Raw genomic sequence first — 72,089 nt, 5'->3', positions numbered from 1 at the left:
TATTTTTTGACAATAGTGGGATCACTATATCCGACTTCATTTAGTCAAAAGTTCAATATTTCAGCCTTGCTTGAACCGGTAATTAGTTAGTACATATTTGTAATATTATATAATTTGTTCATAATTTATTAACATATAATGTTTAGAAAGATTTGCGATGATCACGACGACTTCCTTCGGTTTGAACACACGCTGACAGTGGATGATGGTTCGCAGATGATGTGTAGCCGGTGGAGAGCCCCGTCGTTGAGTTGTATTAAACTGAATACAGATGGAAGTTTCTTAGAGCATGAGAACTGTATGGGAGGTGGTGGCTTCTTCGTGATAGTTCTAGTAAGTGGCTTGGGGGGGGGGGGGGGTTATGTGGTTTGATGTGGGCGGGTGCCCTTTCCTTAATGAGGCATCGACACTACGTGATGAGTTAGTGTTGGCTTGAAACTAGGGTCACCGGAACGTGGTGTGCAAGGAGGATTGTTCTTACTTACTTTATTATATAAAGTGAGTCAACACACTTTAGGGAAGTCAAATCCCTTAAGCAGAATAAACATCCCAGGTCAAACTAATTATAAGTTTTATTATACTTTTAGTCTTCTAGTTTAGTATGTTGGGGGGTGATTTTAGTTCCCACACTTTTTTTCGCTTACAAATTCGGTTGAATTTGCCTATTGGGATGCACATTTATGATAGTGCTCCTTCAGTTTGTTTACTTCGTTTTTTTCACTTAATTTAAATTCGAACTTTTCTAAATGATCGTATGAAAAGTTTGAGTTAAATCACCCTAGTTATAGGTAGACTAATGATATTTAAGATAAGTAAAATTTATTACTCTCTTATTTTAAATATTATCGATTTAACTAAAGTTTTTTTAGGGGTCATTTTAGACAACTTCTTTAAATCCTCTTAATTCTCTAATCAAGTAAGTATGGTCTTGTAGTTAAATTTCCATCCAAATATTACTTGGTTTGGTGATTAGGCAATGACATAGTGTCTGTTTGGTTTCCATTAAAATTTGAATTCACACATTCCAATGTCTCAAACATGAAATAGATTTTGGACCTCCGTTGGGTGAAAGCATTTTCAAACTGAAAACCAAACATAATAAACTTCTTTCTTGATTAGCCATATTGGCAATGATATGGAAAACTTTAAAATAATTAAACATAATTTAAATTATCATTAGATGTAGGGTGTTGTCATTTTCCTATTGTAAAAAAAATGTAGGTGCTGCTGTAAGGCCTGGAAATGCCCAGTGTTTACATTGATATTTAGTAAACAAACATCTTCCAAACTCGATTGGAAAAAGTTTAAGAATTTTGCGAATTAAGGGTTCTTTTGGGAAAACGTCTTACCAAAACGTTGTGTGCAAAATAAGATTTTCTCGACAACCGTAGGTCCAAGAGTTGATTCATTAATTCGAGATGCAAAGAACAACTGAAGGTGCATAAAAGTAAATTTCATTAAGTAAAAACAAAGTACACAATTTGGAAAGTTGTAATTACATTAAACAAACAAAGAAAATCGACAGGAAATCCAAAGAGAATAACAACAAATTCAAAAGCGCTTAAGTGCAAGAATTGTAAATGGCTGGTTCTGCAACATACTCCTCCATGATCACGTTAGGCTCGTTGAGTCTCTTTGATGCGGACATGTGAGCTTTTTAGTGAGTTTGAGAGTTGAGTTGGGAATCCCTTTTCTGAATGAGTGTTCTTCTATTTATAGTGCTCCATGGTCTCACACGTTCTTGGTGGTTTCTTCCTCTCGATGGGTGAGTTAGTGGGTCTGGTTTCCCCACGATCTGATTCTTGCTCCAGAGGTTCCATGCGTAGTGGGAAAGGGGTGTGCTTCAACCGCTTGTCCGCCACGTGGAGGCTTCTCCAAGTGACTAAACGCTCCTCAAACCGTTTCCGTGGGTTACGAGCACGTGCCCAATTGACCCTTTTTTGTAGCAACCGCTTCCAACGTATCTCTTGTCGAGTTTTGCCAGCAACATAACTTAGCGTTTATCCTGATTTCCCTGGCTCCATTCTTCAACAAGCCCATGTGATTTTGGGCCAGATGTTTTGGGCCAACAGATGCCCCCCAAAAATGTTGGTCTTCGACCACCATATCTTGGAGAAACCAAGCATTTTTTGAGTTTGAATTGTGGCTAATCTTCTCTGGAAAATTAACCATCTTGCAATCCAAGCCGTTCGTTTTCAAGTCCAATCTGCAGTCATAACGTCTAACTTTCTTACTGCTAGGTGCAGTCTTTTCACTAGGAACCACCATTCCCCTTTTTAGCCTACAAGCTAGGAGGCAGCGGTTATAATAATAAAATAACCGTTGGGATCTTAAATATTATACAATATGGCATAATGCAGCTTCACATCCGCTTCCTCCTTCCGTCTATAAATACGCCATTGATGCTTTTACAAGCTTTACGCTCTCTGAATCTTCACAGATTTTCTTGAAATCTTTCTGTTATTTCTTTTCCTCCGGTGACTTTTCAATCGCTTCTCATGGCCTCTGACCCCAGCAAGGTTGTTCCGTTGGCTTCTGAACTCAAAATTCCTGAAGCTAAGAGCGTACCCATTCCAGATCCCCCAAATGCTGAGGAGAAAAGAGCCATCTGGAAATCCTAGGTACTCATTCCTTTTACTGTTAATGGTACTTTGCGCGCCATTTTAGGTCCTTTGAAAATGGCAAAAAGGGGTGCACCTGGTTGTCTTCCTGAGGGACATGCCACCTTTCACCCTAGTATTCGAGGGGAGGAGCTTATTTTAGCTTTTCGATCTTCTTATCGGATGCCCTTCCTGAGTGACCCTAAACGAGCTTTTCGATTTGCCCCTCTCAACCCTTTTGCTAATGACGGTGCTTACCTTAAATGGCTTAATAGAATAGAAGCCTGTAAAGCTCAGCACTGGAAGAAGGTCGGGATTTTCGACTTAATCCAATTGTCGAGGTCACCGATTTCGTATAACCCGGCCATGCTTCTGAGTTCCTTTTACTTTTGGGAGAGGTCTACTAACTGCTTTCACACCCCTTTTGCCATGATTACTCCGACTCTTCTCGATGTTGCTGCTATTGCTGGCCTTTGGCCCATGGGCGATGATTATCATTCCACTGTTGCCCCAACTACGCCAATCGCAATCTCGACTGAGAATGTGGACTTCAGTCGATTTGTTAAAGACCATTATGTCGAGGAGGGTGAGGTGTCTGATGCTGAGCATGTTGCCTTTCTTTTGTACTGGCTTTCTGCTTACGTTTTCTGTACTAAATCCTTGAGGATCCCTGCCAAATTACTTCCTTTAGCTAACTTGCTTCACGAAGGTTGAAAGCTTGCATTGGCTAGGCTAGTTCTTGGCAATTTGTACCAAATGATTAACGAAGCAGTGGCTGATATTCGAAATCCTAAAATCATCTCTTTGAATGCCGCTGGCCCTCTATGGTTGCTTCAACTCTGGTTGAATGCGGTTTTTGAATCTTTTCTCCCAGCCAAGAAGACTCCTCCCGCAGTTTCTAATACCAGGATTGATGCTCATCGGCTTGAAACCTTAACCCCTCCTTATGATGCTTCCAACTTCGAAGCTGATTTTAAGAAGTACTTTAGCATGTTTCTCGAGCTAAAACACTACCGGTCTAGCTTTTCCCCTTACAGCAAACCAACCTATGGCCCACGATGGCTTAGGAATTCATACCCTAACCTTGCTGACTCAGGAGCTCTCTCCCTGCATCAGCTTGAACTCTGGCAAACCATCCTGTCTCCCCGAGTTTTAACAATAGGTTTTGCCAGTAACGATCACACCTTGTGTGGCTATAACCCCCAGCTCGTTTCTCGAAAATTTGGGCTAAGACAGGATATGCCCAACACTTTGTTTGACAGCACTCTCGTCCTTTACCCTGGCGCCGTCACTAAGATCAGTGTCTTCGACAAAACTGTTCACTATTATAACAATAAGCTTCTCGACCTTAGTCCTTTTCCTTTTGTTCCTTCTTATTACGTGACCAAGTCCTTTAAAACCTGGTGGTCCGGGTATTGGACTGAAATTTCGATGCAGCTTGTGGATTGTGTTCAGTGCATGACCAATGCTTTTCTTTTGCAGAATCAGATTCCCAAGAAGACCAAAGGTATGCATCTAGCTGAAATCGACGCTTTTCAGAAATTCTTTGGTGTAGTGTATTTTCCGGAACCTCGACTTCGGGAAACTGTTGCCAAAGCTGCTCAGGTCCTTAGGCAAAAGTGGGAATCTAAAGCCAAGAAATCTCGATTGGTCATCCCTCCTCATGAGAATGGTCTTTCTTTTGTCACTCGAAAAACTGGCTTTACGTTCCCATCGTTGCCTACCTGCCAGTATGCCTTGGCCTTTCCTCTGGTCCTTCCCAAGTGGGTTGACCATGTAAGTATAAAGAACATTTATTATGAGGCGTTGCCTCCCCAGAAGCGAGTGACTTGACCTAAATACTACATGTGGAATTATCCTTTATATATGCCGGTCGAAATCTTCAACCACATATCGCTAAACGCGCGTATTGGTCAAGGTAACCATTTCGACTTGGCTTCCTTGCACTGTTGGTTATCTGACATTTCCTTTTAAACTTTTGCAGCTGAACCCATCCCTCGATCAACTCCTCAGGCTTCTCCTCAAGTTCCTCCGGTTACTATTGAAGTTGACGATGATGATGATGACGACGATGTCAGTTTGGCTGACAAGCTTAACTAAACCAAGGTACCTTCTGGTTGAGCAAGAGTGTTTTCTTTCTAATTTGCTTATCTGTGTCCTGTGCTAAGCCTTTACTTGCCCCAGGGTCGAAAACGAGGGGCCACCCCTACTACTTCTGCCAGTAAGAAACGAGCCAAAGGTTTTAGTGGCTCCACTGTTAGTAGGCCCTCTCCAGCCAAATCCACAAGCCAACCTCAGGTGGGGGAAGGTGGTGGCGGTTCAGCTGTTGACAAGGTTTGGATGTTCTTGATTATGTTGACGATTGTGCTTAAACTGACGCTGTCGAGTTTTACTCATGCTTTGTTCCCTTTCCTAGGTCGAGATGCAAGAGCATTCCGCTTCTAGCCCTCCATCTCACGACGAGCTGATCGTTTCTGCAAACGTCGAAGTCTCTAGCCAACATGGCGAGAAGACGCCAATAGAGGAGGCTCCTAAGAAAAAGAAGTCCAAAACCAAGTCTAGCAGAGGGTCGAGTAGCAAGTCTTCACAGCCTTCTAAGAGTTCAGCCGATTCTAGTCCCCTCAAACAATCTGCTCACAAGGTAACCATTGGTTTGGTCGTAGTCTATCATATTGTACTTTCTCTTTATGTCTCCTGAAGGATTCTCACTTTCCTTCTTCAGAGGGTCGGTATGTCCAAAATGGCTGTGCCTCGAGCCACGTGGTTACCTCCTAATATCCCACCATTCGTTCTGTCTAGTCCTTCGCGCAGTTTGGAGTCCTCGAGTTCGAGTTTAGACTCTAGTGAATTAGACCCTGTGTGGGACAAGTTGACATTCTATTTCAATTCAAAGCCAATTGCTTGGCAGCATCCCGGTTGTGAACCTTATTATACCAAGGAATGTCGAGATAACCTTTCTAATTTTCCTCCGCAGGATACTCAAAGCACTTCCCCTCCTGCCCGTGAGCAGAGTGTGCCACACGTCGAAGTTCAAAGTGGTGAGGACAAGGTGCCCCTAGTCATTCAGCCTGACCAAGTGATTAGCGTTATGCCTCCTCCTAAGTCTCCTGTTGCTGCTGGCGCCGGGGCCCAGACCTCGACTCAAGCTTCCCCTATGCCTAAGGTTCGACAAGACTCTGGAATGGCTCTGCTTTCCCCACAAACCAAGGGAGGTTCAGCTTCTTTGAGGACCACGGCCTTGTCCCATGCTTCTAGTGAAAAGTTGGATGCTCTCTTTGCCAAGGACCCTCTTAGTGCTATCCAAGGTTTTCTCGATGGTACTCTGGACCTTGACTCTCCAGCTCTCCAGGTCGACGTCGCCGAAACTGCTGAGTCTCGTGGGGTGGCCAATGCTGATCAAATCAACGAGAACCTAGCCAAGCTTAAGAGCCTGATCTTTACAGAAGGCTTCCTCGATTGAGTTCAGGATGACCCTCAGGCTAGCCATGAGGTTAAGGAACGTCTCACTTTTCTCATTGGCCAGTGTCTTGACCATGCTCAGGCAGTTGCCCTTGTCGAGTTGCAAACCTTCTTGGTTGAACTCTTGGCTGTCTTTGATCAAGCTAAGAATGTGCGTCAGATCATCACGAGCAAGGGGGCTCGGGTTGCTTCTGGTACAAATCAGATCTCGAATATGAAAGATGAAGTTCTCAAGTTGACTGTCAGGAAGGCCTTGATAGCCTCTGATTTAGCACGTATCGACGATCGACTCAGTGAGCTTCAAAGAGAGACGATTAAGTTGGAAATGGAGCGGGCGACCTTGGTTGAAGAAAGCCCTGCTGTGAACACCGGTTTGGCTCCCTTACTGACGAGTGCAAGAAGTTGATGTTGTCTACCTCCAAACTCTCCAAGGAAATTGAAGTCGACACGCTGGCCAAACAGAGTCTAGAAGCCAAAATTGCTGCTGCCAAAGGCCAACTTGAAGCTTTTAAGTCGAAGTTTTAGGATTTGCTTCCTTTTTCCTTCTTACTATCTTGGCATGTAATGACTATTATTTTGTGTGGTGTTTGTTGCCACTTTTGCAATTAACTTCGGTGCTTATTTCGAACGTGGCTTTATATTTGCACTTGTTTGGATTTCGACACACCTTGTCGTGTTGTTTCCATTTGTGCTTTCAATTTCCAATATGCGTGTTGTCCAATATTTTCTGTTCTTGCATATTTTCCACATTGCATTTAGACTTTAACAACCTTTGAGCTTCCACAGTCCGAAGCGTTCCAACTTCTGAGTCATTATTTGACTTCTTGGGAATAGGGTAATTTATGGCAGTCTTTTACCATGCTTCAATTCGTAGCTAAACGTCTTCCTCCACTCACGGTGGTGGCCTACGTGGCTGGTGGTGATTGGGTAAAAATTGGCAATTGGTCATTTACCATCAATGCAACTGTTTGTTACGCCTTACTATAAATGAGGTTGTTTTTACTCTTAACCCGTAACTTCGTTTCTAGCTTTGATCTTTTGACCATGGATAGTCGTGTTATCCTTCGTAGTATTCGCACTTTGGCCTTCCAAATGGATCTATTCCAGGCCATGTACTCCTCTTCCTCCTCTGGACTTGAAGAGCTTTTGGGGCTTACCCATCAATTGCTCCAAAGGCGAATTATTGCGCGTGTTAGAGCTCCACTCCAGGAGTTCTTGGAGTTGCTTCTCGAGGCAAAGCCTCTATATGAAGAATATAATCAGCTCTCCGTGATGGCAACCTTCCAAGACTTCCTCGTGGATGAGCTGATAGAGAAGTTCGATCGGCTCCAATCCTATTTTGATCAGCAAGATCCTGAAGAGCTCTTCAGACTAGCTGTCGAGATTTCTGCGGTTACCTCTGAGGAGTTAGCCGCTCGTCAGGAGAAGGCTCGGCTGGAAAGCCAAATGGAAGTAGTAGTAGGACATATAGAACCTTTGAGGGCTAGGTATAATGCTTATAGGGCTAACCCTCCATTTTAGATTTTTTTGCCATGTTTGTAATGTTCTATCTTGATTAATAAACATTTCAATTTTGGAAACAAATGCATGTTTTGCTTTTTTACTTATTCGACTCTAACTTCGTGTAACATTGGCTTGTATGTTTTCAAGTATTTCCCATTTATTGTTACACGTCGATTTTGGCCATTCAGCTCTTTAATCGAATAAGCGTTGTTAGAAAGCACTTTCTCGATCTTGAATGGACCTTCCCAACTTGGGGCCCATTTGCCATAAGTCCTGTCTTTCTTATCCATAGGCAAAATAACTTTCCACACAATCACCGGCAAGGAAAGATCGATTTCTAACCTTTTTGTTGTATGCTTTCGCGATGCGATCCTTTTGCCTGGTTAAGACGTCTAGGGCCAAGAGTCTTTCTTCGTCGAGATTCACTAATTCATCCAACATCATGCTCCAATAGTCTTCACTAGGAATCTCTTCTTGTCTTTGAATTCTGCAAGATTGTAGGTAGACTTCTGCTGGTAGCACTGCTTCTTGACCATAGGCTAGTCGAAAAGGTGGTCCCCTGTGGCTTCCCTTGGCGAGCTCCTGTAAGCCCATATGATTTGGCTCAGAGTCTCACGCCAACTTTTAGGTTTTCGACCAACGTGCTTTTTGATCAAGCTGATCAAGGTTTTGTTGGCAGCCTCTACCTGACCATTTGCTTGGGCATAGTAGGGAGTCGAGGTTAGAAGCTTTATGCCCCGGGATTATGCAAAAGCAGCTACTTTTCATCCTACAAACACTGTGCCTTGATCTGTTGTGAGTGACTCAGGCAAACCAAAACGGTACACGATGTGATTTTGTATGAACTCAATCACTGTGTCCTGAGTCACATTTTGTAGTAGAATAGCCTCTACCCACTTAGTGAAATAGTCTATGGCCACGATTATATACTTATGTTGCCTTGATGAGGTGGGGTGAATTTCACCAATTAAGTCTATGACCCATCCCCTGAATGGCCACAGCTTGATAATAGAATGCAACTTACTGGCCGGCACATGCTGAATCTCTGCATGCCTCTGACAATCTTGACAAGTGACAACCCTTCGCGTATTCGATGCAGTCATTCATGATAGTTGGCCAATACATCCCCTGTCGAAATAGGATCCATTTCATTTTGGCTCATTCCTGATGCGCTCCACATAAACCATCATGCACAGCTGAAATCGCTATGAAAGCATCATCCTCACTCAAGCATTTCAGTAAAGTCCCGTCGACATGTTTCTTGAACAATTCGTTGCCCATGATGGTGTAATTTAGAGCCGGGCTCTGTATTTGACTTTCCTGTCTGTAGTTCCCACAGGGTTCTGCAAGTAGTCGACAATTGTCTTTCTCCAATCGCTAGGTGTTAGGTTGTCGATAACCATGACGTCGAGATCTAAAGGATTCAACTTTTCCTTGATCCTGACCAATTCCTTCAATCTGTCTTTATCTACCATATACCCCAGAGGCAATTTGTGTTAACTCATTAGCTTCTTGATTGCTTATCCTAGGTATGTGGCCGATTCCTGCTTGGTCGAAATTGGCTAGTAAACCCGTTGCTTTTACGTAATACTTTGCCAAGTTTTCACTAACGCATTTATATTCCTTGGTCAGTTGTTTTATTACCAACTCGGAATCGCCTTTAATAATGACGCACTTATATTCCATTAATTGTGTTAATTTCGTTTAGTTTGGATGAAAAATGCAAAAGAAAGGACTAAAAACAAAACATATAATTTTGGGAGGATGTTAAATAAGAAAAATATTTTCTAGGGATGAAAAATAAAAATAATGTATTTTACAGGGACAAAAACTTATTTAAGCCTAAAAATTTCTATCTGTTCTCCTATTTTCAATATTTTTTTAAAATGATTCCTTCATTAAGATTTTTTACTAAACAGTTTTTAGTACTTTATTTTATAGTATTGAATTAAATAGTCCCCTAGGACCACTCAAGTGGTAGGAGTCGAGGGGCATATGAGTTGGGTAAAGGGAGATCCAGGCATCGATTTCTGACGGGTGCAATTTATCTTTTCGATGTAAAAAAAATAGTATTAAATTAAATAAGGAGGGCTAACAAGTAACAATACTTTTTTTAGAAAGCTAAAATATATATATATATATATTAATATAGCAAAAAGGAAGAGAGAGAGAGACACTCTCAAGACCCTAGAAGCTATTAAGCGACAGAAAAACCGGCCCGCCTAACAAAGAAAAACCAAAAGCGCTCTGAAAAACAAGAAAACACCCAAAAAAAAGCCAACAACACTAAAATGACTGATGGAAAAGAAAACCAGCAAAGCCCAAAGAAACACCTCAAGAGACAAGACCCTACAACAAAACCTCACTAAGAACCTCCATAGAGCCTCGGATGATAAGCAACTAGATGATCAACAAGACTAAGAATAGCCTCCTCATCAGAGCCCACAGGGACGACCCCATGTTGTTTGACAAGAAGGAAGTCCCTGCGGGCTTTTGTACCCAAATGGTATAGTTTATTTTGGAAATTACAGTTTTGGGGTACTTTTTTTTTTATTTACCAAACTAGTATAAATCGTCACCGTTAGTGGCGATTCTATTTTTTATTTTTACTTTTTTTAAAGAATCGTCAATGCTATTGGCGTTTTTGTTTTTTTTTTCCGTTTATTAAATAAATCGCCAACATGGTTGGCGTTTTCTTTTCTTTTCTTTTTTAATTTTTTTTCTTAAAATCGTCAACATAGTTGGCTTTTTCTTTTCTTTTCTTTTTTTTTTCCTTAAAATCGCCAACACAGTTAAGTAGTGAACTTGTGGTAGGCATGTCTTTTGAGTCTAAACTAGAAACAATCAATGCAATTAAGCAACGACCCCAACGTGTGCGGAAAAAAATCCATTGCTGCTCGACTCCACAATAAAAAATAATTTTCTCTTGAACTAAATTATGTAATGCATATGTTTATTTTTAAATATCAGTTCAAATATTTATGATCAAAATGTTGCAAAATTGAGTAATGACACAAAATTGTGTGTGAGTATCAATTGATTAAATATCATTCTAATTACTATTTTAAAAAAAATTAAAAAAAAAGTAGAAAAAGCCAACTGTGTTGGCAATTTTAAGAAAAATAAAATAAAATAAAAAATAAGAAAACGCCAACTGTGTTGGCGATTTTAAGGAAAAAAAAATTAAAAAAAAAAGAAAGAAAAGAAAACGCCAACATGGTTGGCGATTTATTTAAAAAACGAAAAAAAAAAAAACAAAAACGCCAATAGCATTGGCGATTCTTCAAAAAAGTAAAAAAATAAAATAGAATCGCCACTGACAGTGGCGATTTATACTAGTTTGGTAAATAAAAAAAAAGTACCCCAAAGCTGTAATTTCCAAAATAAACTATACCATTTGGGTACAAAAGCCGTCCCTGCGAGCTCTTGTCAAAGCACGATCGTAGCCTTGGGCTTCAGGGAGAATTAGATAAGAGCTCCGAGTCAACAAGTAACAATACTTACTTTGGCGCTTTCTTTGACGCTTTCTTTTCAACACTCATTTATTGGTTAAAAATCATGGCCCCACTAAATTTGAAGTTTTTTTATAGGAAAATTTTAGCTGTTAGTTACAAATTATTTCTTTCCCTCATGTAACCAAAAAACATTTGTGCTTATCAAAAAAAAAATCAAAAAACATTTGTACAAATTATTCATTCTCAGGGTTCGAAACTTGACTCTTCAGCAATTACCCTTACCTCAACTAAGGGTGTTCATCAGATAAGATCGATCCGATGAAACCGACGAACCAAACCGAACCAAAGTAATTGGATTGATTTTTTTTTGTTATTCGGTTAAAAACGTATCCAAACAGATAAAAATCAATGAAGATTGGTTCGGTTCACGGTTTGAAAAATTAAAAACCAATGAACTGATGAACCGAACCGATGATATATATTTATTTAAAAAATGTTTTGAAGAAATATTGTTTATGTTAGACTTTTTATGTTTGTTAGACTTATTATGTTTTTGTTTTCTATTATTAATTTGTAATGTTACTAATATTAAACACTACTTTAAACATTCCTACCTTGTTAAGACTTAAGTTGTTGATTATGAATTTTGGATTATGAATTTGTGATTAAGCTATGATTGAGTTATTGATTTGCCATTTTTATGCATTGTTAAGTTGTGAATCATATGTGTTTGCTACATATTTAAAGTTGTGGAATTGATATTTAAAAGAAAAAAAAAAGTTGTGAAACCGGTCGGTTCGGTTCAGTTTTGAAACTTTTTTTTGCTAACAATTGATCGAAACTGAATCAATGAATTTTGATTGGATCGGTTTTTGGTTTTATCTAAAACCGGTCTTAAACCGAACTGCGAACACCCCTGACCTCAACCATGTGAGCTATCCACCCCACCCACTAAATTTGAAGTGACACCCTTATTTTTAGTGGACTCACGAATTTCAATCAATTAAATGAGTGATAAAAATAGAGTGTTAAAGTGAATGTTGCTAGCATTTTTTAACATATTTATGGTATTATGAAATTTAGTTTATGACTTGAATGATTCTCCATTGAACTTTTTTTGGTACATTGAAATTAAAATAAAAAAAAAACCAGACGAATCAAGCCAAGAACAGGACACCAGTCATTCTCCATCAGAGATACCATGAACCCAAGGGGAGAATTCCAAATCTTGCAATATTCCTTCTCCCTTGAACCCAGTTTAGTTAAAGCATCTGCAGCTATCATGGGAAAATAATCAAATATTTAAAGAAAAATAGCTCAAACAAGAAAGGTGTTGATTTAATTGCAGTTTTAGTCTCTAATTTAAATTAGGCTATGTGGTAAGGTAAGTTATCACATCAATTAATTTAGTTATTTTTATTTATTTTTTAAATTAGGTAATCACTATTATTAGTGTAATATCTTACTTTACCCTATAAAGTAAGTGCTCACTTTAGATAAGCTCAGAGCCGTGTATAGATATTTTGGGTAAAAAAGAAACAATGAACGAAAAAAAAAACTTGTACAATTATATATATACTCCTATATAGGTAATGAAAAATCTTTAACCGTTATTTTATTGTTCCGAAATCCTCACATTTAGAATTTGTCATTAATATCGATATCATTAAGAAATACTAATGAAACTAAGGGTCCGTTTGGTGGACAAAATAAACAGATAATAGTGCAATCATATCCTACTTTTATCTGCTGTCTTTGGGCCAGTAGGATAGGATAACAAAATCCTGTCCCTTATCATATCTTGTTCATGTGTAAAAGTTATCTCGAGGGGGGAGATAGGATAAAATTATCTTGACAGAATAGGATAACAGTTTTCGATTCTTTTTTAGTACCCTAACCCTAAATTCATTTATTTCAACATTAATATTTTATATAATTTAAAATAATTATAACTAATAAATACAAAAATATTAGTTTTATAACTTTTCAATTACTAGTTGTTATTGCTAAGTTAAAATTTTTTTTGACATAAGTTAAAATTATTTAATTACTCATAAATTTAATTATTAAATGAACTAATTTATTAATGTGAAAATATTGAATTTACTCATATAAAATAATTAAATTATCATTATCACTTGTTGCTACTTAGTACTTAGTTAACATTATTTTTTATTAATATTATAATAAAAATAAATAAAATTGTTATTCACTTGCAGTGAAATAAACTACTCACTTATAAATGTTGATTTATTAGTAGTAAGTATATACTTATTTTATATTATCAGTTGCTCTTATTTAAAATTATTTCTCTACTTATATAGTAATTTATAGTTTAAGTATAAAGTAATTTTTATTTTTAATAATATATTTCAAATTTAATTTACTGGTATTTTTATCACTTACCACTACTAAGTTAAATAGCGTTTACTTTTAATTAAAATAGGCTCCCTTCGAATAAAAATGAAAATAGGCTAATTGATAAAAATTAATTTAATTTTAGTTAATTTTAAAACATAGGCTCATTTATAAAAATATTAAAAAACTAAGTTTAATAGAATAATCATTTTTTAAAAAAATTATTAATTTAGAAACCTAGTTTTAAAAAAATATTATGGATTTTTTATTCAAAAGAAAGTTTGATATATTTTTCACTGTTTATATCATATCCTATCATTATCTTGTCCACCTCAAATACAAGATAGGAAAATAGTTTATCCTGCCTTTATCCAATTCTCTATCTTATCTTACTCTTATCCTATCTTGACCACCAAACGAGCCCTAACAATTGTTTTCATGCAATATCAGTGGTAAAGACTTCTGTACAATCTACCCGAACAACATGAGACGTTGGATTCATGCCATCTATTTGAAACATTAAATTGTCATCCTTCTTCAATATGTGACACCATTATTTCAAGACATCCACTTCATTATCTACTTCTTTCAAATTATTCACCTGGTTATGAACCCCTTCAACCACATTATTGACTTCCGCAATGAGCACAGAAGACATGACTAACTATCCTAAAATGGAAAAGAGTAAAAATAAAAGAGGAACAATTCTCACATAAATGTGTGAAATTCGCAAACAAGGAAAAATTCGCACTTTAGAGTGTGAACATAACAACAATTTCGCACTCTAAAGTGTGAAATACAAACAGCGATAAAAAACTGAAAGTTTCACACTTACTATGTGTGACACGTTTCACACTCTGTAAGTGCGAAAACTTTCACACTTACTAAGTGTGAAACGCTTAAACTCAAAGAAGAAGATGATGAGAGAATGAACACGCCTTCGGTTTGGACTTACAAAATACGAAACATTTCACATTAAAACTAGTGCTCGTGCCTTGGTTGTTGGCGGTGGATAAGAGGAAGAAGACGGGAAATGCGGGTGGCTGGCGGGTGCGTGGTTGCCGACAAAAGCGTGGTGACTGGCGGCAAAGGCAAGAGTGCAGATGAGAGAGTGTGTGGGTGAAAGGAGAGTGCATGACTTATTTCATATTGGGTTAGGTTTATTTTTTTTAACAGAAGGCATTAAGGAAGTTTAGAAAAAAAAATGAAGGACATAAGATTAATTGGGGATGACATTAAAACTAGTGTCCGTGCCTAAATGACCTTGACGTTTAGACTACCTTGGATAAGCCAAATCTATATCTATCTATATATACATGTAAAGCACACTTGTGTTTTTGCATGCAATTAATGTATTAAACCATAAAAGCTCACATACCTTTATACTAAATACATTAAAAATAAAAAATTTAATAAACTAAAAACTGAAAAAAATTGTATTATAAAAACCTATTCAACTACTTATATTAAATAACAACATTCATAGACTTAAAATTGACTTGAGCTTTGCATTTGACAAATTTAAAAAATCAAAATAAAAAAATAATATTTATTAATAAATAATTTAGATAAAATACTTTTAAAATAAAAAAATTTCTATCAATATATATCTATCTATATTGTACTTGGGGCTCTTATTTCCCAAAGTAATTATATATATATATATATATATATATATATATATTTGGTTTTTCCAAAAAAAAAAATCTATATATCTATATATATTAGTAAAGCTCACTTGAGCTAAGTATTAAGTACAAATACACATATGTATTAAACCATAAAAGCTCACATACCTTTATATTAAATACATTAAAAAATAAAAAATTTAATAAACTAAAAACTGAAAAAAAAATTGTATCATAAAAACCTATTCAACTACTTATATTAAATAACAACATTCATAGACTTAAAATTGACTTGAGCTTTGCATTTGACAAATTTAAAAAATCAAAATAAAAAACAAAATAAAATTTATTAATAAATAATTTAGATAAAATACTTCTAAAATAAAAAAATTTCTATCAATATATATCTATCTATATTGTACTTGGGGCTCTTATTTCCCAAAGTAATTATATATATATATATATAGCTGGTTTTTCCAAAAAAAAAAATATCTATCTATCTATCTATATCTATATCTATATATATTAGTAAAGCTCACTTGAGTTAAGTATTAAGTACAAATACACGTGAGAACCTACATACATTAGTAAAAAAATTGGTGTTTTAATGAGATAGCTTAGTGAGTGAATGAACGGGTAATGGAAACTTGTGCACTAATAATTTCAGTTTTAAACTTAATAAATATCAAATGTATAAGTAAAAGAGTATCCATGCCAAAAGTGTAACAAACCACAAAGTTATATATGCAAATGGTTTTAGCACAGTACCTTAAATTAAAATCAAATTTAATGTTAATTTTAAACTAATATCAATTTAGTCTAAGGAAAAAAAACTATTAACAATAAAACATACTTGAATCTTGCCGAGAAGGCCAGGGGTTGCGGCCTTAATGGTCCTGCATCTCGTTCTCGAGGGAGGCCTAGGAAAATTAAAGCTAGAGATTCAGTTTTGGAGGATGGGGGATCTTCGTCACTTATTCCAGGAACTTGTGAGTTGGATGATTCTTTGTTATTGGCTGAGGGCTCTGCTTTGGTCAATCCTTTGGCTTCTTCGTCAGTGCCGGATTTGGGAACTGTTAGCAGGGGGCGTTTCTTCACGCGAGCAAAGAAGGCGTGGCTTCTCGGCAAGGTTGTGGGTATGGTGTTTGAAGGAAGCGACATTGAGGCTATACAGGGTCTCGAAAAGGTTTTTGAGGAACATTGCGTGCCTTGAATCTTAGGCTGGTTTTGTGCCTCATTTGGTGTTTCACGTTTTTTGGCCTTGGTTATTGCTTATATAGCTCTGCTGATAGCCCGTGGGGTTGTTTTTTGGGTTCCCTGTGGGGGATGGTTATTCTTTTATGGGTTTTTCCTTCGAGCGGTCCGTGCGTGCCTTGTCTGCCTCATTTTCCGGCTTTGGGGGTTCTGTCCTCAAGGTTTTTTTTTGTCGATAATAATACAATCCTTTATTTTTCAAAAAAAAAAACAATAAAACATACTTCCGCCAAAATTAATCTTGATATGCAATGGTCTTAGTTTGCTGTCCAATTTTCTACACGAATATATATCTATTTTTCTTAAACTCACAAACTCTTAGAATTCCTTAACATAGTAACTCCGACGAAAAACTAACATTAAATTAAAAATAGTAGCATGATGGCAATACCAGTGTCAAAAACTGAATAAAATTGTTAATGTCAGGAGGCTATTCAACTATCTACATTAAATAAATAAAAAATGAAATGTATTATATTGAACCATGCATCTATTATATCTCTATATAAACAAACCAGTGAAATCACTCACAAACTCAAATTATTCATATTTCTTAGACTTCAGCTGCTGGTGAGAAAAAAAATGACAATTGTCTCTAACTACTTCAACAAGTATGTCATTTTTAATTATTTTAGTTAATTTCAAAATTGCTTTTTTAAATTACTCATTCTTATTTCTTTATTGCAGGAGAAAGATCATCAACAACAATAAGAAACACACATTACTTAGTGATATATCCCCGTTGCAGATGATTGGAAAATAAAACTGTGAGTTTCACATATATGGTAATTTACTAAACAATTCTTCTCATTCAATTGAAATCATACAAATATATCATCATTTCTATATTTATATGACACAAATCAGTAACAAAGTGTGAGCCACATAAATTTATATACTGCACTGGAAAGATAAGTGTAAAATGTAGTACTCACTATATTCTTGATAAGAAATAGGAATCTTTCACTCCTCAATATTGTCATATTATGGAAAAAAATAGCAACTTAATCATTCAAAGGGAACAAATGACGTCCATCTTGCAGTTAGATAGAATCTATTTTTATGTTCGTGAAAGTGATTTTAAAAGAACCTCTATGCCACCAGCAATGGTAAACAACCACATCAATCTTGATAAAAAAAAATTATGATAACTGATAACATCATTGCAACGACTAAATCAATATTAGAAAAAAAATAGTAGACTACCACGTTCATTTCAATACTAATCTAATTAAGTAATTAAATTTCTTTTATATAAAAAAACTACTTTCATTTCAATCTCAATAGAAATCTACCTATTTTTTCTTCCGATGAAGCAAAAAAAAAAAATCTACATGTTTGATCCTTTTTTCCCTTATTAGAGAAAGAAAGTGTGAGAATATCATAACTCAATTATATTTAATTATACATATATTCTAAATATTCTTCTAAATAATAGCTTTCTTACCTTTCTGCAAATTTAAATATTACAATTAAAAAATACAAATTAAAAGCGAACCCGTGCAACGCACGGGTTTAATTTCTAGTATATATATGTAAAGCTCACTTGAGTTTTTACATTCATTACATATTGTGGTTATCATTTAATGATTCTTCTTAATATTGCTACTTTTATATTTTTTTATCAAGTAATTATTGATTATAATAGAGTAATTTTCCTAATTAAATATATATATGATAACAAATAAATTAAATATATTAAAAATAAATTAATAAAATTTGAAGGTATATTTAAAATATTATGCATATCATATTTAATATAAAAAAATAAAATGATAACTCAAATAAATTTATTTTTCAAAATATTTTAATTTTGAAATTTTTGGTTGATAATAATTATAATTTATATTAAAAATATGTTTTTGGTAATAATATTTAAAATGTTTTTTACATAAATATGGACATATTGCACTAACTTTCCCTGAGGTTTATTATTGTTGCACTCACCTATAATAGGAAAAAAAAAGTAGTATACAATAAAGTGTTTAATGAACTTCCTAAATGCAATTATATTTGGTATACTTAACTATTTTCTTAATTGATAAAAAATAAAAATTATTCTTAACCAACTTCCACTTATTTTTATCTTTATATTCATAGTAGACGAGCTTATGAAGTTTTTTAACTAAGTCTTTACTATTTTTGTTAGTTTTTTAGCCACATGTATCATCTACTGAGGAAACCATGTTCTACTCGAGTGTGATTAAAGTCAAAGGTCTCCCATAGAGTACAGTTCTTAATGATCGAACCTTAGAGATTAAAGAGTTAATTTTAACCACTATGATAGATATACATCAGATAGAACGATTTGTGTTTGTAAATTGCACTTATAAAGTTTTTTCAATTTTTTACTATATATCTTCAAAATTGTAAAAAGTTTATATTGAATAAGATAAATTATTATCTGTCATCGAATGATAGCTCAAGTGGCAAGAGCTAGAGGACATGTGGGTAGGGTGGGGGAGGTCAAAATATCAATCCATAAAGGGTGCAATATATCTTTCTGATGTACCAAAAAGATAAACTATTATCTTAATTCATTTATCAACTAATTAAATTAAAAAATATAATTTCTTACAAACTGCATATTAACTAATTAAATGCTTATTAAACAATAAATAATATAAATTTTTATATGCATCACTAAAAATATTTTTCATAATTAAAAATTTTCTATACCATTGTTCCCATAAAAATTCAATTGCAAACATTGCTTTCAAGGTGAAAACATGCATAAAAGTAAGAGATAAACATCATTTTGCACAAAACACAAACTAAGTTATTCAACTCTAATTATATATTTCCCTCCTTTTACTTATTATAGAGAGTGTACTATTATGAAAACATATGATCACGAAATGAATTGAAAATTAATTTTAGTAAGCAACATGAAATATTTTTTAATATACTAAAAAATTAGTTTACAATAAATATTTTATTAAACTTTATCAATGTAATTACATTTCATATATTTATCTTATTTTTAATTATCTACTACACAATACATTTACTATATTATTACATATACGAAGATAAATTTAATATATAACTTTAAAAAAAACCCGTGCAACGCACGGGTTTAATTTCTAGTCCTTAAGTAAAATAAACCTCACAAACCCAAATCCTTTAAGTTGAATAAACCTTACAGGGCACACTTTTTTCTTTTTTGATAGACAAATTTAGTTGTTAGAAATGTTAGTAAATTATTCCCTCCTCCGGGGTCGAACCCGAGACCCTTCACCTCACCCAACCCTTATGTCCCTAGTTCTTACCACATGAGCTATCATTCAGGGCAAACTAATTATAGGCTTAATTATAGTTTTAATCTCCTAGTCTAATGTGTTGGGGTGATTTTAATTCCCACAGTTATTTCCGCTTAAAAAATGAGCTGAATTTGTCAATGGAGATGTAGATTTAATGATTTATGATAGTGCTCCTTCATTTTATTTTTATTCTTGTAGAACCCAGGGTGTAGCATAAAAAAAGTGTTTATCTTCCATTTGTCAAAAAAAAAAGTGTTTTTTCCGCTTAATTTAAGTCCACTTACATTTCAAGGTGACCCCCTAATGTGGACCACTTTTAAAGTGGTCTAATTTTAGACCACTTTTTTTAACCGGCTATAACAGGTCAACACATCTTTTTTTAAAGAAATTTAATATATGAAAAGTTTTTAATGAAATTTTTTCTTAAAAAAAATAATGTGTTGACCTGCTATACCCGGTCAAAGTAGGTGGTGTAAAATTACACCACCTAAAAATGGTGCATATTAGGTTCTCCCCAAAAATTAAGGGGTTTTGTTTTTTTTTTAAATCAAAATTAAGGGGTTTTGTTGATTGGGCAATAACATTGACAAACTTCCAAACAAAAATAGCATAGACAAAATTGTAACCACCTTGTCAATTATTCCATCACAAATCAGTTCCCATTGTTAAAGGGTTTGAAAGCGCAAAGGATATCAGTTCCAGTTCCATTCCTACAATACACAATGTTGTCATGGTTGAGATTAAAGAGGTTTCCCTTTCTTTCAAACCCCAATTTTTTTCTTCACTCTCACTTTCATTCTGTTACTCATTCCTTTCACAATGTTGATGATGCTGTCTCCTTCTTCAACCGCATGCTCCAAATGCGGATTACCCCACCCATCATCGAATTCAACAAGGTTTTAACTTCACTCGTGAAGACCAAGCATTACACCACCGCTATATCGCTTTCTCGCCAAATGGAGATCACTGGAATTACGCCCAGCCTTGTCACTCTCAACATCCTCATCAATTGCCACTGCTACCTAGGTCAAACCACTTCCGCATTTTCTGTATTGGCCAACATTCTCAAGAGGGGTTTTCAGCCAACTACCATCACCTTCACTACTCTTATCAAAGGTCTCTGTCTTCGCGGCAATGTTCACAGAGCTCTGCAATTTCATGATGTCGTGCTGGCCCAGGGGTTTCGGTTGAATCAAGTCAGTTACGGGACCTTGATCAATGGGCTATGTAAAATGGGTGAAACAAGTGCTGCTTTGGAGTTTCTGAGACAGATTGAAGGGCAATTGATTATTCCTAATGTGGTAATGTACACCACAATCATTGATAGCTTGGGCAAAGATAAACGTGTAAGTGATGCTTTTGATTTATATTCGGAAATGGTTGCCAAGGGAATATCTCCTAATGTTTTCACTTACAGTGCTTTAATATATGGCTTTTGCATTGTTGGTCAATTGAAACAAGCAATTCGTTTGTTACATGAAATGACAACAGAAAACATAGACCCAGATGTTTTTACGTATAATATATTGGTCGATGCTTTAGGTAAGGAAGGGAAGGTGAGAGAAGCTAAGAACATGTTAGCTGTGATGATGAAGCAGGGTGTGAAACCTAATGTTGTTACTTATAATTCTTTGATGGATGGGTATTGCTTAGTTAATGAAGTGAACAAAGCCCAAGCTGTATTCAACACCATGACCCAAATGGGAGTGTTTCCTGATGTTCTGAGCTACAGTATCATGATTAACGGATTATGTAAGATGAAAATGGTGAATGAAGCCTTGAATCTCTTGAAACAAATGCATAGCGAAAAGATAATTCCTAATACAATAACCTACAACTCTCTTATTGATGGTTTGTGCAAATTAGGGAGAATCTCTGATGCTTGGGAACTTGTTGATGAGATGCATGCTAGAGGTACACCACCTGATGTAATCACTTACAATTCTTTCTTGGATGCTTTATGCAAAAGCCACCATGTTGATAAGGGAATTGCTTTAATCAAGAAAATTATAGACAAGGGTATTCAGCCAGATATGTGCACATACAATATACTTCTGGATGGACTATGCAAATGTGGTAGAATTAAGGATGCACAAGAGGTTTTTCAGGATCTTTTTAAAAAAGGCTATAATTTGAATAACTGGACATATAATACTATGATCAATGGACTTTGTAAAGAGGGCTTGTTTGATGAAGCATTGACATTGATGTCGAAAATGGAAGACAATGGTTGCATCCATGATCCAATAACTTTTGAAACAATTATTTCTGCTCTTTTTGAAAAAGGTGAAAATGATAAGGCAGAGAAGCTTCTTCGTGAAATGATTGCTAGAGATCTATTGTGAAGGTAAAATTAGGTAAGAGGCTTTCTAATTACATGTTAAGTTACTTTTAATATTGATGAGGGCCATCTATTTCTTATTCTTCTAATAGTTACACATAAAAAAGAAGATGAACTAAGCTTTTATTAAATTCAACCAACGAGAACAAGTACTGATATTTTCTTAAAGCTTATCTGTGCTCTTTTTTTAAAAAAAAAAAACACTAGAAGGCAAAACAACTTTTCATCAAATGGTTGCTATAGGCTTACTGAAAGGATAAAAGAAGATGAAACATCTCAGTGCAATATCAAATTACATTAATGTTACGGTTGAATTTCTCGGATTGGTTTGTAATTTTTTCATTTATTGATGTTTTACCTTAAAGCTGTTCTGCTGATATTTTGGCTGTCTCATGTTTTTTAAATTAATTGTCATTGTTGTTGGTTGAATTGTGAGACTTAACATGGCTGTCATCCTTCTCCCCTTGGTAGATTCAATATGCTTTGTTAACTCTTATGAGGATCTTTCCCTTTCTTGCTCGGTAGTAACTTTGGTTTTGAATTCTTGATTGGTGTCATATATGATGATATATTGTCTCTTTTTCCATGAAACAAGCCCAACAATAACTGAATAGATTGTTTCAATTAATTTTATTCCCAGCTTTAATGATTCATTCTGAAGTTTCCATTCTACAATCAAAACAGATTCACTTGCTAAAGTTCCCTCTTTTTTCCTTTCCTCTTCAAGTTTCTTTTTTTATTCACGAAAATCACAGCCTTAATAGCAATATATTAAGATAGCCATCTAACTTCTTACACATTGAGTCATATTATGTTATTCAGGTTATGTATTCCTAGCAAAAGAAATTATTCTAAATAAACTGTGGTATAAATGCTAATGCTTTTTTTTATATCACTTTATATTTTTCTTAACTAAATAGTGTTCGAATCAATTTCTGCAAGATCGGCTAACACTTTCAATTTGCTCCCACTAATTAATGTTTTCATAGTTGCATCCTTCTCATTGTAAACTTTTGAAATTTCACTTGATGAAATCAGTAAGTTATTAAATCAATGGAAAGTTCTTTCGAGACAGCTTTTCCGTTTAAGCTTAGATCTGTTTTCTTTATACTTCTTTTACACAATCTGATATAGCGATTACTATGCTATATCTGAATAAAATGACGGGAAATCCGTCATTATTCAAACCTAGTTGGGAGATTTGGTGTCTGTTACTTGCAACCATTGTCTTTTAAGTTATGGTGTTTCTCTAGTTCCAATTTTAGATTTCTAGATTACAAGATCTTTCATCATTAATTTTTAATTTATTTTCTGCTATTTTATGGCTCTAGGTGTGTTTAAACTTCAAAAAGTAAAAGGTGAAGCAACTTCATTTCCCCCTTGAAATTACATTTGAATTTTCAAGCAATGGAGTAAGGGTCATCATTTGGGTAGTTTAAGCTGATTGTTACCAGCCGGAAGAAAAGGCACTCATCTGGTACTTTTCTTTCACTTTTTTGCATCTGTTTCTTTTTTTTTTCTTTTCCTTTTTTGTAATTTCCCCTTGGAACATGACCTTTGTTCTCTAAATTATCATATCATTACTATATTAATTTCAACTCCTAATTTCCTATGATTTTTCTTCATGTGGAATCTTCTACAACTACATGGCAAGGCATGAAATTTTTCTATGAATTCTTTGTCAGATTCCTAGGTTATTTTTTAAAAATTAGAAAGGGCCAATTTACTCATGTTTCTACCATATTTTTCATTATCCTTCTTATAATGTATTCTCAAGAGCTGCGGTTGAGTGTTGACTCATGCTTACTGATAACACATGTGGTATCTTCACTGGTGTTAGGAAAAATTCGGATATATTTCATTACACAGCTTTAGTACGAGCGTAGCTGTTGATTGTTTGTTTAGATTGAGTTTTTTATTAATCTTATCTCATTGAAATAGAGATAAGGTTTAGATATAGTTTCTCTATTTTAGATTAGTATCTAGTTTCTTTATTTTAGATTAGTATCTATTAAGATAGAGGGTTAGATAGATTTGTTTTTTATCTCTTTATTATGTCTATAAATTGTACAATTATGTTGATGAAATAGTAAGAGAAATATTTTCAGATTCAAGTGTAGCATTAGAGAAGAAGTGGTAGAATTAGAGAAAGGAAGTTAGGGAGCTTCTGTTACATTGTTACTCTCTTTAATCTTTTTTTCTTTCTTGTATATCAATTTCTCTCTTTAACTAGTGTTATAAAAATAGCAATTGTAGCTGTTATGACCTGACCACTAATCATACTAATTCAGTGGATGGTTCAAGTTTCAGATTTGTGAGGGTACAATAAGGGAAAGTGTTTTAGAGAAAATGAGAGATATATGAATATATTTAAAGGGTAAAGTACAAAAGTATCTCTGATTTAGCAGAGTTTTGATACCTATAGGAGACTTAAGAAGAGAGTTAACTGATCTGTTCTAATAGATAACAGAATCTTGCAACCTGATTCCATGAGATGAAACTATACATGGCATTGGATATGCACTAATATCAAGAAGACAGCATTTTTCTGGAGTTGTTTATGCATTAAAGAAACTCAGAAGCATAAACATTGAAAGACTATTTGAATATTGTACTAAATCGTAACATAAGAAATTATGTTAATATTACTAATTAACCTGCATTGTAGGTATTGTTGTTTGTGTAGATATTTATCGTTCTTGTTTTACTGAACCTATTGAAGTTTTTCTCTAATTTCCTTGATATTTGCTTGAACTGCTTTACTCTTCGCTTCTTAATTGCCAGGAACAGTCTAAGCAATGCGATTAATGTGATTGACACTCTCATAGGTATTAGATATTAAACCAATACAGAGGAACCTTACCTGATTGATTGTGTAAAAAATAATAAAAGCAAAATATTCAAATGATCTTGCTTCTCATGCAGCTGATGTAAACTATGCTGTGAAGTAGGCTGAAGTTGAAATAACACCAAACCCTGTTGTGCTTGCTGCTAGTTTACTACTGGTACTCTCTTTTTTCTTTATGGTTATTTTATCATGGTGGTTTCCCAATTCCCATCTTTCCTTCATGTAGGAGCCAGGTTAGTAGTCTAGTTTGGTGAAGGAAATTGTTGTCTATGTTTGATGTGGTAGTTAAAGTTATTTTTGAAAGTAATTGCAGATACACTCACTTATATTTCGGCCAAATAATATTTATTCAGTCTTTTAAAAATCTTTCATGTTTCGAGAGCCAGTATCTCCCTAAGAACCAATTTCCACAAACATTGGTGTTCAAGAGCCAGTCACTCCCTAAACCCTAACAACAATAAACTGCTCCTAATAGAAATAAACTGACTATTAACTGATAAAATTACTTAATAACTGATAGGTACCAGAGAAATGAGATTAAGGACAAGAACTGGAAATTGTATTAATGCACTGAATCCCCTGATATGAACCAGTAGTAGTGCTTGAAGGAAATACAAGAAAAGGAAATACAAGGATATGAGCAAATTCGAGAGTGCTCTATCTCTCCCAAAACCAGTCTAATTTCTGCCTACCTCTCTCTCTCCTCCTAACCAACATATATTCTATTTCCTATGGTCCCCCCTCACCCACATGGGTGCTGCCACCTCATTAGGCTGTTATCTAGGGATCCTAGCTTCTAGAATGTTGGTCACCAGGTGCAGCTGGCACTTGCTTGGGCCTTCTCTCATAAACCCTGCCAAATCTGGGCCTAGTGTTTGGGTTTGCAACATCTCTCCCCCCTTGAAGAATCACCTTGTCCCCAAGGTGATGGTTAGGGAATTGTTCCAGGAGTTCAGTAAGATCTTCCCATGAGTTCTCAAATGCTGGAAGGTTCTTCCATTTCACTAGAACCTCAGTGTTCCCCTGCTCCCTTTCTCTGACCTCCAGAACAGTTTCTGGTTCTACCTTAAGTTCCCAATCCTCTGTCAAGAAAACTGGTAGAGGTTGGCAAGGGGTCCCTTCATTGATTGCCTTTTTGAGCAAGGAAATGTGGAAAACTGGATGGACTAGGTTCCCTTCTGGTAATTGGAGCTTGTAAGCAGCAGGATTGATCTTTTCAATAACTGGAAATGGTCCATAGAACCTGGGGCTCAGCTTCTGATTCTGTCTTTTTGCAAGGCTCTTGAGCTTGTAAGGTTGTATCTTGAGGTACACCATATCACCCACTTCAAATTGTACATCCCTCCTATGCTTGTTGGCTTGTAGTTTCATCCTGTTTTGAGCCCTTTCCAGATTTTCTTTCAGTTCCTTAAGGATCAAGTTTCTCTCAGCAGTCATTCTTTCAACCTCATCTATTGATGTTAGGGAATCAGTCCCCTTAATTATAACAGGGGCCTCTCTCCCATAGAGAGCTTTGAATGGAGTAGTCTTGATGGCAGAGTGATAATTGGTGTTGTACCAATATTCTGCCCAACACAACCACTTAGGCCATTGTTTTGGTTTAGTTCCTGTCACACACCTTAGGTATGTCTCCACACATCTATTAACAACCTCAGTCTGCCCATCTGTTTGAGGGTGATATGCAGAACTGAACTTCAGCTTAGTTCCTGCCAACTTGAATAATTCTGTCCAAAATGCACTCAAGAAAACTCTGTCCCTATCAGAAACTATGGAGGTTGGAAATCCATGTAGTCTCACTATTTCCTTGATAAATAGACCTGCAATTTCCTGAGCATTATAAGGATGTGAAAGAGCAAGGAAATGTGCATACTTGGTAAATCTGTCTACCACTACCAGAATTGTGTCTTTTCCCATTGCCTTGGGTAATCCACCAATAAAATCCATAGATATATCAGTCCATACTTGTGAGGGAATTGGTAAAGGTTGTAAGAAACCAGCTGGACTCAAAGCCTCATATTTGTTTCTTTGGCAGGTCTCACATTTCTGAACATAATTCTGAATGTCCAATTTCATTCCTTCCCAGAAGAAGAGGCCTGATATCCTCTTGTAGGTCCTAAAAATTCCTGCATGCCCACCTTGGTTTGAGTCATGAAACTCCTTCAAGATAGTGAGGATTTTCCCAGATCCTTTGGGAATGACTATTCTCCCTTTGTAAAGCAATCTTCCTCTCCTCAACTGGTAGCCAGCAGCAGCATTTCCTTGAGTAATTAATTCTTGCATGATCAGTTTATATTTCTCATCTGCCATAATTTCAGCTTCTAGATCTTCCCATTCTGCACAGTGAACTGATGAAATAGTAGAAAATTGCAGCTTCCTAGACAAGGCATCTGCAGCTTTATTCTCAATTCCTGGCTTATATTTAATCTCGAAATCATATCCCATAAGCTTAGATACCCACTTCTGCTGCTCTTCTCCCATCAACCTTTGATCAGCCAAGAACCTCAAACTTTTCTGATCTGTGTGGATAATGAATTTGTGGCCTAATAAGTAGTGTCTCCATTTCAGTACAACAATCACCACTGCCATTAGTTCTCTTTCATATACAGATTTGGCTTGTGCTCTCTCTGATAGGGTTTTACTCATATAAGCTACTGGTTTTCCTTCCTGCATGAGCACAGCTCTTAACCCTTTCCCTGATGCATCAGTCTCTAAGACAAAGGTTTTCTCAAAATTTGGGACTGCTAGGACAGGGACAGTGGTCATCACTACCTTCAGTCTCTCAAAAGCTTCAGCTGCTTCTTTACTCCAGCTGAAATTGTTCTTTTTCAGTAGATGATTGAGGGGTTGGGCCAGTTTACTATAGTTTTTGACAAACTTCCTATAGTAACCTGTCAACCCAAGGAACCCTCTTAGTCCTCTCACTTCTTTTGGAACAGGCCAATTCAACATATCCTTGATCTTGTTAGGATCAGCTGCTACCCCTTCCTTTGAAATAACATGTCCCAAGTAGACCAGCTCATGTTGCCCAAAAGAGCATTTCTTCTGATTTGCCACAAGATGATTCTCACTCAAGGCTTGCAACACCTTCCTCAAATGGTCCCTATGTTTTTCCTCATTCTCACTGTAAATTAGTATATCATCAAAAAATACAAGTGCAAATTTCCTAAGATAGGGCCTTAGAACATGGTTCATGAGAGCTTGAAAAGTTGAAGGTGCATTGGATAGTCCAAAGGGAAGCACCAAGTACTCATAGTGACCCTCATGGGTCCTAAAAGCTGTCTTAGGTATATCTTCCTCCTTCATTCTGATTTGGTGATACCCTGACTTCAAATCAAGCTTGGAAAAAAACACTGCAGCTCCTATCTCATCCCGTAATTCATCAATTATTGGTATGGGGAATTTGTCTGGGATTGTGAGCTTGTTGAGAGCTCTATAATCCACACAGAATCTCCACCCCCCATCTTTCTTCTTTACAAATATAGCTGGGCTGCTAAAAGGACTTGTGCTTGGTCTAATGATCCCAGCCTTGAGCATATCTCTCACTAACTTTTCAATCTCATTCTTCTGATAGAAGGGGTATCTGTAGGGTCGAATGTTGGGAATAGGGGCTCCTTGTTGTAATCTGATAGCATGATCAGTGGTTCTTTGAGGAGGCAAACCCTTGGGCTCTTGGAAGACTTCTGGGAATTCTGCCAGTATTCCTTCCATTTCTTCTGAAATTTCAGTTGTGACTCTGGTTTCCTCAATGAGATTCTCATAAGAAAGATAGTAATCTTCCCTTTCACTTCTTACTGTTCTTTTAATGGCCTTCCAACCAGCAGCAACCTTGCACCATGAAGGTTCCCCTTGAAGAGACATTTTCTGACCATTGACTTCCCACTGAATTGTGAGCCTCTGGAAATTGGCCCTGATGTTGCCCAAACTGGCAAGCCAATCCATTCCCAGAACCACTTCAGTTCCTCCTAACCCAAGGATGAAAAAGTGTTGGATAATTGGAATACCCTGAACTTCAAGTTTCAGGTTCTTACAAACCCCAGAGTTCCTTTCCTTGGCCCCATTCCCTACCTCCACTATGTATTTAGAAGTTGCAATTACAGGAAGGTTCAGTTCCCTCACCAAGTCTTGTGAGATGAAATTACTAGTGGCACCACAATCAATTAACATCAGCACTTCTCTACTCCCAATCTGCCCCTTAACCTTGAAAGACCTATTGGATGTTAGCCCTTCTTTACTGTTATGAGACAATTGCAAAACCTTCCCTTCCAAAATAAACTCCCCATCCTCTGCCTCTTCAAAGACCTCTTCTTCCTCATCTTCCTCTTCACCCTCTACCAGAATTAATTGGTAGTTTCTTATTGCACAAATGTGCTCTTTTCCCCACTTCTCCCCACACTTAAAACACAACCCCTTCCTACTTCTTTCTTGCAGTTGTGACTGAGAAAGCCTCTGTCCTCCATTCCACCTCCTCTCAGGAAGTTTCCCTTCATTACCTCCTGTTCCCCCTTTTGTCATCTGGTTCTTTCCTTCATTTTCTGGGATTCCAGTACCACTCTTAGTGTGGTTAGTCATTGTTGTGCTAGGAAATCTCCCTTTGCTGTCTCCATTGTTGGGGAAAAATCTTACTCCCGCACCCCCTTTATCCTTCCAACCTCGTTTGTCATCTTCTCTTGCCTTCCCTCCTCTCATGGCAAAGTTCTTCTCTTCTAATAGCAGAGCTCTATCCATCAACTCTGCAAGGTCATCCATTGGGTATAGTTTCATTTCAGCCTTAATTTCTTCATGTAACCCATTCAGAAAAACCCCCTTTAACACCTCCCTGTCGGCGTTCCTCATGGGTGCAGCTAGAAGTTCAAACGCTTCTCTGTATTCCATGACACTTCCTCGCTGTTTGGCGTTAAGCAAAGGTCCAAATGGGTTCTGGACCAGATCCGGTTGGAAACGACGGATCAGAGCTTGCTTGAACGGTTCCCAGGCGCGTTCAGGGGCTTGCTCTTCCCACCATTGGAACCAGCTGAGGGCTCGGTTCTCCATGGCAATCATCACCATTTCTATCTCCTCTCCCTCGTCGACTCGACTGAGTCGGAAAAATCGCTCCACCTTCGTTATCCACCCATACGCGTCATTACCGTTGAACATCGGTATGTCGACTCTTCTTCCGGTGATCGCCCTCAGATGATGGCGGTGTTGATAGTGCTCTCGGTGTTCGCGACCGAGTGTCGGGTCTCGTGACCCGGTTCGCGACCCGGAATGTACTCCAGCGTCGCTTCGCATCATAGAGAGTGAGCTCGCATCTCTCGACGTTCGCCGATGGCGTGGGGTCTGGGAACGGCCTCGAGTGCAACGCCTGTCGCGACCCATACAGATTCGCTGGAGCTCCTCGAACTGTTCCTGTGCCAGCTCCTTCATTTCAGTGATCGAACGCTCCAAATGATCTACTCGTGTTTCCATGGCGCCGCGGGTGAGCACCATACACAGCTCCCTTTGGATCGGGAGCTCTGATACCAATGATAGGTACCAGAGAAATGAGATTAAGGACAAGAACTGGAAATTGTATTAATGCACTGAATCCCCTGATATGAACCAGTAGTAGTGCTTGAAGGAAATACAAGAAAAGGAAATACAAGGATATGAGCAAATTCGAGAGTGCTCTATCTCTCCCAAAACCAGTCTAATTTCTGCCTACCTCTCTCTCTTCCTAACCAACATATATTCTATTTCCTATGGTCCCCCCCCTCACCAACATGGGTGCTGCCACCTCATTAGGCGGTTATCTAGGGATCCTAGCTTCTAGAATGTTGGTCACCCGGTGCAGCTGGCACTTGCTTGGGCCTTCTCTCATAAACCCTGCCAAATTTGGGCCTAGTGTTTGGGTTTGCAACAATAACTGCTCTAACTACCCTTGTTCCAGAATCTGGTGGGTCTCTCCCTATCATTACCCCTCCCTAAACGATTCACCTTGTCCACAAGGTGGGAAGTAGGAAATGCTCCTTGAATGTAGGTTGGCTGCTCCAAATGTTCTGCAATTTTAACCAGCACCTCCTGGATCCCATTGTTTGAAGTTTGCCGAACCACTTAACGCAGTCCTTTTCATTCCGGTCTTCCTCTCTTTCTACAAGATCATCCCATTCCTCTGTCTTGGCTGCCCTTCTTTATTCAGTGGCCGACGTCTCTTCATTGTCTTCGATTGTCGATGGATCTTCCGATGCTTTCCTCACTGGGGTCCTAGACAAACCCCATCACCTCTTCTTACAACCTCTGCTTCAAGATTGGGTCTTTGCATCTCAAAGGTTAAGCATTTCTCCGCCTCTACTGTGGACTCTGTCATCTCTGCTTTTGATTCTACTCGATGGCCTTCTCTTGTATTCTCCAAGACTTCATTTTTCTTTGGGCTTTCTTCCTCTCCAGAATCATCAACATATACTGGTATGTCAGGATCCATTTCTGGTTGGAATCTCTTCAGTAAAGCCTTCACAAAATCCCACCATTTTACATTCTGGTTGCTTCTTTTCCAGAAATACCACCAGAAGAAAGCATCCCGTCAAAACCATCTCAGCCTCCGAGAACTTCTCTTCACAGTGCTGCTCCACTTTGATCAACCACCAGTAAGCCTCTTTACCATCAAAGGTTGGAATTGTCTTACCTTCCCTCTTGTTACTTGCTGTCTCATTCTCCATTTCTTCACGATTCAATTGCACCACAGCACCAGGATGGTACTCTGATACCAAATTGATAGGAATAAAATTATATTATAGAATAGTTATACAAACACTGGTGTCGAGAGCCCGTCTCTCCCTAAGAACCAATTTCCCCAAATTCTGAATGATCACCCAACTGATTGGAACTCCCTATTTATAACTTCCTAACAGCAACAAACTGCTCCAAACAACAATAAACTGCTCCTAATAGAAATAAACTGACTAATAACTGATAAAATTACTTAATAACTGCTATAACTACCCTTGTTCCAGAATCTTGCCCGTTCGCATCGGTGGTGTGCGAGTAGTGTTAGAAATGGCCGGGATACTCAACTGTTCTTCCTGATGATTGTAGACTGCATCTTTTACCATACCTTGGTTGTTCCAATGAGAAACAGAGAAAATGTTGCTGGTGGGGATTATTTGGTAATGCAGTGGTCTGGTCTATTTGGATAAATAGTCACTCTATTGTGTTTAGGGAAGGAAATGTAGATGTGGATAGAGTAGGATGTAGGGTTTTCATTGTTCATTCCTTGAGTGGATTTTGAACTTAGCTCAGTGCTTGAAAGTATTGTAACCTGTTTGCCCCCAAGTTGTGCAGCTAGTGTTGTTCGCTATTTTGATTAAGTTGCTCAGTGCATTGTAACTTTTTAGAGTTTTATTAATCAGTAATGGTAATTGTTATGAAATTCCAAAAAACGAAATGTAAGAATGCAAATGTCACCATCCGATTTTTTCAATTGAAATTCTTGGATTTCGACTCACCATGTTACGTACTGTTTAGCATTGCTGTATTTTTCTGGTTTTCACTTTCAGTATTTTAATTTACATATTATCCTCAATTTTATACATTGGATTTGGCTTTAAAGCGAGAAGATTCTACTCTAATAAAACTCATCTGCCTTTATTTTGCAGCATGCAGTTTTAGCATCAGAACTCAGGCTCTTAACTTGTCATGGCACAAAATTCACTAGAGATATATTGAAATTCAAATGAATTGAGTTAGAAAGGAGCAAGCATAGTAGTCCAATTTGTCATGGCACCTCTCTTTTCAATTTATAAAACCAAAAAAAAACAACTTAAGAAAATACTAAAAGTTACTAAAATTGTGGTAGTTATCAGTTATCACCATTGATTAAAAACTGGCTCGGTCATTGGTCCTGTGTAACCGGTCCCAATTAAACACGTCTAGCATATTTATTTACAGTGGCGGGATCACTAACCGATTTCATTGAGTCAAAGTTCAATACTTCAGTCGTGAACCGGTAATTAGTAAGTACATATATACTTTTTTTTAAATAAGTACATATTTTTCATATTATATAATTTTTTCAAATTAAGTCAAATTAAGTTTTAAATTGACATAGAGTTATCAAAATGTATATTTCATAAGATAAAAAATGAATAAAAGGATAAAAATAATATTCTAATGATATTTATTTGAATAATATATATATATATATAATTTGAATTAAATATATATATATATATATCTAATTTGAATTAAAAATATGCTTCCTTGAAATTTTTAAATTTTTTCAGAATTTTATTTAAGATGAGCAGTTCTAGCCGGTTTAATAACATTGACTATAACTCATTTTGATCGGTTCTAACCAACTCTAATATCCACCTGTTTTTTTCTTTAAATGAATTAATCACTTAGATTACTTCTCGATTCAATCATTAGGACCGACACCTAAAGCTAAAACAATTGTTATCAACCACTTGCAAGATTTCTATTAAATATATAGTTAGTTTTGACACATTAGATTTTTTTTTTTTTTTGTATTTCTAACCATTTTTGTTGGTAACATGTAGCATTGAAAAAAATGTTATATATTTGAACTATTTTTTTTGCTTTGTCATCAATACTATACTAGTGAATTGCCAAATGCCAAGTGTTGATTATAGATGGCACCAACGGAGACCTCAAATGACAAGATAAGATTCATAACCATACCATTCATTGAGTGAGTTTCTGGTTTTGGTAAAGTCCAATTGGACATTCTCATCAAAATAAAATATTTCCAGAACTCTATCTCCTTTCCTTTCAGCAAGAAATAACTAGACACTAGATGAGTTGTAAAATAAACTCCCTAAACCCACCAATTCCATGCAGATTTTACACCAAGAAACCAAAGATTACTAAAATCAAAACCATCATCTTATGTTCCAGTGATAAGCAACAAAAAACCATTACCACCAGCACTGCCATTGAAACCCCAACAACTGAGGCTTATAGTGTCAGTTTCAAGACAAAGAGAGCTTGCAAGCTTGGAATTTCATGGTACCCTGACTTTGAATATGATGCAGAAGGAGGAATGGGAACTGGGCCTGGTGCAAAGGTAACAGAAAATCAAGCTAACAATAATGACCTTCTTGTTTCATTTGATCTTGAAACTCTGTATATTCCACCACTGACAAGTTCTACAACCAAGTTTCTTGGATTACCACTGCCTCCACTTTTAAAGATTGATATAGTTCCACAAGCACTCCAAGGAAGTGTTAACCAGGAATCTGGCAAGGTAAGCCATAAAGCTCTGGTAATTGTAGTTGTTCTTCTTCAATTCAATCTCAACCAAGGTTGTCAAGGTAAGCCATAAAGCTCTCAATCAGAAGGGTTGTACAACTTTTCAGTGAGCCTAATACTTGTTCTAACTTGCCAATTGCCATAGATATCCTTTTTAATTTAGTTCCATATATAACCAAGCAATTGATGATGTCATTGCTATATTTTCTTATACTAGGTTGATCTTGAGTTCAAGGCCAAGTTCTTGTTTTCTATTGGGAGTCTCTATAAGGCTCCGCCACTGTTGGTGAAGACAGTTTTGACATCTGAAGAATCAAAAGGGACAGTGAAGAGTGGAAGAGGCAAGAGATTGGATGAAGCTGGGAACTGCACACTGGTTGGTGTTGCAACAGTTGATCCTATTGATGATTTCCTTTTGAATTCCTTCCTTAGCCTTCCAACTGAGTGCATTGCCATCCTAAATGCTGAAATCTCCATTGCTTCCTCTTCTTCTTAAGATCTCCTCACAAAATTTGGATATAGTTTAAAACCAATTTATAGTCATGGTATGCACATTGGAAATTCAATTCGAGGTTCAATGAAGACAACAGTTAAAACTAGACTAGTTTAGCTGTTTGAGCCAAGTGACCTGTCATATGTAAGCTTTTTGTATAGCATTTTGTAGTCATGCTAGAACCTCTTCATTATAGTCACTATATCCAAATCAGAAATTCAGCGAAATGGTGCAATTGTATAGCACTGCCCATAGCAATTCTACTTTGTGTTGCTTATACAAAAAACACAGTAATCTTTTCTCCATTAATCATAAAATAAGTTCTTAATTCTGTTTTTAGAAATATAATACATTTTTTATCAGGTGCAGTTAAAAAAAATCAATTTTCGTGGTGGTATAATTAAGAGGGAAGCCCGTACATCAAAGCCAACGCTATGCACGAGGAGTCCGATCACTTGGTCTATAGTACGCATCTAATACCCCAGTTTTTTATGCAAGAGGCTGTTTGACCTCAAGCACACATTTTGCAGTTCCGTCAAGACTTCTCTTTCAGCCATTGCCAAACGTAAAAGAAGTAAAAAAATAATAATTTTCGACTACTGTATAACAATGTAATAGACCTCTAACAATCACTTCACAAATACAGACATGGTGTGTAAAGGGAGAACACTTAATTTAGCTCTTGTGGTGCTCATAAGAGTTGTAGAATTTTGTCTAGCTCTCCAATAAGATAAGAATCACCTCAATATCATTATTTTTGTCATAAAATAAAACCAAAATAGTGAAATTCATTTAAATTTAATTCCTTAACATGAAATTTATAAATGGAGATCAGGGCTCACTAAAATAAGCTTAAGTAACTCTAGAAATCATCTCACACCTTTGATTTATGTTACCTTATTTTGATTTCCTTTTTACTCTTGTATTAATTGTGTTTATTCTTTATATTTGGATGGAAAATATGAGGGCAAGGACTAAAAGCAAAACCGGTAATTTTGGGAGATGTTAAACAAAAAAAACATTTTCAATGGATGAAAAACAAAAATGATGTATTTTGCAGGGATGAAAAACTTATTTAAGCCTTTTTTAAATAAAATTGAAATTAAAACTAAAAATGAATGGGACAAAATTGAGTGCTGTGAGTGGTGTTTCTAGTTCCAATTGTAGATTGCAGAATCTTTCATCCGTCAATTTTTATTTCTTTTCCGCATTTTTCTGGCTGTGTTTCATTGGTCAATCAAATGAAGAAAAGTTACGGCTCTATAGGTGTGTTTAAACTTCATTTTTATGGCTCTAGGATCTTTCAGCCAATGTAGTATGCAACAGAACTCATTGGTCAACTTCTAACAGAAATGCAAGTCGTGCAGAAGAATTTCCTCACCCTACATTATAGAAATTGCAATCCATTATCCATTATTAATATGAGGACTTCTAACTACAACAAAACACCAATACATGTCCCAATCATCCATTAGCTAGTTAAACCATTTATTTTTCTCCCCTCTGTCTTATACACTACTCAATCCAATAATTACCCTTCTACAACCTCCAATTGTCATCAGATGACACTCACTGAGGCAAAAACTAGCCTTGCTAGTACCAAAGATGATTTGTTGGGTTTGGAACCTTGACCAAGGTGGAAAATGATTCAGCTACTTGTCACTTGTAATGCTATTTGGTGTAACTGGAAACATTAACACCTTTGTATGATTTACTCAAATGCAAGCCTTTGAGTGCCAACCAGTGAAGCATATTGGCCCTTCTTAGCCAATAGCTCAAAGTGGGTGCCTTGTTCTGCAATCCTCCCATCAGAATAAAGTGCAATTTGATAGGCATTTTGAACTGTGCTTAATCGATGAGCTATCACTAATGTTGTCCTCCCCTTCATCAAATGGTTGAGAGCATCCTGTACCAAGCGCTCACTTACAGTATCCAAGGCACTCGTGGCCTGCGGCAGCAGAGAACATATAAAGCAATTACTCAGGTTGCTGTCAACTTAAAGAAAAGCAGAAAAGGTTTTTCATGGCTGCATCAAGTTCTGCCTTCTACTTAAGGCAACCTCTTTGTTAGGACAAAATGAAAAATGGAGAGCATCTAGAAATGCTAAGAATCAAAAAAAAATATCACCTCATCGAGTATGAGAATAGGAGCATTCTTTAGGAGAGCTCGGGCAATAGCAATTCTCTGCAATTTTGATAGAGCCAAGAACCTCTAAATGTATCTGTTCCTGAACATGCATGCCATGTAAAGAAATAACGATATATGTAAGACTTAAATATGTTTTTGGTACCTGAATTATTCCGAATTATTGGTTTCAGTCCCTCATTTTTTTATTTGACCTAAATCCTATTGAGTAAACAATAAATAAAAAGAGGGACTAAAATCATCTGATTTGTCTTATGTGTTGAAGTTGCTAATATTTTCCTTTTGGTCATTACTGCACATTAATTGGAACTTTTTCTATGACTATGGTTTATTTTGGTAGTGAACATTTCAAGAGACTGTTTTCTTGTGATCGTTTAAAATTGACATTCATAAAATAATGAATAAAAGAAATATAAGAAATGTGGATTATCCAAAAGGCTCAGATTTCATTTCTCTTGTTTAGTTATGATTATGATCATTTATAGTCCCTCATTGGAATTGCACTATAAAGATGATCAGTATTATAACTTTTGAATTATTTACTTGTGCTCTTTTTTAAAGAAAAAAAAAAGCGATAAGGCAAAGCAACTTTTCATCAAATGGTTGCTCGAGGCTTGCTGAAAGGAAAAAAGAAGATAAACAACTTTAGTGCCATATAAAATTACTATTTCTGTCACTGTTGAACTTTTATGGTTGGCTTGCATATTTTGTATCTGCTGGGTCAGAGTAATTAAGCTTTATAATGGCCTCACTGCTTCTTATGTTTTGGATGTCTTATGTTTTTTAATTAATTTTGTACTTGACATGGTTGCCATCCTTCACCCCAGGGTAGTTTCAATATTATCTGTTGACTCTTATAATGTTCTTTCCATTTTTTGTTTATAGGGTTAGTGTCTTGATAGTTGCTTTAGTTTGGAGTTCTTGGTTTGTTTCATATGAGATGGTATATTGTCTCTTTTTCAATGAAACAAGCCCAGCAAAAATTAAATAGATTGTTACAATTGATTTTATTTCTAGCATTGCTGATCCATTCTGTGATTTTATAACCAATAATAATCCCCATAATCTGGTTTTTGATCGAGCTCAATGGCGTAGGGTGACCCATAAAGCGACCTTACATGGTGGGTTAAGACTTTTGTTGTTGTATTGCTGATCCATTCTGAAGTTAAAAGGTTTTTATTTCTACTTACAAACAGATCCAGTTACTAAAATGCCTTCTTTATTACATACTAAAGATTTTTCTGTAACACCTGATATTTCTCTTAACAAAACTTAGTGTTTAAATCAATTTCTTTAGATCAGCTAAAACTTTTGATTGTCTCAACCAGTTGATGTTTTCATTGCTGCATGCTCCTGAGTTGTAAATTTTGGAAATTTCACTTGATGAAATATTTTTAAAATTATAAAATCAAAAGACTATTCTTCTGACAGTTTTCTGTTTAAACTTAGATGAATTTTCTAAATACAACATGACATAGAGTCTACTACTACTATCCCTATAAAAACATGATGAAAAAACCATTATTATCAAATCTAGTTTAGAGTTTTGGTGTCAACAACAGGGAACCACTGTCTTTTAAATTATGCTATTCTCTAGTTCTAATTGCAGATTACACGATCTTTCATCAGTATTTTTAATTTCTTCTCTGCATTTTTATGGCTCTTGTTGTGTTTAGAAAGGATGAAAGGTAAAACACTTCTTTTCGCCTTTGAGGTTACATTTGAATATGAAAGGAATGGTGGTGACAAGGAGAGTATATAAACAATTGGTTAGTTAAAGCTGGTTGTTACTTGTTACCACCTGGAAGAGATGGCACTGATCTGGAATTTTTCTCAGTTTTTTGCATTTGAAATATTTTTTGTTGCAATTGTCCACTGTAACTAGAGCTTTGTTCTTTAAAATGCCCCATCATTATTATAATAATTTTAGTTCTTAGTTCCTACCATTCTGCTTCCTCTTGAATATGCTATAACTACGTGGTAAAGTGTAAAATGTTTCAATGACTTCTTTGGTTCAGATTAAGCGTTTAGGTACAGGACTATTGACAAAATTGTATATTAAGTTGGAGTTACTTTATTTTTCATAGAAGCTCAGGAGGTTCTTATCTTTTATTTGGTTGAATTTTCAAATTGATATAGCAATATTATTATATTAGAAAGAGCGAATTTATCTTTAAATTGCTATAGCAATTTTCAAATTGCTGCTATAGTCATTTTTTAATTCAAGATATGTGTTGCTATGAAATGTATTTATTTTCAGATATAATGTGAACATCACTGCATTTTCATTTTTTCTCACTTTCATCATTGATTTTCCCCAACAATATAGTGATTGATGGAATGTGTCGAGCTGGGAAACTGAATGATGCATGAGAGCTCGTCTTCTAGCTAAATGGTTACAAATTAATGTTTATAATTATACTTATATACCATGGTCAATCTAAAAGGGCTATTAGATGATACTGAAAACCTAGACTTGTGAATGTGGATGACAATTGCCGCTGCCTTATAAATGCACTTATCATGTCTTTGTCCAAGGATTTCTGATATATGCTACGCATGAGATGGTTAAAGATTTGAATAAGGAAGTGCTGTGTACAAAACCTTCTTTAAAGCTCACTGCCCCGGAGGTTTTAGGTAAGCTTACTTCTTTTTCTTTTTTCCCCATCCCCACTGCCAATGGCCCAGTTGCTTGAGAGAGAACTGATCATTTGACTGTTGAATGAAGGAAATCGCTCCTGGTGATGATATCATCTGCATAGATCAACCTATAAATAAATAATCCAGACTTAGAAAGCACCAAAAGTGAAGTATGTTTCATACTCACTTTTCATAGCTGCAACCCATTGGGGATGAGCAAGAGTCTGTTTCACAGTAGCAGGTTCTATTTGAGCATTTAAGAGTGTGGGGTGAAGTATGGATTTAACAATTCCATACTTGGACATAGTTTGCATTGGATGATTATTTAAAACAAGAACCAGGTGAGTCGAAGGGGCATAGTCCCAATATTTAGTAGGCATAGAAGCATGAGCAAGCAAAGATAAATACAATTCTACAATATGTCTATGCTTGTGTTCACATTTTGATGATGAGAATAAGGACAAATTAGTGATATGCCAAAATTCTTGAGAAACTCTCCCCCTCCCCCGATCTGTTTGTAAGGATTTAATTTTAGTGTTTAATTGCAGCTCAAAGGAAGATTTAATCTCTTCCCCTTAAATGTGAGTCATCGCCACATTACCATATTCCCTCTACCGATGCTATCCATACTTGTAGCGCCGTTCGCTTTACCATGTCAACGAAACACGTCATCTGACCTCACCGTTAGGAAGACTTTCGACACAAGGAGCTCCTATCATGGCTACGCCACCCATTGACTTTGTTACCATGTCAAACAACCAATTATCCCAAAAGCTTAAGCTTTTACTTTGGGATAATTGGTTATTTAACATGGTATCAGAGCCTCTATGACTAAGTGGTCTAGAGTTCCATCCATGCCGCCCCCAATTTTTCTAATAAAAAGGAATTTCAGCACATGATAGGTGGGGTTGTGCATTGTCATTGCTTCAAGCCTAACGGGCTCTTGCGTGAAAGGGCGTGTTAGAATATAATATAAAACCATTCAGGTAGACCTTACCAATAACTTAAACTTTTGAGATAATTAATTACTTGACAAAGGCAGGAAGAGCTTGGGACTTCGATTTTAAAAAATAAATTCATGTATATCATCCACAAAGGTGATATAATACAAATAGCCAATATATTTTAGGGAAGGTCCCCGCAAGTAACTATAAACCAACTCTAAAGGAGATGAATACACAGTAGTAGAGGGTGAGAAGGAAGACGATGAGCTTTAACTAGTACACAAGTCTTACAACACTCAACTTCAATTTTATTTGATATAGGTATTTTACAGAAATGTAGAGCCCTTTTAAGTACATCAAGATTTGGATGTCCTAATCTAGAATGCCATACATTGGCAGTACAATTAGATGAATTTGATATGTAGTAAAAATAGAAGGTCTTGGACTGGTGTGGCTTAGCCTCAAGTCAGAGAACTTGTAAAGGCCATCCGATCCCACTTTGCCTTGGAGCAAGACTCCATTGGTGTCATGAGATTTTACAAGGCACAAATGAGGATGAAGCGCAAACAAGACCCTATTATCCTTTTCAAACTTACTAACAATAACAAGATTCTTAATAATTGAGGGAACATAGAGTAGGTTTTTAAGACGAGATTAGTGTTTGGTTTATAGGAAGAAAATAGAAAGGAGGAACCAATGTCATTGGTAGACCAGCCCTGTCCATTTCCCACAAAGAGATGGTCTAGGCCTTCAAATGATTCGATTCTTCTTCTATAATTTTTATGTAGCGTTTGGTGACGGTGACGGAACAGATCAAGATAAAACAGAACAGGACAAAATAGGATAGAACAAGACAATTATGTTATGTGTGCTGTGTTTGGTAACTCTAAGTCATTAGAACAGAACCATAATTTTAATTACATATATAACCCTGATAAGATAATTAAGACTGTGTTTGTTTCAAATGAAAAAAGTGATTTTTTTTAAATAAAAGCTGAAACAAATGCACTCTAAAGTAACTTTTCCAAATAATATACCTTCAGCTTATTTTAAAATAATGACTTTTTTGAATTGATTAATCCTTAAATTAGTCTTTGTCTTTGTATCGCCGTCTGACCTAGGTCCATCGCCAGAAAAAATATTGATAAGGTTATCTTTTTTGTAAATTGTTTGGAGCATGTCATCGCCGGAGTTCCGGCGAGTGATAATTTGAATCGCTGACGGGGTTAAAAAAATGGAAACAGACAGGACCTTTCTAGGGTTGTACTAAAATATACCTGCAACCGGCAGCCATAAAATTAATTCAAGTGATACACGAAATATTTCATAACACAAAAGATGAACGCCCAAATAAGTAAATACTCCCTCGTTCCTTATTATAAGGCCATTTTTGAGTGTTTTTCTTGTTCCTAAATATAAGTCCATTTACAATATCAATGGAGCATTAATTATTTTTTTCCCTAAACTATCCTCATATTTAATATGAAAGAGACAATGAGATTTTGAAATAATAACTTGGAGAGAGAAATTTATAAGAAATTAAATAAGGGTAATCTAGGAAAGTGAATAAATTCTTTTACAAATTTATTGCTTGTAACTATTTTTTTTAATCTAAGAGAATTGAGTAAAATGGACTTATAAATAGGAACGGAGAGAGTATTAATAGTGTTCAAACCTTTTCCATTTACATGACATAAACAAAAGAATGTACACCCCCAACCCCAATGCGCCGAATTAGCCGTTCACAGACAGAGCAGCGTGGTAGTCAAGCCTAGCACTTTTGGAATGATGCTCGGTGTTGTTGGTGTGGTGAGTAGAGCACATCACATATCAACGAAAATTGCTGCAATGTCATCATCGTCATTATTCAGATTAACGAGGTTTCCCTTTCTTTCTAACCCCACTTTTCTTCTTTCCTTTCACTCTCACTCTCACTTTCATTCTGTTCCTCATTCCTTTCACAATCCTGATGATGTTGTTTCCTTCTTCAATCGCTTGCTCCAAATGCATCCTACCCCTTCCATCATCGAATTTAGTATGATTTTAACTTCCCTAGTGAAGATGAAGCATTACTCCACTGCCATATCCCTTTCTCACCAAATCACTTCCAGCATCTTGATCAATTGTTACTGCCACTTAGGTCAACTTACTTCAGCTTTTTCTGTAATGGGAAACATTCTCAAGAGAGGTTATCACCCAAACACTATCATCTTGAATACACTTATGAAAGGTCTGTCTTAAAGGCATGGTTCAAAGAGCCATGGAATTTCATGATGATGTGGTTGCACAGGGATTTCGGTTGGATGAAGTTAGTTACGCGACGTTGATCAATGGGTTATGCAAAACGGGAGACACAAGAGCGGCGCTGCGGTTACTGAGACAGATTGAACGGCCTAATGTGATAATGTACAGCACAATCATTGATAGTTTGTGTAAAGTTAAACTTGTAAGTGATGCATATGACTTATATTCTGAAATGGTTGCCAGGAGAATTCCACCTAATGCTGTCACTTATAATGCATTGATAAATGGCTTTTGCATTGTTGGTCGATTTCAACAAGCGGTTGGTTTGTTAAACGAAATGGTGTTGCAATGTATTGACGCGGAAGTTCATACTTTTAATATATTGGTTGAGGCTTTATGTAAGGAAGGAAATGTGAAAGAAGCAAAAAATGTGTTTGCTGTGATGGTGAAACAAGGTCTGGAACCTAATATTGTTAGTTATAGTTCTCTCATGGATGGGTACTGTCTTGTTAAGGAAGTAAACAAGGCCAAAGATATATTCAACTTCATGGTCCAAAGGGGAGTGACGCCTGATGTTCAGAGCTATACTATCATAATTAATGGTTTGTGTAAGATTAAAATGGTGGATGAAGCTTGGAGTCTTTTAAATGAAATGCATTCCAAAAAGATAATTGCTGATACAATATGCTACAATTCTCTTATTGATGGTTTGTGCAAATTAGGAAGATCCTTTGATGCCTGGAAGCTTGTTAATGAGATGAATCATAGAGGTATACCACCTAATGTTATCACTTACAACCCTTTACTGGATGTTTTATGCAAAAGCCATCATGTTGACAGGGCAATTGCTTTAATCAAGAAAATTGAAGAACAGGGTATTCAGCCTAATATGTACACATTCACTGTACTTATGGATGGACTATGCAAAGTAGGCAGACTTAAGGATGCTCAGGAGATTTTTCAGGATATTTTGATTAAAGGCTACAATTTAAATGTCCGGACATATTCAGTTATGATTGATGGGTATTGTAAAGAGGGTTTGTTTGATGAAGCATTGATATTGATGTCAAAAATGGAAAGCAGCGGTTGTATTCCTGATGCTGTAACTTATGGAATAATTATTCGTGCTTTGTTTAAAAAAGGTGAGAATGAGATGGCAGAGAAGCTTCTTCGTGAAATGGTTGCTAGAAGTCTACATTAAGAGTACAACTAGGTAAGTTGCTTTCTAGTTCCATATTAAATCATTAGAAACTTGATTTTGACCATCCAATCTTTAATTTTTGAATGATTGTTACAGATAAAAAATAAGATGCACTACAACTCTCATTTTAGTTCTAATTAAATTCATTTGTTGTTATGCTCCTTTTTCTCTTGCATTGATAACAATGTTCAGTTATTTTAGCCTTGACCTAACTAATCTTTTTCATTCCAATTTACTGTTGACCTGCTCCATATACTTGTTCTTTTTTCAGTCAGTGCTCATTGTTAATTTTTCAGATAACAAAACAAGCTGAAACTGATTTGATTATTTGGAATGCTTTACCTCTTATACTTTACTCTATTAATTATCAAAATTAATGATAGCTAAATTTGATTTTTCTGTTGCTGTTTATTTCTTGTTTGTTTGGCTTCTGGATCTTCTTATCACTGTTAGAAGTGATTACTTTAGGAGAGGGGTGTGGAGGGGGATTATTTGCAATCAACATGTTTAGTTTGTCTTATTTTGGGTATTGTGCTGTGGTTGGTGCAAGTCTTATTGTTACTGTTTTGCATATCAGATGATTTGGAAAAAACGGAGGATGGTGGTCCTAGGTCCTGACTTGTTCAGATTCATGGTATCGTGTGCCTTACGACAAGTTCCTTCTTCAAATATCAGTGTCATTAAGCTTCTTCAAATACTATGACTCTGAAATGGATGGTTATGGCCAGCAAATCAATTTCTAAAGATAGGTTGGTTCCTTTGGATGATCTGAGGAGTGTAAAAGCTGAGATTGAGATATTAACTAGGCAATCTCGTGAAAGTTTTAAAGTGGATGGTTTTGTTCTTTCGATGATGGATCTTTGTGTGAGAAGGGAGCCATATCATAGATTAGAGAAGCATGGCCAGTTTTCTGAAATTTGAGCCAGGGTTCTCTTTAGGCACCTAATGCAAGTGCATTTGTACTATCATGAAAATGAGGGTTTTTCATAAAGATTTGAATCTAATTACTCCTAAATATTCATGGTTGAACTTGACATTTCTTTTGTTGTTTATTTCTTATGACTTTGTGCTGTTTTCACTTGTTATCCTTGTCTGTATGCTGTTTTTGTCATTTTAAAATTTGTTGAGGCTCATTGTTGTTTAGCGTGGTTCAGGTTGGAGTCGGTTGCATAAAAGTTGATTTTTGTTGTGTTTTCCAGTTAGATTTAGTTTACTAGATTTGGTGACAGTTTAATGATATGCCTGATGGAGAAGTTGTATTGTGCTAAATGCTTACTATCACATTTTCCTCCTTCTCCTTCTCACATTTTCCTCCTCCTCCTTCCTCTTAATCTTAATGGGCTCAAAGGTGTGGAAGTGCTTGATAGAACCATGGTTGAGTTTGTACAAGGTATTAACCTAAGTTTTGTTGAACTGGTTTATTCTCTGCTGCCTCTGAAGCACGGACACGCCTGGGAAGGGGAGTGTCCAGGTGTTGCACACACGTCTGACACCGACACGTGTTGAAAGTGTTCAATTACAAAATTATTTTTTTCAGCTCAGACACAACTTGGACACAGCTTGAACACTATGCCCACACTCGTTCATGGCTAGACACACAAAGTGTGAGTTATGTGTTCTTGTGAGTTTTGTGTTTTGTTCCATCTAGTTTCTGTTATATCTCTACTAGTAATTTTAATTCCTATCAATTTCATTCCTGTAGAATCTGCTACAATTATCTTAATGAAGTTACAGTACTCTTGTCATATTTGTATATAAACTTGGTGTTACTTTATTTTGTGTAGAAGCAGACATAGTTTCTTATCTTTTATTAGCAGATTGTCTTCTCAAATTGTTACAACATATTTTCTTAAAATTAGAAAGAACCAACTTGCCCACCTCATATGATTCCACCAGCTTTTTCACTTCTCCTGTAAGGTAGCGTTTTGGGCTTGACTCTTGTCTCTTGCTTACTGATTACACATGCAGTAGCTTTACTGGTATTAGGAAAATTATCATATATTTTAACGGAACAGCTTTAGTATGAGTACGATGCATTGGGGAAGTGGTAGAACTGTAGAAGTATAGAAAGGAAATATGGGATTTGTGTTACATTGATACTCTCTTAACTATGATTTTCTTCCGTGTTTATCAATTTCTCCATTGTACCTGATGTTACAAATTACAATACAATAATAGCAATTGTAGCTGCTATGAGCACTAATCAGGCCACTTCAGGACATGGTTTAAGTATTAGATTTTATGAGGTGAGAAAATGAGAGACAGTAAGGGAAAATGAATATTTTTTAAGAGTGAACTACAGAAGTATCTGATCCGAGTAAGCAGAGGTTGATACTTTTAGAGAGACTTAAGATGAGATTTAACTCATTTATTATAACTGATAACAAAATCAGTTATACCTGTCAGTCACTGCAGGTTATTATACAATGCAGTCAACTTACAGCTAGCCACACTCACGACCTGACTGTACGAGAAGAAACTACACAGTAATATAATATACTCTCTAATATCAACTAGCCAACTAAAACCAAACTTTGATAAACTTTGTGTTATTTAGAAGATAGTACTTTTCTGGAGCCATTTATGCATAAAAGAAACTCAGAAGCATAGAAGTTTAAGGCTGGTTGAATATTTTTAGAAATTTGAACATAAGAAATTATGTTATGTTACTTAGTAACCTGCACTAGTAGTTAATAATTAAATATTGACCTTATAGCTTACTGGATATTGGAATTCTCAAGATTTCTTGTTCTACTCATAATTAAAATCGCCTGAATGGAACACAAGTCCAGGAACTACGTTTCTTATACCAGATTCTGTGACGAGGATTACCAAAATAGTATCTTATAAATAGCCTTTTACAGTAATTATTGAAACTTTAGTTTCAAAAAAAAAATAGTGAAACTTTGTTGGAAAAACTGGGCTACAACTTCACCGTTTTAACCTGCATTAACTAAGTTATGTGAAAAATAGCTGAGATGTGTTTTTTCAGCTTTAAATAGCTGTGAAAGTTGCACCTTCATTAACTCTCATTTTGATCATTGCTTTTTCCCAATGATATCTCCCTTTCTTGACAAGGAAACTTCCCTATCTCATTCTCTGTTGTTCTACTTACTTTTGCATTGATGTTTACAGCAGTATTGTGATTGGTGGAATGTGTAATGGTTGAAAACTGAATGAAGCTTAAGAATTTTTGTATTGTATTGTAGCCTAACAAAGGAGATAGTGCATTGCCTGAGTGCATGCAGAAGTTTGTTTGAGTTATATATCACATAATACATTACCAGATGAGTGTGGAACTGAAGAGGGAACCTGCTAAGTTTCTTGACAAAAGATTGTTGTAGTAAAGAAATAAGCCTTTCAGCGAACTACTGGTTCAGCGGGAAAGAAAGCAGCTACATGGGTAGTTCTGAATGAGATGGAGAAGAAGTTCGCTTCATTTTCAATAATAATTCACCCTTAAGCACAAGGGTATGGTTATGGGGATCTTCCTTGTACTAGAATTTGTTAGGGACATTTAGGGACTGGTGGTCCATTTAGTGTTAGTGGTTATGGTTGGCAATTGGTATCATTAAATCACTTCCACCATTAGAAGAAACCTTATCCTCAAGGTTGGATTTATAGGATATTGTTGTTGAAGTATGACTTTGTCTTCCCAAGTAGCATCTAAGAGTTCTAATCCTTTCTACTTAACCAAGAAATGATTTACCGGTTTTCCTCCTTTTATAAATTTTCTATGCTAAAAATAGCAACTTTTTCAAATAGGGTCAATTTCTATGGCCATGAGTGGTAGTGGAATGTGCATTTGCTCATCATCTCCTTCAAATAGTGCAAGTTCAGTTTATGGTTCTTTCGTAATTTCACTTTCAAATAGTGCAAGTTCAATTCAAAATTTTCTTTTGAACGAAGTTCAGTTCAATTTTAAAAGTATTCGTTTGGATTTTTGTTGAAGTCAAGGTGAATTCACGTTGAAGATATATTAAAATCACGCTTTTTTTATCCACATTAAACTTAACGTGACAAATTATAAATCATCCGATAGGGCATTAAGATATGTGAACCACGTGTGTATCAGCTCTAACATCAAACCAAACATGCACTAAACACTGAATCAATCACCCGGAATTGCACACCAAACTAAATCAGAGTTAGGCGGAGGAAATTCCAGCTGAAGTTGTCATATTCTTTATCCAAATCTATTTCATTGCAAGTACCCCTTTCTTAACCTCTGATTTCTTCATACAGTGCATAGCCTCCTGGGCTATAATTATATTCTCTGTTGAACACCTCCCTGGAATAAAGCTACCCTGCAGAGGACCAATTAAATCATCAAGGAAAGGTCGAAGCCGCCAACCAAAACTCTAGTCAGGATCTTATAAAGAACACTACACAAGCTCATGGGTATAAATTCTTTTAGTCTAGTTGGAACATCAACTTTAGGAATCAGGACTATTAATGTGTCTATCATGTCAGCGGGAAAGAAAGCAGCTACATGGGTAGTTCTGAATGAGATGGAGAAGAAGTTCGCTTCATTTTCAATAATAATTCACCCTTAAGCACAGGGGTATGGTTATGGGGATCTTCCTTGTACTAGAATTTGTTAGGGACATTTAGGGACTGGTGGTCCATTTAGTGTTAGTGGTTATGGTTGGCAATTGGTATCATTAAATCACTTCCACCATTAGAAGAAACCTTATCCTCAAGGTTGGATTTATAGGATATTGTTGTTGAAGTATGACTTTGTCTTCCCAAGTAGCATCTAAGAGTTCTAATCCTTTCTACTTAACCAAGAAATGATTGACTGGTTTTCCTCCTTTTATAAATTTTCTATGCTAAAAATAGCAACTTTTTCAATTAGGGTCAATTTCTATGGCCATGAGTGGTAGTGGAATGTGCATTTGCTCATCATCTCCTTCAAATAGTGCAAGTTCAGTTTATGGTTCTTTCGTAATTTCACTTTCAAATAGTGCAAGTTCAGTTCAAAATTTTCTTTTGAACGAAGTTCAGTTCAATTTTAAAAGTATTCGTTTGGATTTTTGTTGAAGTCAAGGTGAATTCACGTTGAAGATATATTAAAATCACGCTTTTTTTATCCACATTAAACTTAACGTGACAAATTATAAATCATCCGATAGGGCATTAAGATATGTGAACCACGTGTGTATCAGCTCTAACATCAAACCAAACATGCACTAAACACTGAATCAATCACCCGGAATTGCACACCAAACTAAATCAGAGTTAGGCGGAGGAAATTCCAGCTGAAGTTGTCTTATTCTTTATCCAAATCTATTTCATTGCAAGTACCCCTTTCTTGATCTCTGATTTCTTCATACAGTGCATAGCCTCCTGGGCTATAATTATATTCTCTGTTGAACACCTCCCTGGAATAAAGCTACCCTGCAGAGGACCAATTAAATCATCAAGGAAAGGTCGAAGCCGCCAACCAAAACTCTAGTCAGGATCTTATAAAGAACACTACACAAGCTCATGGGTATAAATTCTTTTAGTCTAGTTGGAACATCAACTTTAGGAATCAAGACTATTAATGTGTCTATCATGCCAAGATTTTAATACCCTCTAGAAAACGCTTCTGCCATAGTTCTCCATACCTCATCACCTGCCACATACCAATATTTTTTAAAGAAGTACGGCTGGAACCCATCAGAACCATAAGCTTTAAAAGACTTCATACCAAACACAGTCCTTCGAACCTCCTCTTTCGTCACTGGCCTATCATGGATGTATGTGACATTAGAGTAAGAATTAAAAAAAAAAAGACAAAAATTACCAAAAGATAAAAATAATATAATGATAACAATTTTAATTTATTTTATTTTATAAATAATAGAAATTTAATTAAAAATAAAAATTTAAAATAATTTAGTACAGTTATTTAATTTAAATTATAATTTTTTATATCAAATCCAATCTAATCTAATCTAATTGGATGACCTTGTTGTTGGTTTTAAATAAATAGTTCTAGGGTAGTTGTGTGAGTCAGCTTGGGAGAAACCAACATACCCTAATCAAGTGATTACTCGAGGAATGGATTATGTTCCTTAATGCAAGTTCCTATACCACTTTGTAAATCTCTTATGATTACTATCGGGAGATTAGTGACAAAGTAGGTCGAACTAACTAAGGGAACAATTAAAATGGATGAATAAAAGACTTAAATGGCTGGAAATAAATGATAGAAAGCAAAATAAAAAGAGCGTAGGAATGGTAAAGAGTTGAAAGCTTTAATTAATAAATGGTTGAAAGGATTGAACACTTAACCATCGACCCACGTTCTGCTTCTTGTAAGTGTCGGTGAATTATGGGTGCTAGTGTTCTATCTCTCCTAGTTAGCGTGTAAACTTTGATCAAGACATTCTTTCCAATTCCGACCGGTTCATTTAGTGCGAAACCACTATTTTTATCATTAAAGAACTTAACTCATAGTTATTACGCACGTGAGAATGTTCTAGGTTCCCAAGGGTAGCTTATTTCTTTATGCTCAAGTCTCTGAATTTGTCCACAAAAATTTATATAGATATATTCCCTCTTTTAATCCATCGCTTCAGCACAATGTACCAACTACTAACCTTCCTTTCTCGGATACTCTCCAAAGGCAAGTCCTTATGCTACGACTAATTTGTCCAGCTGTCCAAAGTAGTTGTTACGATTTTTTTAAGTGTCAATGCGTGAAAATTATATTAACGGTCCGCTGCCGATTTTATGGCTCGGAATGCTTCCTCTTTGTCGGACACGGCTTGGTTGGAGGAAGGTCCTCCCGACTTGCAAGAATTTCTAGACCGTGATGGAATGGCTTCTATGCCCATTGTAAGATCAAGTTTTGATCTAGTAGTACAACTCTATGTTTTGATGATTACAAGTTAACCTTTTGATATGAACAATTGTGGTACTCTAACGTGTTTTTCTGAGTGTGCTATTTATAGGCTCTGACCTCTATTTTATCTCACGCAAATCAGAAGCACTATGCTTAAAGAGTGACCCAAGCATCGCTTTCGCATTCTCCATGTTCAGACTGAACAGTGGAAAAGCTTCAGAAGATCTGAAGTATATCAAGCTCTGATAAGGACTCAGCTCACTTGAAGCTCTGATGATCCAGAAGATCTGACAACCAAGAGACTCTGAAGGCTCAGAGGCTCTGATGGTGTAGAAGACTCTAACGATCCAGACTCTGAAGAGTGAAGACACTGAAGTCCAGAAGCAATTGGCTCTGAAGACCATGTACTGATCCTCTGAAGTGAAGATCAGAAGGTACAACGGTCAGAGGATCCAAGCTTCCTTCTGACTCTGATCAATCAGCTTCACAATTCCAACACGGCGCCCCTCTGATCAGAAGTCTACGAGGTTAAGGTCAAGTCACTATCCAAAGTACAAAAGCAAAATGTACTATCCTGACGACCTACCTAACATCCTCAGCTACAGCAGAAGCTGGAATTTCCAGAACTGCCCTCCAACGGTAGCATTTCCATGCAACGTTCAACCCTAATCCTTGGAGTATAAATAGAGGCTGAAGATTGAAAGAAAAGGCTAGAAGCATACACACACACGCAAGAAATATTCAAATCCTTCTAAGCTTTCTTTCATCTTGAATTTCATTGTGTTTACTATAAGCTTTTCAGAAGCACTTTCTTTGTAAACAAGAACTTCATATACAGTTGTATAGTTTGCCTTTAGGAGATCAAGGTTGATCGGATCCTAGAGAAGACTAAGAGAGTGAATCTTAGTGTGAGATAAGTCAGTGTATTGCAAGTCACTTGTAGGTTTCAAGTGCAGTTGTAACACATACCTGATTAGTGGATTGCCTTCATTCTAAGAAGGAAGAAATCACCTTAACGGGTGGACTGGATTAGCTTGAGGGATTTATCAAGTGAACCAGGATAAAATCCTTGTGTGCTTTTCTATCTCTTATCTTTAGCACTTAATTCGTTTCGAAAGATTTGCCAAAATCTTTAAGGTGGAAGTTTTATCTTGAAAACGTTATTCAAACCCCCCCCTTTCTACCGTTTTTCATACCTTCACCCATTTGATTTCAATGAAAGCCTTTTAAGTTCAAAAAAAAATATCAGCAATTTTTTCTTCCTATATTTCTTTTCCATTAAATCATTTATCCTACCACATATTATGATAGCACTTTTTTAAATCCACATTAAGATAACAATAAAAAAAATCCACAATAAGATAACATTTTTTTAGGATAGCTCAAGTGGTAGGAGCTGTGAGACATATGGGTTGGGTAGGAGAGGTCCAATGATCGATTTCTGGCGGGTGCAATTTATCTTTTCGATGTACCAAAAAATAACATTAAACTATAAAAAATGGGTGTGCAATTGGTGTGAAGATAATACTCCCTCCGTTCCTAAATATAAGACCTATTCCAAAAAATTGCGCTTATTAAGGAAGCAATTAATGTGACTAATTATTGTATTGATTTTTTAAAAAAGCATACATTCTTCCTTATTTAACCTTTGTTATGCACTCACCATTGATATCCCAAAAGTCATATTTAGTTGGATTAGTAGTAATTAATGGTAGGTGGTAACTTTGGAATTGAAAACATATAATTAATGTGGAGGGTAAAAATGGAAGAGTACAAAACCTTTTGTTAGATTATTGTAACTAGGTCTTATATTTAGGAACTTTAAAATTTTAAAACTAGGTCTTATATTTAGGAACGGAGGGAGTATTAAATGAAGAATTTTGTTAAAAAAAAATTAAATGAAGAAAAGCTAAAATTCACGCTACTCCGTATAAAAATAAAAATGATTTATAAAAGAAAAGGGTTTGAAATGGAAAGTGCAAGAGATTGCTATCAGCGTCACCTAACTCTGTAACTGGCGTTCCTCTCCGCCGCTGCTTGCTTCCGTAAATCTTACAATGTCGTCGTCGTTGTGGCGGTTTTCGTTTCTTTCTAATCTCACTGTTCTTCGTTCCTATCACTCTCAACCCCATTCCTTTCACAATGTTGGTGATGCTGTTTCCTTCTTCAATCGCTTACTCCAAATGCAACCTACCCCTTCCATCATCGAATTTAGTATGATTTTAACTTCCCTTGTCAAGATGAAGCATTACTCCACCGCCATATCGCTTTCTCGCCAAATGGAGATCACTGGAATTACGCCCAGCCTTGTCACTCTCAACATCCTCATCAATTGCCACTGCTACCTAGGTCAAACCACTTCCGCATTTTCTGTATTGGCCAACATTCTCAAGAGAGGTTATCACCCAGATACCATCACCTTCACTGCCCTCATGAAAGGTCTCTGTCTTCGCGGCAATGTTCACAGAGCTCTGCAATTTCATGATGACGTGCTAGCTCAGGGATTTCGGTTGGATCAAGTCACTTACGGGACATTGATCAATGGCCTATGTAAAATGGGTGAAACAAGTGCTGCTTTGGAGTTTCTGAGACAGATTGAAGGGCAATTGATTATTCCTAATGTGGTAATGTACACCACCATCATCGATAGCCTGTGTAAAGATAAACTTGTAAGTCATGCTTGCAATTTATATTCTGAAATGATTGTCAAGGGAATATCTCCTAATGTAGTCACGTACAGTGCTTTAATATATGGCTTTTGCATTGTTGGCCAATTGAAACAAGCAATTCGTTTATTAGATGAAATGATGAAGAAAAACATCGACCCCAATGTTTATACTTTTAGTATATTGGTCGATGCTTTATGTAAGGAAGGGAAAGTGAAAGAAGCTAAAAATGTGTTAGCTGTGATGATTAAACAAGGTCTGAAACCTAATGTTGTTACTTATAGTTCCTTGATGGATGGGTATTGCCTAGTTAATGAAGTGAATAAAGCCCGGGATGTATTCAATGCTATGGCTCGGTGGGGAGTGACTCCTAATGTTCAGAGCTACTCTATTATGATTAATGGATTGTGTAAGATTAAAATGGTGGATGAAGCCTTGAATCTCCTTGCAGAAATGGATTGCAAAAAGATTATTCCTAATACAGTAACCTACAGTTCTCTTATTGATGGTTTATGCAAAACGGGGAGAGCCTCTCATGCTTGGGAGCTTCTTGAAGAGATGCATGTGAAAGGACAACCGGCCAATATAGTCACTTACAATTCTTTATTGGACGCTTTATGCAAAAGCCATCACGTTGACAAGGCAATTGCACTTATCAAGAAAATTAAAGATCAGGGTATTCAGCCGGATGTGCTCACATACACAATACTCATAGATGGACTATGTAAAGAAGGAAGACTCAAAGATGCACAAGAGGTTTTTCTGGATCTTGTGATTAAAGGCTATCATCTAACTGTCTATACATATACTGTTATGATCAATGGGCTTTGTAAAGAAGGCTTGTTTGATGAAGCGTTGGCCTTGCTGTCAAAAATGGAAAATGAGGGATGTACTCCTAATGCTATAACTTTTGAAACTATTATTCATTCACTCTTTGAAAATGGTGAGAATGACAAGGCTGAGAAACTTCTTCGTGAAATGATTGATAGAGGTCTACTGGAAAAATTATAGATACACACGGAAAAGGAGACATACATTTTGATTAGTTTGATGATTTTATCAGGTTCCAGATTACTCACTACCTGGAGATGCAGGACCATAGCAGAAAGAGAGCAAGGTATATCGGTGTTAAAGACAGTGAAACATATTGAAGTTCATGAGTTTTGGATTGTGAGGCAGCTAAAAAGGGTTCAATTTTTAGTCCATTGATAGGGCAAGGCTCAGTTTTGGACTTGTGCTCGTACTGATGGATATTGCTAGTTCTATGTTGCTTCTATTTCTGACTTTCACTTGGAAGGTCCTTGCACCATTCTCTGGGTACTCTTGCTGTCCTTGGGACTACCCTCTAAGTCATTTAATTTGTAGTTAAAGTAATTCCTTTAACTGACAGGCTACCTGTTATTTATTTTTCATTTCTCGTCTAACTTTGGTATATAAATTTTGAACAACTATGTCTTATCCTTCTCTCTTGATGCTGGTCCCATGCTTGCCCTCCCACCAGAGATTTGCATCTAGAATCAGAGCAAATGCAATTTCTTTATCATTAGCCACATATGGGTAATTGATTTTCCTTGATTAATAGGTTACCATATATTTCCCCAATCTCCATGAAAATCTATTCCCCTTTATTAACAAGGCCTGAATTAACAAAAGCTGTAAGCAGCCCAAGAAATGTTACCTGGTCTGGTATAACATATGATAGTTTCATTTGGCTGTACAGCTCACCACATTGAAACCATTCTCTATGTTTAGAATAAGCACTTATCATGGAGTTCCATTCAATTATATCTTTATGGCTGCTTTTGTCTTCATAAAAAAGAGATATGGTTGATCATGTTGATTCCTACCTCACTAGGACCCTATTAAATTCAATTCAATACGTGAACTCTCTCTGTTTTCTGACAGGGTATGTTAATTTGACCTATGCCCTATAGCTTAATATTCTTTAATCTCGTTCAAGTATTTAGAGATTTTGGTGTTTTGCGCTTGTAGCTTATCATATCCAAAGTTTTTCAGGATCTTTACTTTCTATGAAATTGTTTATGTGTGATTTATTATCTTGTCCTATAGCTACATGTTGGCAATTGTATATAGCTGAAAGTTTGAGATATGATGAATTGTGTTGGGAACCCCAACTTCGCTAGTCCACAACACAGGAAACAGGTAAGGCAAATATGCAATTGATTGTTTATTGATGAATGAAAAGGGATTACACAGAAAGGGAATGGATCCGATTCTGACACAGAGCACTGCTCCTATAAGAAGCTCAAAGCTTCTTACTCATGACTCTAAAATAACAAATAATCTAGATACCTCTCAACCTCTCTCTCATCCCCATATATTGTTAGCTGACAGTACAATCAAGATTCACTCACTCACCATTCTGTTAGGACCTACTTCGGATTCCCCATTTTACCCCTTCTAGAATAGACTCTCCATAGCTTAGGTCCCTTTGCTTGCTGATGGGCCAAAGGTTCGTCATTTGGGCTGCTGCTTGTATGATTCCCGGGCCTATCAAATTGTGCTAGCAATCCTTATAGGGTTTCAACAATTGGATTTGAGGGTCCTAGTGATTTTATTTGCTTGACTTTTGCAGTTCTTTAAGCAAAACTGTATGCTTGTAAGCCCTCTAGCCTTCCAAAATATCCTCCTAGCAAGGAAATGGATGCAAAGCTACGGGATGAAGAAGCTAGAAGGTGGCCTAAATTACTTATGGCATCTCAATGACCATTTAATCAGAATCTGTTGAAACCCTTATTATGAACAAAGTTTACCAAAACGCTTAAATGTTGTATATGTTTTCACTATGTTTTACTTTAGCTGGCTCTGCCATCTGTCTTTGTCTCTATAATTACCTATTTTCCATTTTATTTCTGTCATGCATTTGCTCATTTCACGTCTCTTCCTTCTTCATCTTCCTTTAGTTGTTTACTTGTTTAGCATTTGTATGGCTTGAACATGCTTATTTAATTATCCTTCTCCATCTTTATTTTCTCCTCCTCCTCCTCCTCATGTTACTGTAGGCAGCATAAGATATTTCTTTTCAGCTGGCAAAATTAAAATGCACTCCTATCAGTTTTTAATTTAATTATGTAAATTATGTCATTACTGTAAATTGAGAGAAGCTGGTAAGGCTAATGCTGATGGTGTCAAGAAATCTTGTCCACGTGACTGAGCTGGGAGGGGAATTCCTGTTCTAGATGCCAATGCTGAACTGAGAGCAAATATTAATGTATGTCTGATATGACATCTAATTCACTCCAGTAAGTATTTCCTATTGCCTATGAATAATGTGATGAACTAATAAATCTATCAATTGGAATTATGGTGTAGATGTCAACTTTATATGTATAACAAAATCCATTTCTTGTCTAGTTTGCCCTTGGCTGCATGCAGATGCAGTCTCTGTCCATGTATGATTGCAAAAGTCTCTCTCTCTCTCTCTCTCTGGCTTTTTGTATTCTTTCTTCACTTTACTAACTTATTTTGGTAGAAGGTTATTATTATAGAAAGTGTATGCTCCTTAACTTATGCTCCAAATAATATCTATTGGTAGGAGTTTACACTTTCTACTGGGAAATTGTAAAAGGAGCATACACTTTGGCATTTTGTATCCTTCCTACTTAACCAAGAATTGATTAACTGGTTTTTCTCCTTTTACAATTTTTCTATGCTAAAAATAGCAACTTGTGTAAATAGGGTCAAAATCTATAGCCATGAGTGGCAGTGGAATGTGCATTTGCTCATCATCTCCTTCAAATAGCGATCATCTGTAGTTTAATTTTTAACTGGATGAGATCTTATCCATTGAATATTATGTGTTTTATAGTTAACTAAATTATATACATACAATGGTTTATTCTCTCACCATTGGATTGAACTGTAGGGACATGCAGTTTGGGGTTAACTCCTGAGAATCCTGGTCCAGTGCAATTTAAGTTTGTGGTTCCAGAATTCGACTTTTAGAAGGCTGCAATTTTGTAACCACCGAATTTATCTTTGGGAATTGCACACCTACTTGATTCCACTCTTATCTACTTGATTCTTAATTATTTGTTGAGATTTATATATCTTCTGTTTAGTTGGGTTCATTAAGTTTCTTTGTTGAAAGTGTTTTTGAAAGGATGTTTGGTCGAAAATATGAATGTGCATACTATCTGAAAATTGTTGAGATTTTTGTTTGACTTTATGTAAAGTTTGCTGAGATTTTTGTTTCGAATGAATGCAAAATTTATGCGGATACAAATGTGAAGGTAAATTCGCATGTAATAATAGTACTTTTCATGCTTAATTCTAGCCCGTGGGTTTTCTTTTCAAAAATATTTGTAGGTACAATCGCAGAACTTGCCCACAATATTATGAAATTTGATGGGAATTTCCCCAAAATGGTTCACAAGAGAAACAGCAGGAATTTTTTTTTTGTTACAAGAGGAAAATTAACATAAGAGAAAAACTAACTAATCGCATCCAAATACAGCGATGCATAAACAAATGAAGGAGGATTCATCTAAATTCGCTTGTTGGCTTCTTCTCTAGCAGCTTCCTTGGCCAGCTGAATTGTTGTGTTGTTCTTGTCTCTCTCTATAAGCTGCAAGTGCCAACTCTGCACCGTCCCCATTGCGGAGCGCACCCGGTTAATGATATCTCTGTCCCAGAAATGCCCAACATTCATATTAGTCTGCAACACATTTGTTACCTGGAGACAATTTGTAGAACACCTTATATCCTTGTACCCAAGCTCGATAGCATGCGTAATGCCTAGTTCCACTGCCAGAAGCTCGGCCAGGAACGCCCCTCCTTGGTTATAGCTGGTTGACACGCCGAAGATCCAAGTACCATCTTTTTCTCTAACAATAGCCGCACAACCCAACATACCCCTGCTTGGAATCCAACTTCCATCAACGGTAACAGAGACAGATTGAGAACTCGAACCTGGAGGGTCTCCTTCAAGTTGTTGTTGCTCGGGAAGCAAAGTTTTCCGGCATAACACTTCATCCCTAAGAGCACTACGAAGTACCTGATTGAGCGGCCAAGTTTGATCATCGAACACACTGTTGTTATGCCAACACCACATCCACCATAATAGAGCAATGCCGAGAACACGATGACGGTGAGACAACAGATCATGAAGCCAAACAGTGAAGTCAATCTAGGCAGCAAGAGGGGGAAGGATAGAGCGAAACTGAGACCATAACCGTTGAGAGATCATGGCACCATCTGAAGATATGATCAAGGTCTTCAATGTCAGCATCACAGCGCTGACATGCTGCATTAACCACAAACAGCAGGAAATTAATAACTTGTTAATTATTTTTCTGCGACTTCTAATATCTTTAATTCGCCTCAATTTGCTACGATTTTTTATTTTTTATGCAGTTTTGCAGGAAATTTTAATTTTATTATGATTAGTATTTTAGTCCTTGAAATTCATGAGAAATACTTTTCAAATAATTTAAATATATTATAATTTAAAATAAAATAGATAAAATTATTATTTTATTATTAAAATATACTTTTTAAAAATATATATTTTTAGTATAATATATCTGTAAAAAAAATCTACTCCCTCCGTTCCTAAATATAAGACCTAGTTTCAAAATTTTGAAGTTCCTAAATATAAGACCTAGTTACAATAATCTAACAAAAGGTTTTGTACTCTTCCATTTTTACCCTCCACATTAATTATATGTTTTCAATTCCCAAGTTTTGATTACCACTTACCATTAATTAGTGAGAGAAAATGACAAAGGGTAAATATGGAGGAATGTATGCATTTTTAAAAAATCAATACACTAATTGAACACATTTAATGTTTTCTTAATAAGCGCAATTTTTTGAATTAGGTCTTATATTTAGGAACGGAGGGAGTAATATATAAATATAAAATATTATAAGTAACTTTTTTTTTTGTTACAATTTGGAAATATTAAAACTAACTTATTTTGTTTATTGGAAGGGATAGAGCCCAAACACGAAACAAACTACACTTGGTAGCTGCGGGACTGAAATACCCGTGCAATCATAAAATAAAAGGTTCCTACAGGGCGGAGCGTCAAAGAAGTGAACTCCCCAGAGCAAATAAATGTCTAAGATAACTGTGTGAGTTTGCTGCTGAGAAATCAATATACGATTCCACCCAGCCCACATTTCTCCTAACTCTTATCACTTAAGCTATCATTCGGGGACAATGTGTTCGATTTATTAACCCACATTACTAATTTAGTGGGATATTTTCTATTTTTCCTTACTAACTTTAGAACGATCGGGAATTTTCAAATTTCTGAATTGTGAAAAACGGAAATTTTTATAAGAAATCATAATTGCATTAAGGAGTGATACCTTGTTTTATTATATGTCTCTATTCTAATGTATTTTATTATTAACAAAATTGAAAGAAAAAAAACCCCAAATCTCTTATGAAACATAGAGTAACATGGTCAATCTCATATAATTATATAAACTGATCATGCGCCATGCACTGATGGAGTAAAAGTACTTTGTCGGCATACATTGAATCTTTTCATATTTCCTCTTCGTTTTTCTTAAAATACATATAGAGCGATTTAATTTTATCACCTATTTAAGTTTTTTTTTCAATCCTAATTACATTATAATTCCCTTTTTTTCTAATTTGTTATGCTTTGAATCAATATATAAAATTTAGTCTTCCAGATGTATATACAAAAACATAAAATAAAAAAGAATTGATTAATTTCCAAATCAGTGATTTAATAAAACTATTTGACAACCATTTTTTATAGCATATTTGATATCATTTTGAGTTTAAGATATTTTTTTGATACAAAAACAACAAAGAGAGCAAAGGGAAAACAAAAACAATAAAGAAACCCCTTACTGCCTAACAATCGGTCAGCCAAAAGCAAATGCTCCATGATAGTGGGGGGATTCTGAAGGAGGACAAAATCACGCTCCTGAGTTGCTTCCGCGTTAGCTAAGAAGTCCGCACAGACATTCCCCTCACACAACTATATACTATTTCCGAAACTAAAAAGTAACAACTCCGGCAAGTATCACCTCTTATTCTATGTCTTTCTACATAAGTTTTTCTCTCTCATACTATAATCAGTTGGTAGATGATGTCATATTTATATTTTCTGATTTTTTGTAATCTAATTATTAAATAATTTGTTATTTTCGAAAATAATTGATATATTAATATAGCATTTAATATCATCAATGATATTAAAGTAATTAACAAAAGTCAATTATGATTTTTTTTAAAACAACTGCTGTATTAATTTTACATTTAATGATATTAGAATAATTAATAAAAATTAATTGTGTGAGTTTTCTACCATTAAGATGTATGCTCACAAAGTCTTTTTTTTAATGATTATGATTATTTTTTATATAAAAAATGAAAAAATTGAATGTAATATCTTACGTTCAAAATGATACCAAATATATTATAAAAAATTGACATCAAATAGTTTTAAAGGATAAATTTGGAAGATTAAAATGATTTTGGTATATTGATTCAAAGCATAACAAATTAGAGTGTAACTAGGATTAGGAAAAAAAAAATTAAATATGTGATATACGTATTTAAAAAAGAAAAATGAGGGATAAAATATGAAAAAGTCTGATGTATAACGACAAAGTACTTATATTCCTTTCGGGCATAACATGAGATCAATGCTAGTTTGAGTTCATATTTGAACGTAAGAAGAGGAGAGAAAAAGTAAATTGAAAAAGAGAGCATCTAGTCATTTTCTTGAGTTGGTACAAAATAGTTCTCACTCCGTTCCAAAACTATTATAGTTTTAACTTTTTTATTTTGTTCCAAAACCATTGTTGTTTTACATATCCAAAGCATTTTATATCATTCTCTTCCATTCATGCCCTCATTTAATATTGTATCTCATAAATATCACATCTTATTTCCACCAATAATAATTCTCACGAATTAGTTGACTAATGATTTTCATTTTCTCTCTTTCATATATATAGCTCATATTAAATAATGGTGTTTTAGTGAAATTATAACATAAATTAATAAACTCTTGAACTTTGTGAAAAACCTTAAACTACAATAGTTTTAGAATGGAAAGAATAATATTTTAGGTTAAATCCCATAAAATCCTGATTGTGATAACATAGGTTTTAAAATCCATATTTTAGGAATAGTGGCCGGTTTCAAAAAAAAGATGTATTCTCAGTTCTCACAATTCGCCCTTGCAATTTGCAAACCAAAAAGGTCTCCTCCGCCGTCAGTGTTATCGCCGTTACTGCTACTCCATTCCTATAATAATACAATACAATACAATACAATGTCGTCAACGTTATCAAGATTAAGAAGAATCTGTCCCTTTCACTCTCACTCTCACTTTCATTCTGTTCCTCCTTCCTTTCACAATCCTGATGATGATGCTGTCTCCTTCTTCAACCGCTTACTCCAAATGCATCCTACCCCACCCATTTTCGAATTCGGTAAGATTTTAACTTCCCTCGTTAAGATGAAGCATTATTCCACCGCTATCTCGCTTTCTCACAAAATGGAGTTCACAGGAATCAAGCCAAGCCTTGTTACTCTCAACATCTTGATCAATTGTTACTGCCACCTAGGTCAAACCACTTCAGCATTTTCTGTATTTGCCAACATTCTCAAGCGAGGTTATCACCCAGATACCTTCACCTTCACTACTCTTATCAAAGGTCTCTGTCTTCACGGCAATGTTCGGAGTGCACTGCAATTTCATGACGACGCGGTAGCATTTGATTATTCCTAATGTGGTAATGTACACCACAATCATTGATAGCTTGGGCAAAGATAAACGTGTAAGTGATGCTTTTGATTTATATTCGGAAATGGTTGCCAAGGGAATATCTCCTAATGTTTTCACTTACAGTGCTTTAATATATGGCTTCTGCATTGTTGGTCAAGTGAAGCAAGCAGTTGGTTTGTTACATGAAATGGTATTGAAAAATATCTATCCGAATGATTATACCTTTAATATACTGGTTGATGCTTTATGTATGGAAGGACTGTTGAAGGAAGCTAAAAATGTGTTGGCTGTGATGATGAAACAAGGTGTGAAACCCGATGTTATCACTTATAATTCTTTGATGGATGGGTATTGCATGGTTAATGAAGTGAACAAAGCCCAAGATGTATTCAACATCATCGCCCAAATGGGAGTGCCTCCTAATGTTCATAGCTACACTATCATGATTAGTGGGTTGTGTAAGATTAAAAAGGTGGATGAAGCCTTGAATCTCTTAAAACAAATGCATAGCAAAAAGATAGTTCTTAATACAGTAACCTACAGTTCTCTTATTGATGGTTTGTGCAAATTAGGGAGAATCTTTGATGCTTGGGAGATTGTTGATGAGATGCATGCTAGAGGTACACCACCCAATGTAATAAATAACTTACAGTCCCTTATTCGATGCTTTATGTAAAAGCCATCATGTTGAGAAGGCAATTGCTTTAATCAAGAAAATTGAAGACCATGGTATTCAGCCAGATGTGCACACATACACGATACTTATGGATGGACTATGCAAAGTAGGAAGACTTAAGGATGCTCAAGAGGTTTTTCAGGATATTTTAATTGAAGGCTACAAATGAAACAATTATTTGCGCCCTCTTTGAAAAAGGCGAGAATGATAGGACAAAGAAGCTTCTTCATGAAATGATTGCAAGAGATCTACTCTAAGAGCTAAACTAGGTAAGATGGTTTCTAGTTACACGGTAAGTTATTTTTTATTTTGATGTTCAGCATCCAATCTTTTTTTCCCATTTGGTAGCACAGAAAAAAGAAGACGAACTGAGCAATTGTTTCACTATCACTTTTGTTTTTGTCGAATTCATATGTTGTGAAATTCATTTTTGATGTTGTAATTTCCATGAACCATTTCTCTCAAAAGCTTAAACTATTAGGTAAAAGTACATGCATGGATTTAGATCTAACACTCCCTGTCACACTTGACTTTGCTTAAACTGTGCACCATGTGCAAGTCCACCCAACTTTTCGCTGAAATTTGACCTTTATCAAATTCAACCAACAAGAACAAGTACTGAAATTTGCTTCAAGCTCATTTGTGCTCTTTTTGAAAATGTTTCTATAAGGTAAAACAGATTTTCATCAAATGATTGCTAGAGGCTTGCTGAAAGGATGAAAGAAGATTCAACATATCAGAGCCTTATCAGATTACATTTCTAATACTGTTGAAATTTTTATGATTTTGGTTAACTGTTGGGCAAGAGGTGTTGAGCTACCTAACAGCTGTACTGCTGCTGCTGTTTTGGCCATCTGATGTTTTTAAATTAATTCTATACTTGTTGCTCTAATTTTGAGCCTTGACATGGCTGTCATCCTTCTTCCTTGGGTAGTTTCAATATGCTTTGTTGACTCTTATGAGGAGGATATTTCCCCTTTTTGCTTAATGGGTTAGTGTTTTAGAAGTCTTGGTTGTAACTTTAGGAGTTCTTGATTGTTGTCATATAAAATGATATATGGTCTCTTTTTTTCATGACACAAGCTAAGCAAAAACTGAATAGATTATTACCATTAATTTTATTTCCAGCATTAGGTATCCATTCTGAAGTTAAAAGGTTTTCATTCCTACATTTAAAACAAAAAAAGTTGCTAAAATGCTCTTTTTTTTTCTTTCCTCTTCATGTTTATTTTTTTTATTCACGTAAATCAAAGCCTAAATAGCAGTCTTTTAAGATAGTCATTTAACTTCCTAAACATTGAGTCATTTTTTGTTATTCAGGTTATGCTTTCTTAACAGAAGAAACTGTGGCAGTAAATGCTTAAGCTTTTTTTTATAACACCTGATATTCTTCTTAATAAAACGTAGTGTACAGATCAATTTCTTTGAGATCAGCTAAAAGTTTCAATTATCTCACACTAGTGAATGTTTTCATAGTGTCATGCTCCTCAGTTGTAACTTAAGGAAATTTCACTTGATTAAAATCTGTAGATTATTAAATCAATCGAATATTCTTTGGAGACAACCTTTCTGTTTAAGCTTATACAAATTTTGTCAACACTTCTTGTACACAACCTGACATAAAGATTTCTATAGTGTCTCTTTATAACAGGATATCGAAAAACCCATTATTATTCAAACCTAGTTTGGAGTTTTGGTGTCTGTATGAAAGGGTGAAGAAGAGACAATGAAAGATAAAGTGCATTATGTCCAGTCTTATTGAGGTGTTACATCCTCCTAACAAACTTCTGAACCAGTTTTAACTAATCTAACCAAGTCTAATTGAACTCTAACAGTGGTATATGCACTCTAGCAGTACCCTGTTTACATTATTAACTTATATACCTTGTTACTCCCTACTCAAGCTCTTCTGTGTTAATGAACCGCTGCTATGGCACACATAGTGAGCTTGGAACAAAGCTCAATAAAACGAGAGTATGCAAGAGGCTTTGTCAGGGTTTCTGCCCTTAAGAAAATGAGTTGGGTTGAGAAAGAGAGAGAGAGAGAGAGAGAGAGAGAGAGAGAGAGAGAGAGAGAGAAATTGAATTTTGTTTCTGATATCATTCAATGATATTTTGAAGTACAAGATGAGCTCTATATATAGAGCTGAAGTCTTTAGCTTAAATAGGAAACAAGGCTAATTTTTACGAACAAACTCGTAACAGAAAACCAACATTATCTGAATAACATAATGCACAACTGAAAACAGAATACAACTAACTATATGCTCTAATATGCCCCTTCAAACTCAAGGTGGGAGAACAAGTGCAAACTTGTCTATCACATTGTGTTTGTCTCTCAAATCTCAATGCAGCAAACCGAGCTGGAGATAGAGCCTTGTTAAAAATATCAGCCTTTTGATGAAGTGAAAGAATGTGCTCAACAATCAAGCTAGCTTTTATTCAGAACCTTTTCCCTTACAAAGAAGATAGCCAATTCCATATGTTTAGTCCGTGTGGGTAGAGCTGGATTACGAGTAAGAGCCACTACACTCATATTCTCACAGTGCACTCTAGGTACTCTAGGTATTTGAAATGGGATTTTTAGTTTTGTTAAAAGTGGATGTACCGGTAATATTTCTGCAGCTGTATTTTCTACGCTTCTATATTCAGCTTTTGTGCTGGATTGTGCAACTAGAGTTTGTTTCTTTGAGCTCCAAGAAACTAAATTAGAACCAAAAACGACACAAGATCTTGAAGTTTATCTTCTATCATCTGGATCACCAGCCCAACCAACATCACAAAAGGCCAAGGAGGAATAGGAGATGTGAGAGAAGAAGGCCTTAAAACAAGACCATAGCCAATGGTACCTTTAACTCTTTAAGATATTCTCTTGACTGCCTTCCAGTACTCCTCTAAAGGTTGTGAAAGAAATTGACACACCATATTGCAATGCACATTTTTAGGTTGCATTATTTTGGGTATTGTGGGGTGACTGGTGCGAGTCTCATTGTCATTGTGATAGTGTACTGTGGAATGAATGGAGATAGTGTACTGTGGATTTATTGTAAAAGGTACTTGGTGTGTCTAACTATCACATCTTTGAGATAATCTGGTGTCTGTAATACAGATTTATTTTTTCACTGCTGAATCCAACAGCTTCGTGTCTTGTGCCTTAATTTTGGCATACATGTGCAAACAGCTTCATTGTATGTGTTTCTTTCTTTGTAATTTTGTTACTGTCTTGTCGTTGGTGCATGGTTTAGTTTACTAGATTTGGTGATGCTTTAATGATTTTTCTGATGTTGTCATGACACTGTACTATTTCAGCCAATAATATTTATTCATGTGTCTTTTAAACATCTTTCGTGATAGAAAGCATTTTTCTTTTGCCATGTATTGGCTTTGTATTATGTGGCTGGACAATTTTCACTTTGAAGATCTTGTGGATTCTGTTAATTTTGAATGTGCTCATTCTGTCAATCAGTTGAGGAGACCCCGACTCAACTGTTCTTCCTGATGATTGTAGACTGCATCTTTTACAATATCTTTCCTATTCTAACACAAACAGTGTTAAGGTACGTGCATGCTATAGTTAGGAAACCAATACAAAGTCACAAAGATAAAGAAGATAAGAATAATAGAGAGGGAGCTGGTAAAGCAGACACAGCTACAAGAGACAACACCCCCACAAAAGACCCCCAAAATCAGCCCAATCACATGCACCAAAGAGTATCGAGATAGCATGCAGGACCTGCATCTGGGTAAGGCCAGATTACGAAGGCATACCCCACCACAAAGCTCTTTCCTTCTCATGAGACAACAGAGCATACCAGAAGAAACATCCAAATACAAGTTAGTTAAAGTCAGAAACAAAATAACTTTTGAGTAAAGGAAATCGAATTCAGCTGAGAATCACATTCTTCAACATTGAGTCACTCTAAATCCACCACCTAGCTAGATCAAAGTAATTATTATGAGCTAGAAACCAACTTACCATATTAGAGTACATTGTATGAATGTGTACAGAGTTACACTTTAGTAGTTGCTGACTGTACTAACAGTCAGCACTAGGGTTGTTATAATGAGCTGGCAATTCAGTTAGGCTATGCGGTTATGCTTAGCTGTCAACTGAGTCAGTTAGATGCTTAGCTGTCAACTGAGTCAGTTAGAGTTTGAGTTTGTTAAGCTTGTTGAACAAGCTATAGAGTTCTATATAAGTTGTAATCAGTCTCTTGTATCATTAGCTTTTCAATCATCAATGATAAACACTTTTTACAATTCTGAGTTTCTCTAACATGGTATCAAGAGCCTTCTACGATCCTTGAGATCCTTTTCTGATTTTTCTTCTCTTCTTCATCATCATGGCTGATGAAGTTCATGCAGATCATGCTTCTGCAATTCCTATGCCAGTTCCGGTTGCTGTTGCTCAATCACAGTTGAGTTCTTCTACATTGGTTCACAAGCTCACGCTGAAGCTTGATGACTCCAATTTTCTCTCCTGGAAGCAACACGTTGAAGGCATTGTTCGTACACATAGGTTACAGAGTTATCTTGTTCATCCAGAGATTCCACCGCGGTTTCTCAGTGAGCAAGATCGTGAGAATGCAGTCGAGAATCCTGCATATCAGGTTTGGGAGCAGCAGGATTCAGCGTTGTTCACGTGGCTTCTCTCTTCACTCTCGCCTTCTGTGCTTCCAACTGTGGTGAATTGCAAGCAGTCGTGGGAAGTGTGGCAAGCTGTGCTTGATTTCTTTCAGGCTCAGACGATTGCGCAATCAACACAGCTTCGATCTGAATTGCGAACCATTACCAAAGGATCGAAGAGTTCATCTGATTTTCTCAAACGCATCAAGTCGATCGTGAACGCTCTTGTCACGATTGGCGACCCGATCTCGTATCGCGAGCACTTGGAAGCGATCTTTGATGGTTTGCCAGATGATTATAGCTCTCTGATGACGATTGTTTACAATCGCGATCAACCTTGCTCGATCTCGCAGGTTGAAGCGATGATCATCGCGCATGAAGCGCGTTTGGAACGCACGCGTGTGCGTCAGATGCAAGCTTCGTCTCCAGCGGCGTTTCTCACTCATGCATCTGCGCCACCACCGTCGCCTCAGGTTGCGCCACCACCGGCGACACCTATTGCACCACCTCCGACGACAGTTGCGCCTCCACCGCCGGTGTACTCAGAGGTCAACTACGCTGCTAGTAGCGTTGACTCGTCAGGATCTGATGATCGCAATCGCTCCAGTGACTCACGCGGTTATGGCGGCGATCGTGGTGGCTACAATAACTACGGTGGACGTGGTGGTCGTTCCAATCGTGGTGGACGTGGCGGCGATCGTTCCGTTCAATGTCAGATCTGCCACAAGTATGGCCATGACGCAAGCATCTGTTATCATCGTGGTAGTTCTTCTCCTTCTGCGTCTCCTTCACACAGTGGTGTTCTACCACAGGCTGCCTTAGCCTCACTTCTTGGTTTCAATCCTAATTTTGGCATGCTACCACAGTTTGGTTACTCTCCTTTCAGAGGCATGTCTCAGTTTGGTTCCCCTGCACAGTTTGGAGTTCCGTTTACTGGAGCAGGATTTGGTGCTGGTTTTACCTATCCTTCAAGTGCTATGATGTATCCTACTGCACCTGCCTCTCTTCCCTTTGGCATGTTTCCTCGTGCTTCTGCTCCACATCCTCGAGCACCACAGGCGTTGCTCACAGGACCAACATCTTCTGCTTCTAACCTTGGCACTTGGTTTCCAGACTCAGGAGCAACACATCATGTCACTCATGATGCCTCTGCAGTTTCAGATAGTGTGTCTGTGGCTGGTAGTGATCAAATCCTGATGGGAAATGGTAAAGGTTTGGCTATAAAATCTGTTGGTTCTGCCTCTTTTCCTTCTCCTTATCACACACAAACCACTCTTACTCTTAAAAACTTGTTGTTAGTGCCTGATATAACCAAAAACCTTGTGAGTGTTAGCAAATTTGCACAGGACAATGGAGTTTTCTTTGAGTTTCACCCTTTTCATTGTGTTGTTAAATCACAGGACACTTCTAGAGTTCTTCTTCGTGGCTCACTTGGCAAGGATGGCCTGTACTCCTTTGATGGCATGCACTCTTCCACATTTCTCAAGAATTCTCTTCCTGTTCAGTTTCCTTCTGTTTTTGCTGTTTCCAAGAATAATTCTGATGTATCAAGTCCTAGTGACTCTGCTTTTAGTATTGTACCTAGCCAAAGTTCTTATGACTTATGGCATAATAGATTAGGGCATCCTCATCATGAGGCTCTGCACAATGCATTTTCCACTTGTAAGATTCCAATTCCTAATAAATCAAAATTTCATGTTTGTCATTCTTGTTGTGTTGCTAAGTCTCATCGTTTACCATCCTCATCTTCTACTACTAGTTATTCTACACCCTTGGAATTAATTTTTACTGATCTTTGGGGTCCTGCATCGGTTGAAAGCACTTCTGGTTGCCTTTATTTTCTAACTTGTGTAGATGCCTACTCTAGGTTTACTTGGATATATCCAATTAAGAAAAAGTCAGAAACCAGCTCAGTTTTTCTTCAATTCCAGGCAATGGCTGAGTTAAAATTTGGTACAAAACTGAAATCAGTACAAACTGATGGAGGTACAGAGTTTAAGCCTCTCATTCCTCACTTTGTCAAAACAGGTATAGATCATAGAATTACATGTCCTCACACACACCATCAAAATGGAAGTGTGGAAAGAAAACATCGTCATATAGTGGAAACTGGTTTGTCATTACTAGCTTGTGCTAACATGCCTTCCCAATATTGGGATCATGCTTTCCTTACAGCTGTCTTTCTCATCAATAGGCTTCCAACACCAGTTTTGAGTAATCTCAGCCCTTATCACAAACTGTTTAAAGTTCCAGCTGATTACTCTATCTTGAGAGTGTTTGGAAGTGCATGCTATCCTCACTTGAGGCCCTATAATTCTTCCAAGTTAGAGCTCAGGTCTAGAGAGTGTGTGTTCCTTGGTTACTCTTCTTCTCATCAAGGATACAAATGTCTAGATAGTGATGGAAAGATTTATATTTCCAAAGATGTAAAATTCAATGAATTCAGATTTCCTTACACTACATTGTTTCCTTCCTCTGTATCTGACTCTTTTTCTTTGGGAATTTCTTCTTGTATACCACTGGTCCCACATGGTCACACACTGGCTCCTCTCCAAGAGCAGCAACATTCTGCTCCAGTGGTTCCTTCTCCTCAGCCAGGTACACCTGTTTCTGCAGTTGGGTCTACTGCGTCTGTTGAGACCATGCCCTCTTTGCAGACTGCTTCAGGTGCTTCTCCAGCTGTTCAAGGCACTCCTACTTCCTCAGGGTCCATATTTCAGCAACCAGCAGCTGTTATTTCTCAGGGAAATGTTCATCCCATGCAGACTAGAGCTAAGTCAGGGATTGTGTTACCTAGGCTTCACCCTACATTGCTTCTTACACAAGCTGAACCTACAACAACTAAGCAGGCTTTGAAGGATCCTAAATGGCTTCAGGCTATGCAAGCTGAGTATGATGCTCTCCTTGCTAACAACACATGGACCCTTGTTCCTCTTCCTTCCAATAGAAAGGCAATTGGTTGCAAATGGGTGTTTAGGGTGAAAGAAAATCCAGATGGTTCTGTCAATAGGTATAAAGCTAGGCTAGTGGCCAATGGGTTTGATCAAGTGCATGGTTTTGATTATGCTGAAACCTTCTCACCAGTTGTAAAGCCAGTCACAATCAGGCTTATTCTTTCCTTGGCTATTACTAAACATTGGCATATTCTCCAACTTGATGTGAATAATGCCTTCCTTCATGGTGCCCTTCAAGAAGAAGTTTATATGGTACAACCACCAGGTTTTCAGCAAGAAGATAAGCAGCTGGTTTGCAAGCTTAATAAAGCTTTGTATGGTCTCAAACAAGCTCCAAGGGCTTGGTTTGAGAAATTGAGGGCTGCTTTGGTCAGAAATGGTTTCAAACCTAGCTGTTGTGATCCCTCTCTCTTCACTCTCCACACAGCAACAGATTGTGTTTATGTCCTAGTCTATGTTGATGATATAATCATCACTGGGAATTCTCTTTCACTGGTTCAACAAATTGTTACTAAACTTGATTCAGAATTTGCTTTAAAGCAATTGGGCAAGTTGGATTATTTTCTTGGTGTACAAGTCCAACATCTTCAGGATAGATCTCTTCTTTTAACTCAGTCCAAGTATATTGGTGATTTGCTGGAAAGGGCAGATATGGCTGATGCTAAGGGGATCTCAACACCAATGGTTAGTGGTGCAAAACTAAGTAAATTTGGTGCAGATTATTTTGAAAATCCAACTCTTTACAGATCTATAGTTGGGGCATTGCAGTATGCTACCTTGACTAGGCCAGAAATTAGCTACTCAGTTAATAAAGTCTGCCAGTTTCTTAGTCAACCTCTGGAAGAACATTGGAAGGCAGTAAAAAGGATTCTTAGGTATCTCAAAGGGACTATTCATCATGGTTTACACATTAGGCCCTGTTCTCTATCTTCACTAGTGTCTTTGGAGGCTTTTTGTGATGCTGATTGGGGCTCAGATCCTGATGATAGGAGGTCCACTTCCGGATCTTGTATTTTCTTTGGTCCTAACTTGGTTTCATGGGCTTCCAAGAAACAAACTCTAGTAGCTCGTTCTAGCACTGAGGCAGAGTACAGAAGTCTGGCCAATACATCTGCAGAATTGCTTTGGATTCAATCCTTACTTCATGAGCTTCATGTTCCATTTTCTACTCCAAGAATTTACTGTGATAATATGGGAGCAGTGGCCTTAACTCATAATCCTGTGTTGCACACCCGCACCAAGCATATGGAACTTGATATCTTCTTTGTCAGGGAAAAAGTTCTCAATAATTCTCTTCATGTGCAGCATGTGCCTTCTATTGATCAGCTTGCTGATATATTCACCAAGGCTCTTTCTCCTACTCGTTTTGAGGCTCTTAGAAACAAACTCAATGTGTGTGAGAAACTGGTTTCCCACCCACCTTGAGTTTGCGGGAGGATATTAGAGTACATTGTATGAATGTGTACAGAGTTACACTTTAGTAGTTGCTGACTGTACTAACAGTCAGCACTAGGGTTGTTATAATGAGCTGGCAATTCAGTTAGGCTATGCGGTTATGCTTAGCTGTCAACTGAGTCAGTTAGAGTTTGAGTTTGTTAAGCTTGTTGAACAAGCTATAGAGTTCTATATAAGTTGTAATCAGTCTCTTGTATCATTAGCTTTTCAATCATCAATGATAAACACTTTTTACAATTCTGAGTTTCTCTAACATACCAACCCACAAGCAAAGTAAACATTCTATTCATTTTAATCTACTAAAAATATGCAAACCTTGAGAATTCACATTACATGAGTTTATCAGCAATATTCACAACTAATGATATCCATGACAATCGGAAAGACTTTTTCTTCTTTCTTCTTTTTACTTATATACTATGGACAAGGCTTGAAAGGTGAGTGAAACACAACCTAGCTCAGGTTCTACGTGCAAAACTGAGGAAAGTAGGTGTATGTAAACAACCTAAACCCAATTAATGAAAAAGCTT

At 36.3% G+C, this 72,089-nt stretch overlaps 5 protein-coding genes and 1 long non-coding RNA gene across 13 annotated transcripts; 5 read left to right on the top strand and 1 right to left on the bottom strand.

Annotated features, from left to right (window-relative positions):
• The first annotated feature begins 20,160 nt into the window (after positions 1-20,160).
• On the top strand, positions 20,161-32,802 carry LOC130722139 (pentatricopeptide repeat-containing protein At1g12300, mitochondrial-like). Of its 8 annotated transcripts, none has more exons than XR_009013789.1 (5): positions 20,161-21,877; positions 23,193-23,338; positions 24,652-24,689; positions 24,787-24,866; positions 32,320-32,800. XR_009013789.1 is itself a non-coding variant. In XM_057572779.1 (2 exons), exon 1 carries the CDS (start codon positions 20,243-20,245, stop codon positions 21,863-21,865), a length of 1,623 nt encoding a protein of 540 aa, XP_057428762.1. In that variant the 5' UTR covers positions 20,161-20,242; the 3' UTR covers positions 21,866-21,877; positions 23,193-23,476. The 8 variants fall into 8 exon arrangements, 1 of the variants encoding a protein (XP_057428762.1); XR_009013786.1 differs by having other exon boundaries at positions 24,646-24,689; XR_009013787.1 differs by lacking the exon at positions 32,320-32,800 and adding an exon at positions 31,678-32,291 and having other exon boundaries at positions 24,646-24,689.
• Positions 32,803-33,186: 384 nt separating this feature from the next.
• LOC130722140 (uncharacterized) lies at positions 33,187-34,755 on the top strand. Its single transcript, XM_057572780.1, has 2 exons — positions 33,187-33,929; positions 34,152-34,755. Exons 1-2 carry the CDS (start codon positions 33,480-33,482, stop codon positions 34,428-34,430), a joined length of 729 nt encoding a protein of 242 aa, XP_057428763.1. The 5' UTR covers positions 33,187-33,479; the 3' UTR covers positions 34,431-34,755.
• Positions 34,756-35,823: 1,068 nt separating this feature from the next.
• LOC130723926 (uncharacterized) lies at positions 35,824-36,671 on the bottom strand. Its single transcript, XR_009014393.1, has 2 exons — positions 36,555-36,671; positions 35,824-36,375 (listed from the first exon to the last, which is right to left on the bottom strand). It is a non-coding gene; the product is annotated as an uncharacterized LOC130723926 (long non-coding RNA).
• Positions 36,672-41,862: 5,191 nt separating this feature from the next.
• On the top strand, positions 41,863-45,326 carry LOC130726776 (pentatricopeptide repeat-containing protein At1g62670, mitochondrial-like). The gene is made up of 2 exons (XM_057578081.1): positions 41,863-43,613; positions 44,179-45,326. Exon 1 carries the CDS (start codon positions 42,402-42,404, stop codon positions 43,599-43,601), a length of 1,200 nt encoding a protein of 399 aa, XP_057434064.1. The 5' UTR covers positions 41,863-42,401; the 3' UTR covers positions 43,602-43,613; positions 44,179-45,326.
• A 7,092-nt stretch (positions 45,327-52,418) lies between these two features.
• LOC130726770 (putative pentatricopeptide repeat-containing protein At1g12700, mitochondrial) lies at positions 52,419-57,263 on the top strand. Its single transcript, XM_057578075.1, has 2 exons — positions 52,419-56,365; positions 56,989-57,263. The coding sequence occupies exon 1, from the start codon at positions 52,494-52,496 to the stop codon at positions 54,111-54,113; it is 1,620 nt and encodes a 539-aa protein (XP_057434058.1). The 5' UTR covers positions 52,419-52,493; the 3' UTR covers positions 54,114-56,365; positions 56,989-57,263.
• A 4,596-nt stretch (positions 57,264-61,859) lies between these two features.
• On the top strand, positions 61,860-63,889 carry LOC130725462 (pentatricopeptide repeat-containing protein At1g12300, mitochondrial-like). The gene is made up of 2 exons (XM_057576688.1): positions 61,860-62,469; positions 63,846-63,889. Exons 1-2 carry the CDS (start codon positions 61,860-61,862, stop codon positions 63,887-63,889), a joined length of 654 nt encoding a protein of 217 aa, XP_057432671.1.
• Positions 63,890-72,089: the final 8,200 nt, after the last annotated feature.

This window comes from Lotus japonicus, chromosome 6, assembly GCF_012489685.1.
Source record: "Lotus japonicus ecotype B-129 chromosome 6, LjGifu_v1.2".
In the NCBI taxonomy this organism is placed as follows: domain Eukaryota; kingdom Viridiplantae; phylum Streptophyta; class Magnoliopsida; order Fabales; family Fabaceae; genus Lotus; species Lotus japonicus.
This window is presented reverse-complemented; position numbering and strand designations above follow the sequence as displayed.

Excerpts from the sequence above, each read along its gene's own strand:
- LOC130722139 (XM_057572779.1), top strand. The coding sequence starts at position 20,243 with ATGTTGTCATGGTTGAGATTAAAGAGGTTTCCCTTTCTTTCAAACCCC.
- LOC130726770 (XM_057578075.1), top strand. The coding sequence starts at position 52,494 with ATGTCGTCGTCGTTGTGGCGGTTTTCGTTTCTTTCTAATCTCACTGTT.
- LOC130726776 (XM_057578081.1), top strand. The coding sequence starts at position 42,402 with ATGGTTCAAAGAGCCATGGAATTTCATGATGATGTGGTTGCACAGGGA.
- LOC130722140 (XM_057572780.1), top strand. The coding sequence starts at position 33,480 with ATGAGTTGTAAAATAAACTCCCTAAACCCACCAATTCCATGCAGATTT. Across the intron at positions 33,930-34,151 it reads TTAACCAGGAATCTGGCAAG|GTTGATCTTGAGTTCAAGGC; the intron begins GTAAGCCATAAA and ends TTCTTATACTAG.
- LOC130725462 (XM_057576688.1), top strand. The coding sequence starts at position 61,860 with ATGTACACCACAATCATTGATAGCTTGGGCAAAGATAAACGTGTAAGT. Across the intron at positions 62,470-63,845 it reads TGATGAGATGCATGCTAGAG|GTTATGCTTTCTTAACAGAA; the intron begins GTACACCACCCA and ends TTTGTTATTCAG.